This window comes from Hemiscyllium ocellatum, chromosome 19 (genome assembly GCF_020745735.1).
Source record: "Hemiscyllium ocellatum isolate sHemOce1 chromosome 19, sHemOce1.pat.X.cur, whole genome shotgun sequence".
In the NCBI taxonomy this organism is placed as follows: Eukaryota; Metazoa; Chordata; class Chondrichthyes; order Orectolobiformes; family Hemiscylliidae; genus Hemiscyllium; species Hemiscyllium ocellatum.
In genome coordinates this window covers 76,640,998-76,713,086 of record NC_083419.1, presented here as the reverse complement: position 1 = coordinate 76,713,086, position 72,089 = coordinate 76,640,998, and positions in this window count along the sequence as shown.

Genomic DNA, 72,089 nt, shown 5'->3' with positions numbered 1-72,089 from the left:
TGTTCCATCCCTGTAGCTACGTGTTCATCTCCTGTCTATCCCTGTTGCTCGACTCGCTAGCACCTGGCATGGGCTGCAAACCAGAGCCAACAACTCTGTACTTCATAGCTCTAAACTTCCGTCCTAGATCCCTGAATTTATGCCTTCAGTCCATATCTCTCTTCCTACCTACGCTAATGTGGACCATAACTTGGGGCTGCTCCCGCTTCCCATTAAGGATCCCAAAAACACGATCAGAGACAATACGAACCCTCGCACCTGGGAGGCAACACACCAACAGTGAGTCCTTCTCGCCGCCACAGAACATCCTATCTGCCCCCATAACTATGGAGTTCCCAGTGACTACTGCTCTGCTAATGCTCCCCCCTTCCCTTCTGAGCAGCAGGGACAGACTCTGTACCAGAGCCCTGTGTCCCATTGCTTTCCCCTGGTCAGTTGTCCCCCCAAAAAAGAATCCATTACGATATACTTATTGTTGAGGGGAATGGCCACAGGGGATCCTTGCACTGCTTGCCGATTCCCTTTCCTTGCCCTGACTGTAACCCATCTGCGTTTTAATTTGACATGAGGAGTAACTACCTCCCTGTAACTCCTTTCAATAGCCCTCTCTGCCTCTGAATGATCTAAAGTTTATGCAGCTCTAGCTCCAGTTCCCTAACACGGTTTTCGATGAGCTGGAACTGGGTTCACTTCCCGTAGATGTAGTCAGTAGGGACGCTATTGGTGACCCTTGCCTCCCACATCTTGCGGGAGGAACATTCAACTGCCCTCACCTCCATTCCCATTGTTCTAAATTCCCAAAGAGACTGGTGAAAAATAAGGAATAAAAAATAAACTTGTTACCTTAACAAACTGATGCACAGAACCTTTGTTTTTATTAGAGGAGTAGGATGTGTGGGAGACACTACCTGAGTAGTGTTTCGGGTAACACAACCGCACAAGCCTTCCACTCACATTCCCCTACCCTATTACTCCATATTCACCGCTGACTAATGTACCGAATGTACACATCCCTGAACAGTGCAGGCAATTTAACATAACCAATTCACCTGCATATCATTTGCCTGTGGGAGGAAAATGGAGCACCAGAGGAAAACCACATGGGCATGGGAAGAATGTGTACAAGGCGATTATTGAGCTTAAAGGCAGCCTGTGGGTACTTGCTCGTGTCTTTCGTTCCGGGTGTTGAATTCGATTGTTGTGAACAGTGCTTTGTGTAGTTATGGTTCTTTCCGTTTCTAGGAAATCTCTGGGTGTGGAAGAAGTGAAGTTGCATATTTTACATAAAGGTGGGCAAGGCAAAGCTGTTAGATTTGGCAGAAAAGCTGAAGTTGGGTTTGTGTTTCTCTGCGAGAAAAGCAGAGATAATTGCAACTATAACTTGACATTTGAATTTTGGTAGATACATAATCAGAGTGGTTAGAAATGGCTAGAATTCAATTTCAGATGAGGCAGCATGAACATGAAAACTAACTAAAACCATTTGAAATATGATTAAAAGTAGAATTCAAAAAAAGTAGAGGGAAAATAAAGACAGAAAAATAAAGAAGAAAAAAGGAAAAGAGAGGGTTTCAAATTCAAACGTTCGCAATTTGGGAGGCCAGTCGAGTTAGAAGGCAGAGATGAAGTTGGACAGTAGGCTGAAACGAGGAGTATAGTGAGGATGAGCAACCCTATGGGAGTCAAAGGCCTGATGTGGATCTCTTTCAATACATCCAGACATTGTCAACAAATGATGAGAAGGATGTAGAAGTCTTATTAATTTTATTTGAGAAATGTGGCTAAACGAATGCAGTGTCCAGTGATTATGTGAATTTAGTTGATCCAAACAAAGCTAGTAGGTATTTGCAACCGTATCAGAGAACGTATCTTGTGGTTGCGGGAAGTGGGGGCATGGGGGGAGTATGAGAAGGTGAAGAAAGCCATTTGAAATGCATTAGAGCTTGTGCCAGAAGCCTACAGTGTTTCAGGACTCTAAAAAAGGCTCCCTGTTTAAACGTACATTGACATTGAAAAAACCAAACAGAGTACTTTTGAAAGCTGGATAAGGGCACTAAGAGCAGAGCAAACATATGACACTCTTAAAGAGATTTTTTACTTGGGACGAGTTCAAAAATTCACTTCCTGCAGTCATGAGAACGCGTGCACAAGAGAAGAGAGTTAAAATGGCAAGTTTTGAAGCTGAAATTGTTGATGATTATCAGTTTGTCCATAAATCAAAGTATGACTTCAGTGAGGGATTAAGAAGAATGCATCTGTGAGGGAAAGGTTTACTGGCATAGGCCAGGAGTAGCAGGTAAAGGGGTTACAGCATTAAGAGATACAGAAACCGGTAATTCTTTTATGCTGAGACATGAGGAGATATGTCATTCAGAAGGATTATTAAAGAGATGAGAATTGCTCCATTATGTAACGTGTAGTTGGAGTGTCCGGTTAAACCATCAACAGAAATACTTCACAGTTGGGAAGGAGGCTTTGAGCTTGCTGTTGGCGTTGCAACATTTATGCATCTACATTGCCAATAACATGCCTGAACAAAATCTATATGCTGATCATAACATCTATTAGTTTTCGAACACATTTAGGGCGAATACTTCCAGTCTGTTCAGATAGAGGTTACGACTGTTGCCATTCAATTTGGAAGTTATATTTGGTCGAGAAACTGTACTTGCTGCCAAGTTGTCGAGACTTGGATGAAGAAAGACAGAGGTACTCTGTGGCCAGAGTAAACTGATTAAAATAGAATGGAGTTGTGAATTTTTGCATGCTTATTGCAAATACAATATTTATGTATTGTAGTCTACTAAGAGAGTACGATTAAATGGCTTAAAATGAAGCTACAGTCGTATATTGATGGTTCATTTTTCAAGCGGGCGGTTTGACGATACTGTCACTTAAAAAAGATTATATTCTCTTGGATTTTATTTGAAGACAGATCTTAAAGGCAGAGTTGCCGAACTACCGCCTGAAAAGACTTAAGTAACTGAGGAGGCCTTTCGGTCTTATTAAAACGAAGGGAACAATAGAAGGGCAGTGACCAGCTCTCCCAGGCCAGGTTTTCCAGGTGTGCTTTTAGCTGCAGCATTCAGCGGCTGTTTGGGGTCGCAGAAGGTTTGGAATTTTCAATACATGATCCCTAGCTGCTATTCATTCAGAGATTTCTTCGAATATTGTTTCTTTCTGGATTGGGAAACTGCACATAAGAATCTGTATTTGAGTTTATCTTTGTGCCAAGCGGTGTTCATCAAGAAGGTATGGTATCTATTGTTTGTGTATGCGTTCCAAAATAAAAGCTATCCCAATTGTTATTTTGTTTGAATTTTAACTAAAGCGTTTGCATAGTTTATATTTTGCTTCGTAATTCATATCTATGGATAAAATAAGGAAACGGATGAGCTGGAGCAACCTTCTTAACATACTTTACGAGGGTCTCGTCTGATCCATAACTCTTGTAGTTCACGGGCTTCTGGCTGAGTCCTGTTATTGGAAAGTTTGTGGAGGTGATGGGGATGTTTTGCTGGAGGTTGTGCTATGACCCACCACAGACATTCAGGGAAACCTGAGGATTTGCTGACCCAGCAAATGGATGGGATCTGGGGACTGAGGTACAGCATCTGGGTCTTAAAATGAACAACAAATGGAGCAGAGGCTGCAGAGAGGCGAAGCTCTGAAACCACGGAGTGAGTGTGTGTGGGGAAAGGGATCTACTGTATCTACCTCGGGATTTCCAGGAAAAGCTTCCAAGGTTACACTTAACACATGAGCAGACTGTGAGGGGATCCTGTGAACAAGGAGCTGGTCACGGAGCGCTGTCACCTCCTTCAACATGATCTGCACCTTCCTAACAGTGGGTGCTGCCAGTGACTGTGAGGTTCACTGTTTCATTCAGATTCTACGATCCTGAACTTTCCAGGCAGGACTATGTGATATATCCATCATCTCTCAGTATGTCGACATCGCTGGTGACATTTTGTCAAACTGATTTAGACTGATTTATCTGGAGTGGCTGCTTCCTGTTTGATAGTTAGTCCACCCCATTCCTTTTTAGCACATCCGAAGGGCTAGATAAGAACAACGACCATCAGTCAGTAATCCAGCCGCTCTCGCCTGCTCCACCACTGAATACAAACATGGCTGATCCCATCGTTGCCTCTGTTCACTTTTCTGTCATTTCCATCCATCTGGTCTCTTGATTGCAGCACATGAAACAATATCCACTTCACATCTAAACTTTCAAATACTTTTAGCATTTTATAGACCTCAATGTCATCTCCTTTCACGATTATAAACTTGAGAGTATCGGCCTGAACTGTTCAATCTCTCTTTATAAAACAAATCCGTCATCTCTGGAATCAATCTAATGAACCTCTTCTTAATTAACTGCAATGCAAATGCATCCTTCCTCTCCCAAAAGGTACTCCAGTTGCAGCCTCACTAATGTCTTGCATAGCTACAGCAACACTCCCTATCTTTCTACTTTATCCTTTTACAAAGAAAAACTCAAACGACACTTGCATTTCCCATTACTTGCTGCACCTGCATGCAGGTTTTCCGTATTTGAACGTGAACACATAGACCCCTCTGCACCTGAGCTCTTTAATATTTCTCTCCATTTAGATAATAACTTACCTTTATATTTCCCTGGCAAAATTGAATAATCTCATAGTTATTCACTTTAACCTTCATTGCCAAATGTTAGCCCATTCACGCAACCTATCCATATTGATTTTTAAATCTCTTACATCTTCATTCCGAAGTAATTTCCCACCGATGGTAGTGTTATCTGAAAAATTGGTTATAATGTTTTCTATCCTGTCAAAAAAGTAATATTGATGACAACTAGTTAAGGCCTGAGTACAGAAATGTGTGGCACCCCACAAGATGCATTTGTCAAAACATGACACATTTATTCCATCTGACTGCATTTTGTTGGTTCAACACACCTCCATGCAAGCTAATAAATTACTCCTAAACTCATGTTGGGGAAGTGACATATCCAATCCCTTCTGAAAGACCAGATAGAGTCTGTCTCCCGGATTCCGACTATTCAAATTGTTTGTGACATCTTGAATTGTCTCAAGCAAACAATTCAAACACTCTAGCCTTCTTAAAACCATGTTGACTCTGACGGATTGTAGGTTAACTTTGGAAATATCCTCAGCAATGGATTCTAACAATTTGCCTTAAATTACTATAGTTTATTGTTAAACTTTACTCACTCATGTATACTATTATTGTAAGTTCTTCCCTTTCTGAAACCTTTACGTTTTCTTTGAATTTTTGTTTAATAGGCACAAGGCTTTAACAGATCTGCTCCAATTGCTGTGTAAGAGCCATGTGTGGCTGAATGGAATTATCATCCTGCTGGTGTACAAACTCGATGGGCTGACGTCTTTCTGGTGTTCTCATGTTGTCATCTCCAGGGCCAGAATGACCACCTCCTGTTGATGTGTTAGAGAGTTGGGGGCTTATGGAATCTTCGTTTTGCTGTGTATCAGCTGGAGAGGATGTTTGGTCTTCTCATATTCCTGGAAAAGCGCAGCAGGTCAAGCAGCATCCAAGGAGCAGGAGAGTCGACTTTTCGGGCATTAGCCCTTCTTCAGCCATTCTTCCTCATTTCTGAAGAAGGGCTCATGCCCGAAACATCGACTCTCCTGCTCCTTGGATGCTGCCTGACCTGCTGCGCTTTTTCAGCAACACATTTTCAGCTCTGATCTCCACCATCTGCAGTCCTCACTTTCTACTTCTTATATTCCCCCATCACAGGCTGGAGAAGATGTATCCCTGAGATGGAACTGAGGGAGAATTGGTCGTCTCCTGTTCACCTACAACAGACACATGTCTGAAATATATCTCCATTTCTCATTTTAAAAAGTCTCAGACAGTTTGTATCCTTATTCAATTCACTTGCAATAGGCTCAGTGGGGCGCAATGGCCTCCTGTTATCCCAGTGTAATAATCTCCAGTCACTGTGTAGTCTCTTCCAGTTCCTGTGTAACAGACTCAGGAGGCTGAATGGACTGATCCTGTTGCTGTGTAATAGGATACTGTGCATTATCGCCTACTCTGGTCCAGGGTTATAAGCTCGAGGGTGTGATTGACCCTAACTGCATGTCAGGCTCCAGGGTCTGAATAGCCACGTCCTATTCTGGTGTAACAAGGCCTGAATATCCTTCTGTTGTTCCTGTGTAACAGGCTGGAGAATGGCATGGATTTCTCGATTACGTGTGTGATTGGGATCTGTTGCTGACTCCTTCTAGTCATCTATACTGAAATAAGAACATATTTCATTCTTGTAAAATCCAATAGGTCTTAGATCAACCTGACCATTATTTCATTATAAACTGACAGCCTCATTCCGAGAATCAGTTGAGGGAACCATCTCAGAACTGCTTCCAATGTAACAATATCCTTTCTACAATGAGGAATTTAAATCTGTACACACTACTCCAGATTTGATCTCACTAACATCCTGGACAGCAGCAACAACGCTTCACCAGCCTGCTGTGAGGTTCCCACCCAGTTAGAGAACTCTCAGCTGTTGCAGGAAAACACAGTATTGTTGAAAGATTGTTGTACTTCTCCACTCCACCAGCGTAACGGGAGATCGGGATAAAATCGCACAATAAAGCTTGTGAAGAGCATAAATAACGTGGCGAGATGATCTCTACCAGTAATCTCCCCAGAACCAACTTCACTGAGACTTCACTGAATCATGTAAGGTGGAGCTCAGAAACAGCAATGAGAAACAAACATTGATGGGAGTCATTTATCAAAGTGAAAGCTGCAATACAAACGTTGGGCATGCAATAAAACAGGAAAAGAGATATACACGTTTGTGGGTACTGCAGTAATAACGTACTATTTAATTTATATCTAAGCTTTGTTAACTCAACTGAATGCTAATGCTGGGAAAATGGATTTCATGAGCATGCATGAGATGGGTTGCATTAACATTATTTCGAGCACCGAAGTCGAGATCAGGTTATTTAGGAATTGGTGTTGGATGATCAGAATAACTAATTGAAAACTTTGCTGCAAATGACCTTGTGGAAACAGTGACCTCAACTTTTTATTTGAAATTAGATTCGCTACAGTATGGAAACACGCCCTTTGGGTCAAAATGTCCATATCAACCCTCCAAAGAGTAACCCACCCAGCCCAGGTTCCTTCTGATTAATGCACCTACCACTATGGGCAGTTTAATATGGCCAATTCATCTGACCTGCACATCTTTGGATTGTGGGAGGAAACGGGAACACCCGGAGGAAACCCCCGCAGACACGGCGGGCATGTGCAAACTCCACACAGTCACCAGAGGCTGGAATCAAACAGAGTTCCCTGTTGTTGTGAGGCAGCAGTGCTCGACAATGAACCGCCTTGCTGTCTCCATTGTTTTTCTGATGTCTGAGTATTCGACAGTTCTTGTTTAATTTGAAGAAACTGCTATAAATCTGTACAAAGTTAAAAACCACACAACACCAGGTTATAGTCCAACAGGTTTAATTGGAAACACATTAGCTTTCGGATCGACGCTCCTTCGTCAGGTAATAGTGCACTATCAGGTGCACTATCACCTAGTGAAGGGGCGTCGCTCGGAAAGCTAGTGTGCTTCTAATTAAACCTGTTGGACTATAACCTGGTGTTGTATGATTTTTAACTTTGTACACCCCAGTCCAACACAGGCATCTTTAAATCGTGATAAATCTGAGTCATGCATACCATGAAGGTGTGAGGAGAAAGTGGAGACTGCAGATACTGGAGATAATTGTCGAAGAATGTGGTGCGAGAAAAGCACAGCCAGTCAGCCAGCATATTAGTAGCATGAGAATCGACGTTTCAGGCGTAAGCCCTACAACAGAAATGAAGCTTGTGGGTCAAGGGGTCTGAGGGATAAATGTGAAGGGGGTGTGGCGGGATGAAAGTAATAGGTGATGAATGGAGAAAGAACGCCTCATATACAGCATCTATTAAACCCGATATGGTCTTCTACAGTGGCAAGACCGGACTTGTGGATCGTTTGAGACCATCTTTGGTACAGCCACACTGGCAAATTTCGCCACCTTGTGGATGAACACTTTAACTCACCCTCTCACTCTACCAAGGACATGCAGGTCCTGGGCCTCCTCTATCGCCAAACCCTCATCACCTGAGTAATGGAGGAAGTATGCTTTATCATCCGCCACGGTACCCTCCAACCACAGGGATCGATGTGGATTTCACCAGTACCCCATTTCCCCTCCTCCCACCTTATGCCAGTCCAACCTTCCAACTCGGCACCGTCCTCTTGAATGCTCCTATGTGTCCATCGTCCTTCCCACCTATCCACTCCACTCTCTCCTCTGACCTGTCACTTTCAAACACACCCCTCATCTACCTATTAGGACAAAGAAAGCAGCTCAGAAAAAAATGCCAGGTATTGTAGTAAACCAGTGGATTCAGAGGATCCAGCAAAGAAGGGCAAAAAAACTGAGAAAAACATCATAAAGAGAAAAAGCATGCAAACAAAAAAAAACATAAAAACACTGTTCAAAGTCTTCTATTAATGTATGAAACAAAAATAAAAACAAGGCCAAATGTGGAACAGTGAGTGTGAGGACAGGATAATTTTTTATAAGAAACAGAGACATTACAGGAAAAAAATGAAGTTCCGTTGTGTCCGTCTTCATGGAAGAATATCCAGAAATTCTCCTAGAAATGCCAAGTAACCATGGGACTTGCGTAACTAAAGTCTAAGATCATTCTTATCAGTGATGAGGTAGCATTTGAAAAGACAGCTGGACTGAGTGTTGATAAAGCTGACGGACCAGATTTACTTCATCCAAAAATTGCAGAGGAACCAGCAAGTCATATCGATTACATTACGGATTTTCACGTTATTCTCCAACACATTTCTGAAAGGCAGGTAGCCAGTCGTGATAAAGGACAGTTATAAATATTATCCGCCAGTTTCAAAAAGGATGAAGCGGGAGAGCAGTGAACTACAGACCAGGTAACTTGTGATCTGGAGTCGGGTGTCTGTTGGACTCTATTACAAAGAACATGCTACTATATATAGAGAAGGTAATGGCAAATCTGGGGAGTATAATAATGCATCGGTGAAAGGAAAACCATAAGGGGCAACCTTTTATTTGGAATGTTTTGAAGATGATGCTTATACACATCAGCAATGATGGACCAATGGATAACGTGTAGTTGGATATTCAGTAGGTTTTCTTTCACGAACCCATGCACTTATAACAAAAGAAAATTTAAAGCAAAAGGTATTGGGAAGAACATATTCAAATGAGAAAGTAAAGATTAGTTTTACATTCGTGTGACTATAATTGGAATGTAGAAGATGGCGTGCACCCGTTGCATAACGTGCTGCTGAGACAACACTTACAGTATTGTATACTGTTTTGGAGTCCCTGTCTAAGAAAGAATATGCTGAGTACAGAGGACCTGCAAAAGGCGTTCTCCAGATTAATCCCGAAGATGGCAAGATTGTCTGAATGGGAAACACAGCCTGTGATCTCGCATTTCAAATAATGAGAAGTGATCGCGAATCTTAGAAATTTAGAAGCATAGAGTGGACTGAGTATCAGAGGGACATGGAGAAAGTGCACGCAGGCACGATTAGGGAGAATCCCATGATATTCTACACGGACAATAAGCAGAACAGAATAATCAGTGAACAGTAAGTATTCATCAGAAACGAAGGGGGCAATCTGTGTGTGAAGCCGGAGAACATTGATAGATTGTGACATGAGGCTTCACATCGGTTTTACTTGGCAGAAGGAGTATGCAGGGATAGAATGCGAGAAGATGGATAAGGAAGCTCTTGAGCAGATTGATGTAAAATGTGAGCAGGAATTTGAGGGTTTGGTTGGTCGAAAATTGGACTGATTGCTAGGTTTGAATGAATTGTATCACGGGCTTCTGTTGGAGACAAGGGAGGAAAGAACCTGGCAGAAAAATTCAATTAGAATCCGACAATAGGGAGGTGCCAGAGGACTTGAGAACAGCTAATGCGATTCCACTTTACAGTAAGGATGGGAGAGATAGACCAGGGAACTAAAGACAAACAAGTATTAGACCACTGTTAGGGCAGCTACTGGAGAGAGTAGGGAAAGACAAAATTGAAACCCAATCAGAATGGCAAGGCTTGATCACATATAATCATCATGACTTTATCAGAGTGAGGTCACACCTAACGAATTTGAATTAGTTTGAGGAAGTCGCTTAATTAGTTTTGCAGCAAGGCCTCTGACAAAACTCCACATGGGAAAGTGAAAACCTCATGGAATGAAGGATAACTTGACAAGTGACAACGACAATTGTCTTAGTGGCAGGAGACAGAGGGTGATGGGAGAAGGCTGTTTGCGTGACTGGAGACCAGTGTTCCCTGTTTTACCACAGGGATCAGTGATGTATCCATTATTGTTTATGGTATACAAAAATGGTGCAGATGTGAATGCAGGGAGGTGGTTGAAGGAGGTGGGGGTGGTGATAAGTAAGTTTGTGGTTGCCCGGTTGGTTGATGGTGAGGAGGAAGGTCTTATGTTACAGAAAGAAACAAGGATTGGTCAGATGGGCAGATCAATGGCAGATGGAATATAAACCTGATCAATATCATGTGATGTACTTTGGAAGAAGGAACCAGACAGGGAGAACTCGATGAATGGCAACACACTAGGAAGGTCAGCGGGTCCTTCTCCACACATCCCTGAATGTGACTGGATAGGGTAATGCGTTAGTTAAGAAGTGGACCTTGGTTTAGCAATTATTAATCGGGACAGAGATAATAAAAGCTGTACACGGCTTTGGTTAAGCCAAGATGGAGAACTGTGTGCAATTATGGGAAATATATTACAGCAAGGACGTGTTGGTACTGGAGGGTATGCTGAGGAGATTTACCTCAGGATGCTGGAGCACATCAGCTGTGGAAAGACGCTGCATAATCTCGGGTTGTCACTTTGGAGCAGAAAATGCTGAGGGGGAAGTGATTCAGAAGGATAAGATTACGAGGGGCATGGAGAGGGGAGATAGATAGCAGCTGTTCATTTTAAAGTCAAGAACAAGGGAGCACACTTTCAAAGTGAAGGGTTTGAGATTCAGTGAGGATTAAAAAGTATTTATTTTTTACTCAAAGGTGTTGGGGTGAGGAATTTAATTCCTGAGAGAACAGTTATCACGGGAATCCTCATATCCATTAAAAAGTGTTTGGATGAGCACTTGGAAATGTCATAAAATTCTCAGCGATGGGCCTGGTGTAGGAAAGTGGGACGATTGTAGATCGTGCTGTATTCCTGACAGTACCAAATATATACACCTGTGAGTGTATGGCTGTGCAAGATCAATCATTGAGCAGGAATTGATGGGTTTCTGAATAATATATTCACAAAGGTTATAAGAGTGAACTGTACTATCTTGTCAAATTACGTCAATGTGAAAAGTATGAGAAATCAAGTGCAGCTTCCTTACAATCTGAAACCAGAGAATGGAGAATAGGGAACAGGGAATTGGCAGAACTCTGCAGCCATTACCTCATTTCTGCCTTCACAGAGCTTTCTAACAATACTAGGAAAACCAAGTCTGGTGTGGAAAAATATCTAGTACGTGGAACATAGAGCATAGTAAGTAAATATACAGAAGAAATCCTTGGGACTGAAAGTAATGGTAGTAGACAACACTAACATACGTTTATGAAATGGGAATTATGTTTGAGAAACAGACTGGGAGACAAATGAAAGAGAATCAATGGATGTAAACCGTTTGTATTTTCAGAAAAAAATTTGGTAAAGCTCACAAGCGTAGTTTGAAAAATCAAATCTTCGTGGATTGAGGCGAATATATCACCATGTTTCGAGAATGGAAACAGTGAATAGAAATAAAGAGACTCGTCATGCAACAGCCTGACATTGTCTGAAAGGTTTGATTCAGTGAGTATGACTATGTCACAAACACCCCATCACCTTCCCCGAATATCTCCTGTCTTACCTGCAGGACAGATACAAACGACATGGTGGCAACGTGGGATACAGTTGAAAGGCGATTGTTCTGGGAGTCCGCAACAGTGACTATATACCAAGAAGTATCATGGCGTTAGTTTACACATGGGAAAGGAAACCTCCTGCTGAATATCATGTATAAGCCTCTCCCAAACGAAGAATCAGTACTCCTCCATGCTGGACACCACTTGGAGGAAGCACTGAGGGTGGCAAGGGAGCAAAATGTACTCTGGGTGGGGAATTTTAATGTTCATCACCAAGAGTGGCTCTGCAGCAGCACTACTCATTAAGCTGGTCGTGTCCTAAAGGATATAACTGCTAGGCTGGGTCTACGGCAGGTGATAAAGGATCCAACAAGTGGAAAATACATACTTGACAACATCCTTACTAACTTGCCAGCTGCAGAAGTATCTGTCAATGACCGTATCGGTTAGAGTGAATACTGCATAGTCAGCGTAGAGACAAAGTCACACCTTCACATTGAGAATCAGCTCAATGATTTTGAGTGGCACTGTCAACGTGCTAAATGAGACCAATTTCAAACATATCTAGCAGCTCAAGTCTGGGTTTCCATAAGGTGCTGTGGGTCAGCAATAGCAGACGAATTTTACTCCAGCACAACCTCATGGCCTGGCAGATCCCCCTCATAACAATTACCATCAAACCAGAGAATCAACCTTGGTTCAATGGAGTGTGCAGGAGCAGCACCGGGCATACCTGAAATTGAGGTGTCAGCCTGGTGAAGCCACCAACCAGGACAATGTGTGTTCCAAACAGCATAAACAGTAAGTGATAGACAGAGCTAAGTGGTTCCACAAGCAACGGTTCATATCTAAGATCGGCAGTCTTTCCACTTCTAGTTGAAAATAGTTATGGATAATGAAACAAGTCATTGGAGAAGGAGATTCCACAAATATCCCCATCCTTAATGATGGAAGAGCCCAGTACCTCAGTGCAAATGGTAAGATTGATGCATTCGCAACAACCTTCAGTCAGAAATGCTGAGTGGACCAGGCTAATACTCTGGAAATTAAAAACAATTGACAAAATATTAAGATGCAAAATCTGGTTTCACGAATAATGACCTTGATGCCAATGCCGATTGTACGTACCAAATCCTTTCCCTAATGTGTTTCTGGAAGTTAATCTCCCGTGCTTTCCTGGTCTGACCTAAACGTGACTGCAGACACACAGAGATATGATAAAAGTTGTCAATGGTCTCTGAATCGGCCAAGCAAGACAGTCTATTGTATCAAACTGTTCCGAGGTCTTATAAGATAATCCTAGACAGAACACACAACACCTGCCTCGATATCGGAAAAAGGGAATGGCAAACACAGTACTGCAGAGCCCTCCTTCTTAACATCTGAGAGCTTGTGACAGCATTCACAGAGCTTTCCCACAGAGTGCACACAAATATCGGGAAAGGAGTAGGTCATACAACATTGTGAGCCTTCCCCATTCTAGTTCATGTTCAAACAACTCTTCAATGCATTAATTCCGAACAATGAATATATCTGTTAATGTGAGTAACCTTGGGAAGCTATGAAATAGGAAATGGATGTAGTCCCTTTGGTCCATCGAGTTTGCTACCCAATTCAATATAATAATGGATGGCCCTTTATTTCCACACCGTATTCCTGCTCTCCCCCATCCCTTTACTGTCTCAAAATCCTTATTTATATTCAAAGTTTTGGCTTCCAAGTTTAAGGGCATTCCCCAGGTTCACCAGTCTCTGAGTGCAGGAATTTATTCTCACTGCAATGCAGAATGGCCTGTCTGGATCTTGTTGTGCAGCAAAAGTCTTCAGTCCTATTGGAGGTATGGTATCAGGGCTCATTGCCTTTGTTGTATCTATTGTCTTCAGCTATTTCTTCATGTCACTTGCAGTGAATCGAATTGGTTGAAGACTGGAAAAACTGATTCTCTGGGCATCATGGCGAGGGTGAGGTGGATCATCAGCCACACTTCAGGTTGAGGATTTTGCAGATACCACACCCTGGTCTTTTACACTGATGTACAGGGCTGTTCGATTGTTTAGGATGGGGATATTTGTGGATCTCTTTCCTCCAGTTATTTGTTTAATCGTCCATCACCATTTATAACTGAATGTGGCAAGAGTGCAGAGCTTCGATCACATCTGTTGGTCAAGTGCGGTAACTTTAATGCATTAGCATCAGGGTTAGGTTCAAGTGGTTCTGACCCTGACATGTTCACCCACACTCGTCACTGAGCCATAGCTCGTGTTGATGGTAATGGCACACCGAGGAGATTATCCTTGGCAAAATGTTACACGTTGTGGTTGAATGCTGTTCTGCTTCTCCTGCTGTTGTGGTCTATTGCACCACATAAATACGCAGTTTTGAGCTGCAATATCTGAAATGCAATTCTGCTGCTTGTTCCTTAGTTCACATCGAGTCCTATTCACCCATCAACCATATCCTCACCGAACTACTCTGGTTTCCGATGTGGGAATACTTCTATTTTCATGCTCTCACTCTGCTGAGGATCTCTCCCCGGGTCATGCTTCCAATCTGACACATTCTGCAAAGCCTATTAACTGATTTTAATTCAGTTGTTCAATTCATCTGAATCTTTTCTTCCTTGAGTAATACCATCTTCTGTGAATGTCATTCCCTCTGTTTCTCTTCCTGACCATGATTAATTCCTTAATGTTTTGACAATTTCTGTGCGCTGTGGTCCTTTGTACAGTAAATGTACAACAGAGTAATATGTTCAACTGCTGGGTCTGATGCCAGAAAATTTATCTCCAATAATATGACAGAAACTAGCTTTGGAAAGAACATAGCAGGCCAATATATTGAATTTCAGGTAGAATTTGTATTAACTGCAATAAATTGGGATATCAGAAGCAAGAATTTATAACACATTCTGAAAAGAATAAGAAATTAGAGTAGAGAATTCCAGAAAAGGAGGGAAGATTTAGAGAAAGGGAACATATCACGTTAGATGAATATCAAATAAGGTTTTCATGTTTTATAAATTTTAACCATCATATACATCATTTTTCGTTAACTGTATCTCCATTGTTCATTTAGAATGTTGTGATTATATGAAAAATGGTACTTATCTGCACACATACGTTGATTAAACAGCGTATACAAAATCATTTTCCGCCATTGAAATGGTGCTTTTGACGTGTTACCAGGATACATGAACAACAACTGACCACAAAAAGACACGACCCACTATCACTATGTTCCTTCCATACACAGAAGAAGAGCAGCACTTTGACTGCCAATACACACACATACTAAGACACGCAAGGACCTTCTTAGAGGAATGGCATCCTAACCAGAAGTCCATCTCAATAAACGCATCAATTTAGATCCTATCTACATTCTGTTGTTAAAACAAAGGACCTGAAATGACATTACTCACTTTAAGAAACCGAGGCCTACAAATCGAGAGGCGAGACATACCACCAGCGCTTCAGTGAGCCAACTTGCATACATATAAATTGTCATTTTTCGTTTATTAGTGGAATTTAGGAGTTCTCTGCCACCCACTATTTAACAGATTACCAGTTGAGGACAGATATTTTGCGTGTGTGGTTTTAATTAACAGAGGGATTCGACATTGATGTCATAACAGTTTGCAGCCTTATCGTATGGAATTTGGACTGATTTGGGTACAAAAGATCCCAGCAAATTTCATCACATGGCAATTAGTGATCCAGATCTTCAAGTAAAACTGGTGGGAAAATTTGTTTCATTTTGTTGACTTGAGGTTGGTTAAATTAAAAGTGAGGGAAATGGCTTTTAACGTTACTGAAGAGGTACGCAAATTTGCCAAGGAAGTTTAGAAATATAGAATAACGAATATTTTTAGAATTACCAAATAGTTTGGAATTGTGTTTAACCAGGGACAAAAGGAAAACTGAAATTGTTATGGAGTTGGTCAAGCACTTTGGTGTGTCAGACTAGCGCAGTATAGTTAGAGAAAACATGAAATTGCAAATATGGCAACAGGAGTTAGAAGGTGAAGAAAGGGACGGAAACAAAGAGAACAAACAAAGAGAAAGGGAAAGAGAGGAAAACGAGAGAGAGAATTTGAAATTCAGAATTTGGGAAGTAGACAAGAAGGTTAAATTAACAGGATAGAGAAGGAGGGAGAACAAAGATGTATTCAGCTATGTTATACATTGCCATATTTCCGTGTGAAAAATGTCAAAGTCTGTTTAGATTTTATTTGAAAGAAATAGTTAGGCAGACGGTGTGTCCAGTGAACTTGTGTGAAACGCTTCTTCAGACTAAGCTGGTGGACACTGCGAATGAGGTATGTGCAGCGCTGGCAGATGAGGGGTCAAGGGATTATGTCGATGTTAAACTGGCAATTTTGTGTGATTTCGTATTGGTACTAGAAGCATATAGACAGAGGTTCAGATATATAGATACGGAACCAGGTCAGATGTATGTTGTGTTTGAAAGAATTAAACACAGTCATTTTGAGAAATGGAAGCTGGCCTTTAAAACGGATAAGACCTGTGACGCTCGAAAGGTGATTATTCTGCTGGAGGAATTTAAAGACTCACTTCCAGAGATGGAAAGAATTCATGTGAATGAACAAAAAGCTCAAGAATGAGAAGAATGGCAGAAATGGCAGGTAAATATGCATTGGTGTATGAGATGAAATTTAGCTTTTAGAAGTATTTTCATCCTGTAAGAGATAGAAATTGGGAGAAGGGCAGATCATACACTACAAAACATATAGTATAGCACACTGGCAATAGTTTACCACAGGTCAAAAAAGAAGCCCAAAAGGGTTGAAAGGTGGTGAAAGGCCTCAGGTGTTCTCACTATAAGGGAGTGGATCAAATAAAATTACAATGCCAATGGGTTAAGAAGGGTACGAGGAAAAGGTGTTTTCACTGCAATAAGCTGGAACACACAGTGCTGGGCATTTAAGGAAGACACTTTGGAAGAAGATGTGGTAAAAGAGGTTAAGCCAGTGGTATTAGTGAAACTGGTAAAGGAGACGCCAAATGGAGCCAAGGAGCTGCAGGAGAGTGGCAGCCGAGGCAGGGGCTGTTTGTGGAATCGTGTCTGATCTCTACAAGAATTTGCCTCTGCAGATGAAGTTTGCTCAGAAAGAACAGGGGGAGAACGGCAAGATGTTATAATTTTCTGAGATGCGGAAACTTCTCAGTCTCTAAAAGTTGAGAATGGGGGCACTGGAAAAGCATAATAGAACAGGCAGTATCTGAAAAGCAGGATAATCGACACATCAGGCACAACCCATCGTCAGGAATGTGGCGGGAGGACAAGGGGGCTGAAAGATAAATAGGACGGTAGAAACTGGGCTGGGGGTGGGTCACTGGGAGGGCGATAGGAAGATGTAGGTGGGAGTGATAGTGATATGTCGGATGGGAGTGTGGAGTGAATAGGTGGGAAGGAAGATGAACAATTAAGACAGTGCACTAGGGCGGTCCTAAGTTCAACGGTTGGATCTGGGATGAAGTTGGGGGGATATTTGGAAGTTGATGAATTTGATGTTAATGGTGTTATTTTTAGTGTTCCAGCTGTCCTACCAACAATCCACTTCACCCTCATCTCCGACCTATCACCACCACACAGCACCTGCATCTACCTGTCGCTTTCCAATCTACCTACCACCCAGCTTCACCCCCACCCTCCTATTTATTTCTAAACCCCTTGCCCCTCCCTTACGCCCCACGTTCCTGATGAAAGATTTGTACCTGAAATGTTGATTCGCAAGCTCCTCGGATGCTGCCTGAACTGCTGTGCATTTCCAGCCCCACACTTTTCAACTCTGATCTCCAGCATCTGTAGTCCTCACTTTCTCTCAGCTTCTAATAGAAAGAGATGGAAGTATTTTCACTCTTTCCCACATTTTATTCAAGAGACTGATAATTTGTTGAACGGGGATATAAATTAAGCACTCCAAGCATCAGGTTGGAGTGTCAAATCAATGTTGGGGAAGTAACAGTGAGAGTGAGTGACAGAGTGTCAGTTCCAGGAATACAGTTTGTTCTTGTAAACGATTCAACAGGATCCAAGTTGGGAGTGACACCCCTTGTGGTGGAGAAGTGAAAGGAAGACTAGAGAACTGGGGAGTTAAAAGAAAAATACCCAGGATATTTTCCAGTCTGTGTAGTAACAGAATTTCACTGTCATAAGTTACAGCAGGAAAGAAAAACGAAAGAAAAAGACAAAGGAGTTGATGTTCAGTTAACTGATGCCCTTTTTGCTGTGAAAGTGCAGGAAAAAACTGAACAGGCACAGGTATTTAGTCCTGAAAGGCGAATGGATTTACATCTGATATAATGCTCAAATACACATACATAAACTAAGAAAAGGAATCTGAATATATTTGTCGAACGTTATTAATTTAAAGATAGAATCCTAAAATTAAAATGGAGACCACAATAGGATGTTGCAGAAGGGAAATGGGCCGAAGTGTACCAGAATGTGTCAGCGGTAGCATACAATGTTACGGGTAGTATATGAACGAATTGTAGAAGGTCCCCTGGTTGTATGGAAGACTCAGGCTAAGGTACAGAAGCATTTCTAGTGGTCTGGAATGCACAAGAACGTGGTTATTTTTTGTTCGACGTGACGTACATGCCAGGTGGTAGGTAAGTCACAGGCAATAATAAAATCAGCACCTTTGTTGGTAATTCCTGCATTCGAAGATTAAAGTGGAAACTAATATTTGCTGACCATTATGTATGTGTCTGCCAGATTTCCAGAGTCAATTCCATTACGGGGTGTTCAGGCAAAAAGGGAGGTGGAGGAGTTGGTAGCTTTCTGTACTCGCAGTGGGCTCCGCAGAGAGATTCAGTCAGACCAAGGATCTAATTTTACCACTCAACTGTTTAAGGAAGTCATGGACCGCAGTCGGAGATCTCACTTGCATAATCCACGTGAGGTGAGAGAGAGATTAGATGGAGTAGGTGAGTTAGCTAAACAGCACCTGAAGAGGACACAGCATAGAATGAAGCATGTAGCAGATATAAAATCTGAAACTTTGACGGTTTCCCGGAGGAATGACGAATGAGTATTGCCAGCAGTTTTAGGAAATCCCTTCAAAGCCAGGTTTAATGGGTTTTTCAAATTAAAAAAATATAGTCAGTTAAAATATCTGGTAAAGATACCGGATATGACAAAAAGGTTGTGATTTGATATGAATGAATAATGCACCAACAACATTTAAGACACAGGAACAGAGTAGCGGCCAAATGTGCAAATTGTGTAGTTTATTTGTATGATTTAGTGATCTTTAGCAAGTAATTGAAAGCTCACATGTTACACTTGGCAGAGCATGGTGAACAAATACAAGAAGTAAAAATTGGTGATAACCTTAAGGCAGAGGTGACGTTCTTGGGACATTACATTGGACATGGAAGGTTGACCCCATGGACCACAAAGACGAAAGGATTTGAGGAATTTCCACGACCATCCTCGAAGAAAGAGGTGCTTCAATTTTTGGAACTCAGTGGATTCTATCGGAAGTTTGTTGCAAACTTCAGCAGCGAATTGGGACCACCGCTGGATTTATTAAAGAATATCACAGAATTGTGGCGGACAGAACAATGCCAGGTGCCATTTGAGAATTTTAAAGCAGGTGTAATCACCGCACCAGTTTTATCTGCACCAAATATATTGGAAATCTTTGAAAATTCTGTTTGATGCTCGGGATATAGTGGTCGGAGATGTACTGATATAGAAAGATGATGATGGAATTGAATGGCCAATTGGCTACTTGTGGAAAGAAACTCAATATCCACCAGAAAAACATGTCCATTATTACCTTCAGGTACCTTCTAAATCATTCGCCCTCTCGAGTTCATCTTCTGCCCTCTTTTTTCTGGATTCCAGTATCTTGGGGAGCAGAACATGGATGTTCAGAATATCTATACACCTGATTATTTTTTAAACCTCTATAATGTCACCCGTCAGCCTCTGAAATTCCAGGGTGAAACACCTCAACCTACTCAGCCTCTCCCACAATCTCAAAGCTCCAGTCTTGGAACATCCGTGTAAATACTTTCTGCAGACAACCGAGCTGTACGTAGTATTCATCAAGTGCCCTCACCAGCATCCCATACAGATGTAACATACCACTCCAACGCCCATACTCAATGCTGTGACTGATTAAGGCAAATGTCCCAAATGTGTTCTGTCCCACTGTGTCGAACTCCAACTCCACTTTCAAGGAACAATGTACCTGCAGCTTGAGGTCCCTTTGTTCCACAACGCTCCCCACGACCTTACCATTAAGTGTATAATTTCTGCACTGATTTGCCTTCCTAAAATGTCACTCCTTGCCTCTTTTCCCATCTAATTGTGGTCTCGTTGCACTCTGAGATAACTTAGTACACCATCTTTCTGATGTAATGTTAAATTTTCTAACTATGGCCCTGATATTCAAATCCAAATCCTTGAAATAAAAGATGAAATTCAGTGAACTTAGTACCGATTCTTGAAGCACACTGCAGTTCACAAGCCTCCAGTGTGAAAAATACAACTCTTCCTTCAAAGCAATTGTGACGAGCTGCCTCAGTATCCCATGTGACCGAAAATTACTAATCTGCCTACCAATCGGAATGTTATGAACGCCTTGCTGAGGTCCATATAGGTAATGCCTTCATCAATCTTCTTTGTCACCTATTCATAAAACTCAATCAAATTAATGAGACATGATTTCCCATGCAGAAAGCCACATTGTCTCCCATGATCAGCGCTTGCCTTCCAAAAAATAGAGGAAACTCCTGTCCGTCAGAATCTCCTGCAACAACTCACCCACCACGGACATTAGGCTCACCGATCTACAGTTACCGGGCTTTTTGGGTCACTGTTTTCTTTTCTAGCCCCACTCCTCCACTGCTCAGACTAAAATTGTGAATATGTGAAATGATGAATTAAACGGCACCCATCCGTTCAATGAATGTTCGTTCACTGCATGTCTTCATTCAAAGAGTAGAGCACCTGCCATTCATTCAATGTCAAGTGCAAAGCGCGTTCATTCAATGAAACAAACTGCACGCGTTCATTTAATGATACTGATTGCACGTGTTAATTCAATGAATAGAGCTTCTCTCATTTATTCAATGAGTCAAGCTTAACGATTTCATTGTATGAAATAAATAAATTACATTCCATTACATTGAATGAAATTCTAAGCATTGATTCAATGAATCAAACGTTATTCATTCTGTCAATAAAAAAACGTAGCTCACTTATTCAGTAAATCAAACTGCACTTGTCCATTTAATGATTCAGACTGACGGGATTATTCAAAGAGTTGAGTTTATCTCATTCGTTAAATCACACAAGCTTAACACATTGATTCAAACAAACTGAACACATATTCCATGATAAATCTGCACGTGTACATTCAATGAGTAGAGCTTTCCTCTTTCATTCAATGTATCGAGCTAAACGCTTTAATTCAATGAAACAAACGTCAATTATTGAATCAAACTTCAATCATTGATTCAAAGAATCAAATGTATTTTTTTGATTTAATAAAACAAACTTTGCTCATTTTTGGAGTGAATTTAACTGCATTCATTCTACGAACCAAACTGCAAACATTCGTTCGGTTAGAAACACTGCAAGTGATATTTCAATGAATCAAGCTTTTGCCATTCATTCAATGTATGAAACTGGACGCGTTCATTGAATGCACCAAATTGCATGCATTCATTGAATGAAAAAGACTGCACGTGTTAGTTCATAGAATAAACGAGAAAAGCTGTATTCTATTAACTAAACATGCAATCGTTTTTATTTAATGAATGCATGCAATTTGGTGCATTCAATGAACGCGTCCAGTTTCATACATTGAATGAATGGCAAAATCTCGATTCATTGAAATAGCACTTGCAGTGTTTCTAACTGAACGAATGTTTGCAGTTTGGTTTGTAGAATGAATGCACTTAAATTCACTTCATAAATGTGTACAGATTATTTTATGAAATCAATGATTCACTTTTGATTCTTTGAATCAATGATTGAAATTTGATTCAATGATTGAATGCCTGACGTTTGTTTCATTGAAATAAAGCTCGATACATTGAATGAAAGAGGAAAGCTCTACTCACTGAATGTACACGTGCAGATTTATAATGGAATATGTGTTCAGTTTGCTTTTATCAATGCGTTAAGCTTGTGTGATTGAACAGATGAGATAAACTCGACTCATTGAATTATTCCATCAGTCTGAATCGTTAAATGAACAAGTGCAGTTTGATTCACAAAATAAATGAGCTACGTTTGTTTCATTGAAAGAATGAATAACGTTTGATTCATTGAATCAATGCTTAGAGTTTCGTTCGATGATTCATGGAATGTAATTTATTTCATACAATGCAATCGTTAAGCTTGACTCATTGCATGAATGAAAGAAGCTCTATTCCTTGAATTAACACGTGCAGTCAGTATAATTAAATGAACGCGTGCAGTTTGTTTCATTGAATGAATGGCAGGAGATCTACTCTTTGAATGAAGACATGCAGTGAACGAACATTCATTGAACGAATGGGTGCCGTTCATTCACCAGTTGTATGAGTTACGTTTGTTTGATTGAATTAAAGCACTCAACTTGACACGTTGAATGAATGGCAGGAGCTCTACTCTTTGAGTTAAGACGTGCAGTGCATTTCACAGAATGAATGGGTGCAGTTTCGATCACAAGGTAAATGAGGTAAGTGTGTTTGGTTGAATCGCTTAATACTGTTTGATTAATTGACTCGATGATTGCAGTTTGACTCAATGCTTGGATGAAGGCAGTTAGTTTCATTGAATGAACGCATGCAGTTTCTTTCATTGAATGAATGGCAAATGCTAGATTCATTGGAATAGCATTTACAGCATTTCTCATCTAATGAATGTTTGCAGTTTCATTCTAAGAGTGACAGAATGCAGTTAAAGTCACGCCATAAATGAGTGATGTTTGCAGAATTAAGTCAATAAATTACATTTGAATCTTTGAATCAATGTTTGAACTATGATTCCATGAATGAATGCAGTTTGTTTCATAGAATTAAAGCATTATGATCGAGACATTGGGTGAAAGAGGAAAGCTCTACCCATTGAATGAACACGTGCAGATTGTTTAATGGAATAAATGTGTTCAGTTAGTTTGAATCAATGCGTTTTCCTTCTGTCAGTGAACGAATGTGATAAACTCTACTCATTGAATTATCTCATGCAGTCTGAAACATTATATGAACGAGTGCAGTTTGATTCACTAAATAAGTGAGCTACGTTGGTATAATTGAAACAATGCATAAAGTTTGTTTCATTGATTCAATGATTGATCTTTGATTGATAGATTCAATGAATGCAATTTATTTCACACAATCAAATCTCTAAGCTCAACACATTGTTTGAAAGAGAGAAGCTCTACTCATTGAATTGAGACATGCAGTCTCTATCAGTGAATGAATGCGGGCAGTTTGTTTCATTGAATGAAAGCGTTTTGCTCCTGGCATTGAATGAACGGCAGGAGCTCTCCTCTTTGGATTAAGAAATGCAGTTCGTTTAAATGAATGAATGGGTGCAGTTTGAATCACGAGGATTTCGAGTTAAGTCTGTTTAATTGATTCGATTAATACTGTTTGATTCATTGACTCAATGATTACAGTTTGACTCAAATGATTGAATGAATTCAGTTGGCTTCATTAAATGAAAGGGTTAAGCTACAGACATTGAATAAACGAGAAAAGCTGTATTCTATGAACTCACACGTGCAGTCTTTTTCATTCAGTGTGTGCATGCAACTTGGTGCATTCAATGAACGTCTTAATTCAAGGAGTAGAGCTCCTGCCATTCATTCAACGTGTCAAGTTGAATGCTTTAATTCAATCAAACAAACTTAACTCATACACTTGGTTCAATAAATGTAACCAGTTTGCTGATATGGCCAATGATATCGATCTCAGACTGGTTAGTCAAGTTTCGTTAAGCTGCTGAAATATCACCATTATGATCCAGAGCAATGCTACTCAAACTATGATGGAAAGACGAATGGAAACCTGTTTGGATATTGCAAATAAATATTTGGAATTTCCCTTTCTAAAAACACTGGCACACGCAGACACAAACGGGAAGTTGTGTTGGGAAGGCTAGAGGTTATTAAGGTAGACAAGTCCCCAGGACCGGATGGAATCTATCCCATGTTGCTGAGGGAGGCGAGAGAGGACATAGCTAGGGCTGTGACAGATATCTGCGTGGCATCCTTAAATGCAGGTGAGGTGCCTAAGGGCTGGAAGGTTGCTCATGTTGTCCACCTGTACAGAAAGGTTCATAGGGATATTTTAGATAACTACAGACCAGTGAGCCTGACGTCAGTGGTGGGAAAGTTGCTGGAGAAGGTACTGAAAAAGATGATCTATTTATATTTAGAAAAGAATCAGTGATAGGCAACATGGTTTTGTGCGGGGGAATCGTGCCTTACCAACCTAATAGAGTTCATCGAGGAAGTGACTAAGTTGATGGATGAAGGAATGGCTGTTCATGTCATATACATGAACTTTAGTAAGACGTTTGATAAGGTTCCCCATAGTAGACTAATGGAGAAATTGAATTCATGTGGTGTGTAGGGTATTCCAGTTAGGTGGATAAAGAACTGGTTGAGCAACAGGACACAGAGAGTAATAGTCTAAGCTGTTTCTCGAAATGGAGGAAGGTGACCAATGGTGTTTCACAGCCATCAGTGTTGTGGACACTGTTGTTTGCAATATATATAAATGAATGGGAGAGGGCACTGTTGGTATGATTAGCAAGTTTGCAGATGACACGAAGATTCGTGGAGTAGCAGAAAGCAAAAGGGACTCTCAGAGAATACAGAAGGAGATCTATAGCCTGAAGAGTTGCACAGAAAAGTGGCAGATGGCTTTTTTTCCAGATAAATGTAATATGATGAATGTAGGCAAGACTAATTGTAGAGCAGGTGGGGAGCAGAGGAATACAGATGCTTAGGAATTGACCGACACCTTTCGACAGTAGATTTGGACCGGCTCAGGCTTGGAGGACTGAAGGGCCTGTTCCTGGGCTGGAAAATTTCTTTGTTCTTTGTACACACACACACACACACACACACACACACACACACACACACACACACACACACACACACACACACACACACAGACACACAGACACACACACACACACACACACCTGTGCATTTTCAAGCTGAAATAACTTCGTCCAGATATTAGTGTAACTCATGACAAAAAGAAGAATTGTGAGATTGTCCAATACGCTATTCTGCTTCTGAAGATATTCTACTCACACAAGCTGCTAGCAATGGGATTTCATTCTGGAAGAGTTGGATTTGGATGAATTCCCTTTGCTTTAGGCAGTGGGGAGATTCCAATTAATTCTGGTCAGGGATTATCCAAAGGGTAACATAGTGGCTCAGTGGTTAGCACTGCTGCCTCACAGCACCAGGGACTTGTGTTCGATTCCAGCCTCGGGTAACTCGCTGCATGAAGTTTGCACATTCTGCCCTTGTCTGTGTGAGCTTCTAACGATGCTCCAGTTTTCTCCCACAGTCCAAAGCAGTGCAGGTTAGGTGGATTGGTCATGCTAAATTGTCGATAGTGTTCAGGTATTTCTAGGTTAGTTACATTAGTCGGAGTAAATGCAAAGGAACGGGTCTGGGAAGGTTGGTATGGACTTGTTTGGCAGAAGTCCCTGTGTCAAAACTGCAGGGATTCTATAAAAATAAGAACAGTAACGATGACTGTAGAGCTTTCCTTTAGCTTGCACACATTGCTGTGATGAGGAACAATGAAGGAGAGAGTGTAATAGGCCATTCCTTCTCAGGCAGATTACATTTTCTCCAACTCTGAGTTGAATCACACAATAATGGCATGCTCTCCTAAACTGGATCAGATGAGGTCTCTTGGACATTGTCCAAACTATGTCTCCATCACATTCCCTGTTACATGTTGGTGCATCATTATTGTTGTCATACACAGAGCCATACCCTTAGCAGAAAATGATCTCAGTCAATTTGAAGATACGTTTACATAACCCTGTGTCATTAAAAAAATAAAATGTTTAAGGTATTCAGAATACCTGTGTTAAAAAGAACACATGTTGTAACAAATGCAGAAATTGCTGGAAAAGCTCAGCAGTTCTGTCAGCATCCAGATGCCTTTTCCATGTTGCGGTTGTACCAACTTCCACCACGTCCTCTGACAGCTCATTCCATATGAGAGGAGAAAGTGAGGTCTGCAGATGCTGGAGATCAGAGCTGAAATATGTTGCTGGAAAAGCGCAGCAGGTCAGGCAGCATTCAAGGAACAGGAAATTCGACGTTTCGGGCATGAGCCCTTCTTCAGGATTCATTCCCAAAGAAGGGCTCAAGCCCGAAACGTCCAATTTCCTGTTCCTTGAATGCTGCCTGACCTGCTGCGCTTTTACAGCAACACATTTTCAGCTCATTCCACGTACACACCACACTCTGAGTGAAATGGTGCCCCTTAGGTCGCATCAAAATCTTTCCCCTCTCACTTTCCACCAATGCCCTCTAGTGTTGGACACCTCTAACATGGGTGAAAATGCTAATTACTCAGCCTGTCCTTGATCATTCATTTTATAAACCTCTACTGCTGCAAAATGTGCCTCCAATCAACATGATTATCTGTGCTTTCAGTCATCCTGGGCCTAAATTCTGAAATTCAATATTCACACCTCTTCCTTCTCCATCAAGTCACAATTCTTAATAAATTTTAATCAGTTTGTTCAGATGTATTATGAGACACTTTTGTGGGATTTACATTGAGACACTTGTGTCCGGAGGGAGGGATACAAGCACCACTCGGAAACACCCATAAATCTGTAACAGTATTCTCCTGTGTGTTTGCTCATCAGCCTGTTATGACATGCTGTGACATTCCTCTGCAACAGGCAGGACTTGCATCCAGACCTACTAGTCCAGAGCTTGGAAACTACTAGAAAAGTTCAGGAATTGGAATCAAATCCAGTGTTTTGGCTTAGAGGCAGTAATACTACCCACTACACTACCATACCCAGAATTTGGGACATACGTTAACTGCCAGCTTTCAGCTCGGTATGGATTGATTATGTTCAGGCTACCACTACTGAATTGCACAAAACACTTTGTATTGTTAAACAAAAGCAAGATATTTGTCACAACTGTAGGATCTTGAGTGCACATGCTGTGCCATTGTACGTAATGTATTTTGAGAAGATTTATAGCTCAGGTTGAGGTTTTCGATGTGGATTTGCTCGCTGAGCTGAAAGGTTCATTTCCAGATGTTTCATTATCTTACTAGGCAATATCTTCAGTGGACTTCATTCAAAGCAATGCTGAAACTTCCTGTTTTCTATTTATATGTTTGTGTTTCTTTGAGTTCACGTTTAATATCCACGTTGGATCCTTCCATTGGTTCAATTTTTGAAAAAAAACAATAAGTTCATTCATGATTTGATTTTAGTTTCCTGGGGTATAATTTAAACTGATTGGCAAAATTCAAATTGTTGTCCAAACAGCAACCATCTCAGAGATCTATTTCACAGCCAAATGTGACATATTTTCAATCGTCCTTGACACTCTGGGTCTGCCATCCTCTCATATCCATAGGTGATTGTAAGCTCTCAGTTCAGAACAGCTTTCCCTCTCTCTTAAAGGTACAGTACACACTTCCAACTTCATTACATGAATACTCTGATAGCAATACAGATACTTGGAGGCAATGCGGATATCTCTTGCTCTGTGGTTTGTCAATATTTCATTCATTCCATCTGGTTTGTATCAGGAATTTTGTTGCTCCATTGACAGCATTTCATTACTCAATTCCGTCCAGGGAATACATTAGTATTTCACTTGCTCCTGTTGTTTCATGGCGACTGTGACACAATGACAGTCTCAATGTTTATAGATGGCACCAAAACTGGAAGAATTATAAAGTCTATGGAAGACAGTGTGGAACTCTGACAGTACAATCACACGTTGATGTAGTGTTCAGATGTATGGCAGCTGGGGATCGATGTAGAACAGTGTGAGGTGATGCATTTTGGTAGGAAAGACAACGAAAGACATTTTAAAACAGGCTGTACCGTTTTAAAAGGGCTGCGGGGCCAGAGGGTCCTGGGTGCATATGAGCACAGAGTGCTGAAGATGTTAGGACAAGTAACTATCACAGATTAGTTTCAGTATCTGAGCTGTTTTCAGGGTGAGGTAGAGGAGGGAGTCTCCGTGATCCCATCCTGGGCGGTGGTGGTGACAATGTGTTGTGAGCCCACACTCCTGCCCACCGAGACCGTGGGAATGCCATTTGTTCCAGCTCACAACAAAACTGAGATGAAATGAGAGCCACGGCTTCTATGTTGTGCCGAGGGGAAACAGAGTTGCCAGTGGGTTTAAAGTGAGAATTGCCCTTCAGTGAGCATTGCTCCTTACTCAGTCGGTGGGACGTGGATGTTTCAGAATCTCCACACGAGGCGTCCCGGTCCTCTCCATATCCTACCACGGTCCTCCCCAAATGGCAGGGGGATGGAGTGAGGGAACGGACAAAGGGCATTCCACGACTCGGCTTGGCCCTATCTGTTCAATTCCAGGCTGTTTCTCCTGCAATGGGAGAAGGGGAGGGAAGGGAATGAGGGTTGGAGGGTGTGGCCCTGCTGTTAGTGCTGGTGTAGGTGGGGATGACATGGTGAGGTGCCTTGAGGGAGTCAGTCCACTGTGTTGTATCCATGCAATGTTATGGTTGTGGGAAATTTGTGAAGCGGGAAAGAGATTGGGGGGGAGGGGAGATGGGGGAAGCTGCTCCATGCAGTAGTCAGAGTGATGGAGCATGATCCTTGTTTGGTGATTGGTACTATAACAGATATACAGTGAGTGTGAGGAAGCAGGGAGAATGCGGTGAGCCTCATCCTGACAGAGCGGGGAAGGTTATTGATGCTTGTTCTGTATTACTGAACATTTCTTCAGACCGCAGATACTGCACTGATCTGGGTGGTGAGCTCAGACCATGCTCGGTGGGTCTGGTCGTGTGGCTTCCTCTAGGAAGAGAATTGTACCCCCCACCCTCTGTGTTGTAGCCCATCCGCCAGGACCTCCGTGTCCCTGTCGACAAACTGTGGTTAAATTGCCCGTTCTCTACCATGCTCAGGATAAACTGTGTAGGGCAGCCTCAATCAGAGAAAGCACAGCCGTGTGCCCATTGGCTTGTTAAAGTTGGAACTAGTGCCAGGGATCACAGAATATCCAGGGGAATTCTGGCAATGGTGAGTACCTCTCGCCATGATGGGTGGGAGAATCGGGATGGTATTGAAAGAGAGGGACACCATGGGGTGGGGTGGGTAGTTCATGAGGTGAGTTCGATAAGGCAGCACCAAAAAACGAGCTCAGCCTCGTGTTGATGATCCCTCTGTCACACTGAATGAAAATGTCACTGAGACAAATTATTGTTAATTTCAGCTCAATGAGTTAAAGACACTGCTGAACCTACTCCCAGTTACAAAGCTGCAGAACAAATACTCATCCAAACTCTCCATCATCTGAACTCACGCTTCACGGAGACGTGGTTACAGTGGGGGGGGGGGGGGTCGGGGGGGGGGGTTCAGGACTGGCAGTTAAACCTCCAAGGATTTATAACTATAAAAGAAAGGGAGGTTGGCAGAGGGGGTGGGGTTTCCTGTTACTTATAAACAAAATTAACTCTATGGCACTGAATGACATAGCGTCGGATGATGTGGAGTCTGTGTGGGTGGAATAGAGGAACCACAATGGCAAAAAAAAACATAATGGGAGTTATGTACAGACCTCCTAACAGTGGTCAGGACCAGGGGCGCAACATGTACCGGGAAATAGAGAAGGCATGTCAGAAAGACAAGGTCGGTGATCATGGGAGACTTCAATATGCAGGTGGAATGGGTAAATAATGTTGCCAGTGGATGCAAAGAAAGAGAATTTATGGAATGCTAGCAAGATGGCTTTCTGGAACAGCTTGTCATGGAGCCCACAAGGGAGCAGGCTATTCTGGACCTAGTGCTATGTAATGAACAAGACTTTATAAAAAACCTAAAAGTAAGGGAACGCCTAGGAAACTGTGATCATAATATGGTAGAGTTCAGTCTGCAGTTTGAAAGAGAGGACAAAATCGGATGTAATGGTGTTACAGTTAAATAAAGGTAATTATGTGGGCATGAGAGAGGAACTAACAAAAATAGACTGGAAGCAAATCCTAGCGAGGAAGACAGTAGAGCAAAAACGGCAGTAGTTTGTGGGTATAATTGAGGACACTGTACAGAGGCTCATCCCCAAGAAAAGAAAGATTATCCAGAGAGGGATTAAACAGCCATGGCTGACAAAGAAAGTCAGAAAATGTATGAAAGGAAAAGAGAGATCCTATAAAGTGGCCAAGAGCAGCGGCAAATCAGAAGATTGGGAAAGCTACAAAAACAAATAGAGGATAACAAAGACAGAAATAAGGAAGGAAAGGATCAAATATGAAGGTAGGCTAGCCAGTAATATTAGAAATGAGAGTAAAAGTTTATTTTAATACATAAGCTACAAAGGAAAGGCAAAAGTAGACATTAGGCGACTTCAAACTGATGTTGGATGCCGAGTGATGAGAGATAAGGAAATAGCAGGAGAACTAAACAAGTACTTTGCGTCAGTCGGCACAGTGGAAGGCATGAGTAATATCCCAACAATTAAAGGGAGTTAGGGGGCTGAGTTGAGTATGGTTGCCATGACAAAAGAGAAAGTGCTAGAAAAAGCTAAAAGGCCTTAAAAGATAAATCTCCTGGCCCCGATGGGATACAGCCTAGAGTTCTGAGAGAGGTGGCTGAGGACATAGCGGAGGCATTGTTTGAGATCTTTCAAAAGTCACTGGAGTCAGGGAAAGTCCGGGATGATTGGAAGAGCGCTGTTGTAACCCCATTGTTCAAGAAAGTTAGGCCAATTAGCCTAACCTCGGTTGTTGGTAAAATTCTAGAATCCATCATTAAGGATGAGGTTTCTAAATTCTTGGAAGAGCAGAGTCTGATTAGAACAAGCCAACGTGGATTCAGGAAGGGAGGTCGTGTCTGACAAACTTGTTGGAATTCTTTGAAGAGGTGACAAGTAGGTTAAATCAGGAAAACCCAGTGGATGTGGTCTATCTATCCTTCCAAAAGGCCTTTGATAGGGTGCCACACGGGAGGCTGCTGAGTAAGGTGAGGGCCCATGGTGTTCGAGATGAGCTACTGGTATGGATTGCGAATTGGCTGTCTGACAGAAGGCAGAGAGTTGGAATAAAAGGTTTCTTTTTCAGAACAGCAGCTGGTGACAAGCGGCGTCCTGCAGGTTCAGTGTTGAGGCCGTAGCTGTTCACATTATATATTCATGATCTAGATGAAGTCGGTGGAGTTGTGGATAGTGAGGAAGGAAGTGGTAGGTTACAGCGGGATATAGATAAGTTGCAGAGCTGGGCGGAAATGTGGCAAATGGAATTCAATGTAACTAAGTGCGAAGTCGTTCACTTTGGTAGGAATAACAAGATGATGGATTACTGGGCTAATGGTAGTCTACTTGGTAGTGTGGATGAGCAGAAGGATCTTGGTGTCTATGTACACAGATCTCTGAAAGTTGCCACCCAGGTAAATAGTGCTGTGAGGAAGGCATATGGTGTACTGGGCTTTATTGGCAGAGGAATTGAGTTCCGGAGTCCTGAGGTCATGTTGCAGTTGTATAAGACTCTGGTGAGGCCTCATCTGGAGTATTGTGTGCAGTTTTGGTCGCCATACTATAGGAAGGATGTGGAAGCTTTAGAACGAGTGCAGAGGAGGTTTACCAGGATGTTGCCTGGAATGGTAGGAAAATCTTATGAGGAAAGGCTGAGGCACTTGGGGCTGTTCTCATTGGAGAAGAGAAGGTTTAGGGGAGATCTGATAGAAGTGTATAAGATGATTAGGGGTTTAGATAGGGTAGATACTAAGAACCTTTTACCGCTAATGGAGTCAGGTGTTACTAGGGGACATAGCTTTAAATTAAGGGGTGGTAGGTATAGGACAGATGTTAGGGGTAGATTCTTCACACAGCGGGTTGTGAGTTCATGGAATGCCCTACCCGTATCAGTGGTGAACTCTCCTTCTTTATGGTCATTTAAGCGGGCATTGGATAGGCATTTGGAAGTTATTGGGCTAGTATAGGTTAGGTAGGATTCGGTCGGCGCAACATCGAGGGCCGAAGGGCCTGTACTGCGCTGTATCCTTCTATGTTCTATGTTCTATGTTCTATGAAGGGACTGGGACCATTCTAGCGAAGTTTGCCGATGATACGAAGTTAGGTGGACAGGCAGGCAGTACTGAGGAAGTGGGGAGGCTGCAGAAGAATCAAGACAGTTTGGGAGAGTGGCCCACGAAATGGCTGATGGAATTCAACGTGAGCAAATGCGAGGTCTTGCACTTTGGAAAAAGGAATAAAAGCATAGACTACTTTCTAAACGGTGAAAAAATTCGTAAAGCCAAAGTACAAAGGGGTCTAGGAACGCTAGTCGAAGATTCTCTAAAGGTAAACATGCAGGTTGAGCCCGTGATTAAGAAAGCAAATGCAATGGTGTCATTTATCTCAAGAGGGTTGGAATATAAAAGCACCGTTGTGCTACTGATATTTTATAAAGCTCTGGTTAGGCCCCATTTGGAGCACGGTGTCCAGTTTTGGTCCCCACACCTCAGGAAGGACATACTGGCACTGGAAGGTGTCCAGCTGAGTTTTACCCGTATGATCCCTGGAATGGTTGGTCCAACATACGAGGAATGGCTGAGGATCCTGGGATTGTATTCAATGGAGTTTAGAAGATTAAGGGGAAATTTAATAGAAACTTACAAGATCATACATGGTTTGGAAAGGGTGGACGCTAGGAAATTGTTTCCGTTAGTCGAGGAGACTAGGACCCGTGGACACAGCCTTAGAAGTAGACGGGGTCAATTCAGAACAGAAATGCGGAGATATTTCTTCAGCCAGAGAGTGGTGGGCCTGTGGAATCCATTGCCACAGAGTGCAGTGGAGGCTGGGACGCTAAATGTCTTCAAGGCAGAGATTGATAAATTCCTCATGTCACAAGGAATTAAGGACTAAGGAGGGGAATGTTGGTAAGTGGAGTTGATATGCCCATCAGCCATGATTGAAAGGTGGAGTGGACACGATGGGCCTAATGGCTTTACTTGCACTTCTCTGTCTTATGGTTTTATGGTCAATATCCCATTCACCGATCATTCCTGGAAACATTGCCTCATCTTACAGGATTCTTGCACTTTCAGCATGGAGTGCAAGTTTCCCCACACTGGGCAGGGATCTGACACAGTGTTACTGAGAAATGCACTGGGGTGGCGTACACAGCTCTACATGCTGGGGGGTTAACTGCCCCATGTTAGAAATTGGGGATTACTGCACAGGTCCCGGTATTGGAAAGATATTTAATCCGGGTGTATCGATCAATGTATGGATGTGGTCACCACTGCTTTCCACACTGAACAGACAGGAGGCTGGAGGAACACAGCATGCCAGGCAGCATCAGGAGGTCTGGAATTTGACATTTCCGGTATGAACTTCCTTCAGGACTTATGCAGAATGGTTACTCCCGAAACGTCGAATTCTGCACCTCCTGATGCTACCTGGCTTGCAGTGTTCTTCCAGCTTCCTGCCTGTCTACTTTGGCTTCCAGGATCACAGGTTTTTTGTCTCTATCCCAGCTTCCCATACTCGACAGATGGTTTAAAGATAAGAGTTCTGACATGATCTACGCAGTGTTCCACTCTGGACAAATTGCTGGGTTGTACTGATCAGTACACTGGCCTGGTCTACACAGTGTTCCACGGTGAATAGATATCTCCTCTGCGATATTCTGTGAGGTGGATTGATAATGTGGTCATTCTAACCATTTCAGACGATCTGGCAATGCATTTAGATCCCATTACTGTGATTAGACCCTCCGTCTCTCAACCCATTAACGTTAGAGTGTGCCCAGTACATGATGTTGGTGAATACCTACTGTCCAGGCAGTAGCTACAGCCTCTTCATTCTGAAACAAGCAGCCATTCACATCGTCCTCGATTATACACGGAGAAAGGAATAATGGCCTTTCAGATAAAGACTGTCCCGTTGGTACAGGACTCGATGCATCCTTCCCCTTACCAAGTCCCACCACCAACCAACCACATCGAAATATCTGGTGTGTACTGAGAGTAATGGGGCGACTGGGAGCAGACCAACAGAGAGATGGGGCCACACTTCCCATGTCTGGACAGATCAGAGTGAGCACTCCAGGAAACATAGTATCACTAAGTCCTGTAATCCCTCTCCATGTCTGTAATGCACAGCTTGTTATTCTCCCTGATAACAAAATCACAGGTTCATAGTTACCTAAATTATATTCGATCTACCAAGTTGTTGACTGTGACTTATCCATTTACAGATCCCCTACCTCCCCTTGATAACTTCAGTTTCTCTCAATATTAGTGTCAGTTTAATTTTAGTTAGAACATGTTTGTTCCATTTCTGGAAACAATTTATATAGTTTGCAAATAGTTGAGGTCCCAGCACTGGTCACTGTGTCACTGCAGTCGTTAATTTCTGTTAACTTGATAGACGCTAATTTCTTCCTAAGCCATCCCTGCTCCTGGCTCTGTAACCCGTCATCCCGGAATTCTTGTCTGGCAGCTTTGAAAAGCTGTATCTTCCCTCCATTTCCTATGTAACAGGTTTGAGAGATTAAAAGATCTGCTCCAATTACTGAGTAACAGCCTCCAAATGACCGAATGGCCTCATTCTGTTCCTGTTTAGAAACACTTAATGGGCTGAATAGCCTGTTTCAGTATCGGTGTAGTTGGGAATGTTGCACAACATTTTGGAACCCTCAGTGAACAGCCTACTTCTGACTTTACGATGGAGGGAAGGCCATTGATGCTGCGTTTGCTGCTAGCCCACAGTGCCACTTGGATGGCCAGCTTCCATGTCCTCGGTCCTTGAGAAGTATGTCCTACTTCACAGAAGGGAGTGCCACATAACACAATGGGCAGAGTCTTCAATAGAAGGTTGAGACTTTCCCTCCACCTCGACTGTGTGCTGGCTGCTCCTACAGGTACTGTCAGGGACAGATCACTCACGGACAAGGGGTTTGGTGAGAATGTTTCCCTCTTGTTGGTTCCACCATCACTTTTTCGACCAGTCTGGCTGCTGTGCATGTGAGGCCTCTCCCTGCTCAGTCAGTGGGGGCCCTGTGTGGACACTCTTGGTGATCGACATCGAAGTCCCACACCCAGAGGATGGTTTCTGTCCTTATCACCATCAGTGATTCTTCTGATTTGTTTTCAACATCGAGAGGAACTGAGTTATCGCCGGGGGACGGGTGAGGGGCAGGGGATGTATATCATCAGGCAATTTCCTTGACAATCTGTGACCTGTTACCATGAGATATCCCGGGTTCTGAAATCAGTGTTGGAGAATTGCAGGGCAACTCCTTCCCTGACTCTATCCCAGGGTGTCCCCAACGCAAGTGGGTCTATCCTCCCGGTGGGACAGGATATACCCAGGATAGTGATGGGAGCTTCATGAAACATGACCCATCAGGCCTGATCCCGTGATTATGACGGTGTCGGACTGTTTCCTGACTGGGAGTGTGGTGTGAGAAAACTACAGCAGGTCAGGCAGCATCCAAGATGCAGGGGAATGAATGTTCCGAGCATAAGCCCTTCATTAGGAAAGAGGATTTGTTGGCCGGCGAGCTGAGAGATAAATGGGAGGGGGAAGGGGAAGGGAGCTGGGACCGTGATCGGTAGAGGTGGGGGAGGGGTGATATGGGGGACAAGGTGATGGACAGGTCATGGAATCCCTCAGAACGCTCTGTCCCAGACATTGCCCGGAACACTCTGCCCCCAACATTCTATAACTGACGTTCCCCGTGATGTTCTGTCCACAGCATTCTATAACTGACATTTCCCGGAACGTTCTGTCCCCGACATTCTATAACTGCCATTCCCCGGAACGTTTCGTCCCCGACATTCTATATCTGATATTGCACAGAATTTTCTGTTCCTGATATTCTATTACTGACATTGCCCGAAATGTTATGTACTCGGTATTCTATAACTGCCGTTCCCCAGAACGTTCTGTTCCCAACATTCTGTAACGGACAGTCCCTGGAACATTCTATTCCAGACGTCGGTGAATTGAACAAACGATAAGATCCTGAGGGAAGAGATCCGTTCCAGGGAGAAGGAGACACTTTTCTGAAGGCCCCTCAGGCAGCTAAAGGGGTGAATATGTTTTCCCTGCATTTACATTTCTTCCTGACACAGGATCGACCACAATCTAGACCAAAATAAAGAAATTCCCAACTCCGTTTATCGTCAAGAAACTGGGGGAGAATCCTTCAGGACAACAACGTTTTCACATTCCATATTAGGAACTGCGAAGGAGTGACCTGCGTCTGCTCTCGAGTGATCGAGTGTTCGGAAAGGTTCTAGAAACCATTTGTCCTTATGGATGTGTCCGTGTGTTTGGGCACGGACGGTTTCTTATGGTTTATGTCACATTTTTGTCAGTAATTCCACCTCCCCCCCAGTTGTTATTCCTGCTCCAATTATTTTAGTAAATCCCTGAATACAGGGGCACATTTGAAAATCTCACTGGGTCCCCAATCAAACGGGTCCCTTTGCCGCGAGGCTGATGGATGATGTGTTTGTTTTCCTTCCTCACAGTTAACGTAGTGACCATCTACGTCCTACTTTATAAAGATTGTGGATTGTCTCCATGTATCAGACGTTACCTAGGGGCCATGGCAGCAGTGGATCTCCTGGTCATTATCCTCGACCTGATACTGAGACACATTCCCATTGTTTATTGGGAACAGTTTTATTTCCTGAAGGACTCCGTCCCCGTGTGTAACATCCAAGCCGTCCTGCTTTATGCAGCCACTGACTGCTCTGTCTGGTTCACCGTTACTTTCACCTTTGATCGCTTTGTGGCTATTTGTTTCCAGAAGCTGAACAGCAAATATTGCAGTGAGAAAACGGCAACTGTGGTTCTAGGAGCAGTGACTCTGCTGAGCTTTTTAAAGGACATTTCCTGGTATTTTATGCTCACGGCTCGGTATTGGCTGGAGAACGCTCCCTGGTTCTGTGATGTAACAGACGCTGTTCGATTCTCCAGTGTCTGGGTCACAATCGAGTTCCTCCACCACATTCTAACCCCATGTGTCCCATTTCTCCTGATTCTGCTGCTCAATGTTCTCACCGTCAGACACATTTTAGTGTCCAGCAGAGCCCGCAGGAGACTCCGTGCTCACATCAATGGGGACGCCCAATCTGACACAGAAATGAGAAACCGAAAAAAATCCATCATTTTGCTGTTTGTAACCTCGGCCAATTTCATTCTGTTATGGTCAACGTTAATGCTGTTTTATATATGGAACCGAATGTTGTGGATTGTGTATACCCCTGTGACTCTCCATCGCTTTGTGCAGGAATTGGGCTTCATGCTGCAGCTCCTCATTTGCTGCACAAACACCGCAATTTATGCCGTGACCCAGAATAAGTTCATGCAGCAGCTGAAGTATGTGCTGAAATATCCTTTCACCCAAATCCATCCATCAAACAAACCCCTCATTAATCGCATAATCCGGGACTTTCTCATTTCAGTTCAGTTTTTCAGCGATGGAGCAGCCTGTCGCTATGGTAGCAGACTGGGGGTAGCACTGGTTTGTCCATCCTTACCCCTGGGGGGTTACAGGGACACATTTCGATGTTTCTCACAACTCAGGGGCCAGTGAGAAAACGCACGATCCCACTGACTCTATCTATCACTTCCATTTGTAAACCATAAAAATGTTCATTAAAGCGTGCCGAGCAGCAGAGTGAACGATGTTGTTGTGTGTCTTTGTGTTGGAGAAGCTGAGCTGGAGAAAGACAGACTCAGCTCCAAGTCCCGGTCCTCAGGGAAGGGGAGGGCACCGCGCCCTGAGCTCAGGAGCTGAGTTTAACTCCCTCTGTCCTCCCACTGCAACCTGGCCTCCCCATTTCCTCCCTCCACTCTTTCTCCACATATCTCCCTCTCATTCTGCACATTCACTCTTTCTCACCACCTCTCCCTTATACTCTCCCACGCTTCCCCCCTCACATACACACGCAGCCATGGTTTCTCCACGTGCCTCTATTCTTCTCTCTCCCCCTCCCACTCACTCTCACTCTTCTGCCATCTCTGTCTCCCTCCCACAATTCCCTTCCACTCACATCTCAACCCACCCCCCCTCCACATGCAGCCTCACCACCAAACCTCCCAGTCTGTGGTTTAGAGGGTGAGGGAAGGGTCAGGGAGACAGAGTGTGTCAGAGAGGAAGGGAGGGAGGGAAGGAGGGAGAGAGATTCAGTCAGAGAGAAATCTCAGAGTTACTGCTCCACTATCACCCTGATCCCCTCACTCTTACTGCATCATTATCATCCTGTCCCCTCACAATTATTACTTCACTGTCACCCTTACAAAACTACACTAACTGCGGCACTATCACACTGACCCCCTCACATTTACTGCGTCACTATCATTCTGACCCCCTCACAAATACTGCATCACTGACACCTGACCTCCTCAGAGTTACTGCGTCACTATCACCCTGACGCCCACAAACTTCCTGCGTCACAATCACCCTGATCCACTCACAATGATTGCGTCACTACCACCCTGACGCCCTCACTCTTACTGCATCACTATCACCCTGACCCCCTCACAATGACTGCGTCACTATCATCCTTATCCCCTTACACTTACTGCGTCGCTATGAGCTGGACACACTCACACCTACTGCATCACTAAACGACTGAACCCCTCACACTTATTGCATCACTACCAGCCTCTTCCCCTCACACTTACTGCGTCACTATTACCTGACCCCATAGCACTTACTGCGTCACTATCACGCTGACCCCATCACAGCTATTGCATCACGATCATCCTGGCACAATCACACGTACTGCGTCACTACCAGCCTCTTCCCCTCACATTTTTTACGTCACTATCAACCTGACTGCTTCACAACTACTGCGTCACTGTCATCCTGACCCCCTGACACATACTGCGTCACTGTCACCCTGACTCCATCACACTTACAGCGTCACTGTCATCCAGACCCCCTCACACTTTCTGTGTCATTGTCACCCTGAAAACCTCACACTTACTATGTCACTGTCATCCTGAACCCCTCACACTTACTGTGTCACTATCACCCGTATACCCCTACACTTATTGTGTTACTGTCACCCTGACTTCCTCACAATTACTGCGTCACTATCATCCTGACCACCTCATAGTCACTGTGTCACTGTCTCCCTGACCCCCTCACACTTTGTCACGATCAACCTGACCCCCTTACACTGACTGCATCACTGTCACCCTGAACTTCTCACACTCACTCTGCCTCCGTCACACTAATCCTCTCATACTCACTCCAACATTGTCACCCTGACCCCCTCACACACTCTCCATCACCGTCACCTTGACACACTCACACTCAGTCCATCAGCGTAGCCATGACCCCATGACACTCAGTCCATTACTGTCAACCTGATTCTCTCACACTCACTTCATCACAGTCGCCCTGACCCCCTCACACTCACTCCATCACCCTCACCATGACCCCCTCACACTCACTCCATCACCGTCAACCTGAAACATTCAAAGTCACTCCACCTCCATTAATCTGAAGCCCTCACACTCACTCCATCAGTGTCACCCTGACCCCCTCATACTCACTCCAGCAGCGTCATACTGACCCCCTCAAACTCACTCCATCACGGTCACTCGGGCTGTCTCTCACTCACCCCATCACAGTCACTCTGAACAATTCACATTCACTCCATAACCGTCACCGTTAATCAGTCACACTCACTCCATCAGGGCCACAATGACCCCTCACACTCACTCCATCACCATCACCCTGACCCCTTCACACTCATTCCGTCACAGTCCCCCGATCGCCTCACACTCACCCTATCACCGTCAACCTGACACCCTCACACTCACCATCACCCTGACCCCATCACTCTCAATCCATTACAGTCACCCTGACCCCCTCACACTAACTCTATCACCGTCATCCTGACCGACTCAAACACACTCCATCACCGTCACACTGGCCTGCTCACATTCACTCTGTCACCGTCACACTTACCACTCCCACTCACTCAATCACTGTCAATCTGACCCCCTCACACTCACTGGATTACCGTCAAACAGATCTGCTCACAGTGACTGCGTTACGGTCACTCTGACCCTGTGACAATCACTCTATCACCGTCTCGCTAACACCCCCACAGTCAACCCATTACTGTCACCCTGAACCCCTCACATTCACTACATCAATGTCACACTGACCCCCTCACACTCACTCCATCGCCGTCATCCTGACCCCCTCACACTCACTCCATCACCGACACATTGACCCCACATTCTCACTCTATCACAGTCAAACTGACCCGGTCACACTCGCCCCATCACCGTTACCCTGACCCCCTCACACTACTATATCACCGTCAACCTAATCCCTTCACACTCACTCCATCACCGTCATACTGATACCCTCACAGTCACACCGATCCCCTCACAATCACTGCATCACTGTCACCTTGATCCCATCACTCTCACTCCATGACCATCGTCCTGACCCTCTCAATGCACTCCTTCACCGTCACCCTAACCCCCCTCACACAAACTCCATCACTGTCACCCTGACCTACTCAGACACGCTCCATCACCGTCACACTGGCCCCTTCACACTCACTCTGTCACTGTCACACTGACCACTCACACTCACTCAATCAATGTCAACCTGAGTCCCTCACACTCACTCCATCATAGTCATCCTTACCCCTCACTCTCACTCTGTGACCGTCACAGTGACCCTTTCACACTCACTAAATCACGGTTACTCTGACCCCCTCACATTCACCCCATCACCATCAACCTGAAGACCTCATATTTACTCGATCAACGTCACACTGATCCCCTCAAAGTGACTGTGTCATCTTTACCCGGGCCCTGTGACAATCACTCCATCACCATCTCGCTAACACCCTCACACTCAATCCATCACCGCCACCCTGAACCGCTCACACTCACTCCATCAATGTCACACTGACGCCCTCACTCGCACTCCATCACCATCATCTTGATACCCTCACACTCACTCCATCACCGTCAAACTGAACCCCTCACAGTCACTGTGTCACCGTAACCCTGACCCCCTCACACTCACTCCATCACCTTCGCCCTTATCCACTCACACTCACTACATCAGCGTCACTCTGACCCCCTCACACTCACTCCACTACCGTCACCCTGACACCTTCACACTCACACTATCACCAACACCATGACCCCCTCACACACACTCCATCACAGTCATCCGGAATCCCTCACACTCACTCCATCACCGTCACACTTACCTCATCACTCTCACTCCATCACCGTCCCCCTGACCCTCTCAATGCATTCCTTCACCGTCACCCTGACCCCCTCACACTAACTCTATCACCGTCACACTGACCTACTCAGACACACTCCATCACCGTCACACTAACCACTCTCACTCAATCACAGTCAAACCGACCCCCTCACACTTACTCCATCACATTTCACATTACCCCTCACACTCACTCTGTGACCGTCACAGTGACCCCCTCACACTCACTCAATCACGGTTACTTTGACCGTCTCTCATTCACCCCATCACTATCACTCTGAAAATTTCACATTCATTCCATCATCGTCACCCTTAATCAGTCACACTCACCCCATCACGGTCACAATGACCCCTCACACTCTCTCCATCACAGTCACCCTGACACACTTACACTCACTCCATCACCATCACCCTGAACTCCTCACACTCACTCCATCACAGTCCCCCTGATCACCTCACACTCACCCCATCACCGTCACCCTGAGACACTCAAACTCACCAGCACAATCACCCTGACGCCTTCACACTCAATCCATCACAGTCACCCTGACTCCGTCACACTCACTCTGTCACCGTCTCCCTGACCCCATCACTCTCACTCCATCACCGTCGCCCTGACACTCTCAACGCACTGCTTCACCATCACCCTGACCCCCTCACACTAACTCTATCACCATCATCCTGACCGACTCAGACACGTTCCATCACCATCACACTGGCCCGCTCACACTCACTCTATCATCGTCACACTGGCCACTTACACTCACTCGATCACTGTCAACCTGACCCCCTAACACTCACTCAATCACCGTCACACTGATCCCCTGACAGTGACTGCATCACTGTCACCCTGACCCTGTGACATTCATTCCATCACCGTCTCGCTAACACCCTCGCACTCAATCCAACACCGTCACCCTGAACCCCTCACACTCACTCTATCAATGTCACACTGACCCCCTCACACTCACTCCATCACCGACATCCTGACCCCCTCACATTCACTCCATCATCTTCACATTGACCCCAGAAACTCACTCCATCACCGTCATGTTGATCCCCTCACACTCACTACATAACCGTCACACTGACCCTCTCGCACTCACTCCATCACCGTCAACCTGACCCTCTCACACTCACACTATCACCGACACTATGACCCTCTCACACTCACTCCATCACAGTCACCCGGAACACCTCACACTCACTCCATCACCATCACAATGATCCCCTCACACTCACTCCATCACCGTCACACTGACCCTCTCGCACTCACTCCACCACCGTCACCCTGACCCCATCACACTCACACTATCACCGACACTATGACCCATCACACTCACCCCCTCAAACTCACTCCTTTACCAACAACCTGTCTTCCTCACTCTCACACTAACACCGACACCATGACCACCTCACACTCACTCCATCAGAGTCACCCGGAACACCTCACATTCAGTCCATCACCGTCACCCTTACCTCATCACTCTCACTCCATCACCGTTGCCCTGACCCTCTCAATGCACTCCTTCACCGTCCCCCGACCCCTCAGACTAACTCAATCATTGACTTCCTGACCTACTCAGACAGGCTCCATCACCATCACACTGGCCCGCTCACACTCACTCTGTCACCGTCACACTGATCACTCACACTCACACCATCACAGTCATCCTTTGCCCTCACACTCACTGTGTGACTGTCACAGTGAACCCCTCGCACTCTCTCAATCACGCTTACTCTGACCCCCTCACGTTCACTCCATCACCGTCAACCTGAAGACCTCACACTCATTCGATCACTGTCACACTGATCCCCTCACAATGACTGTGTCAGGGTCACCCTGACCCTGTGACAATCACTCCATCACCCTCTCGTTAACACCCTCACACTCAATCCATCACCGTCAACCTTAACCCCTCACACTCACTCCATCACCATCATCCTGTACCACTCACACTCACTCCATCAATGTCACACTGACCCCCCACACTAACTCCATCACTATCATCCTGCCCCCTCACACTCACTCCACCACCAACATCCTGACCCCCTCACACTGACTGCATCACCGTCACCCTGATCCCCTCACACTCACTCCATCACCGTCGCCCTAATTCCCTCACACTCACTATATCAGCGTCACACTGATCCCCTCACATTCACTCCATCACCGTCACACTGATCCTCTCATACTTACTCCATCACCGTCACTATGACCCCCTCACACTCACTCCAGCAGCGTCACACTGACCTCCTCACACTCACTCCATCATAGTCACCCTGACTGTCTCTCACTCACCCCATCACTGTCACTCTGAACACTTCACATTCACTCCATCACAAGTGACTAGTAAACAAACAGAACTGCACAATTACAGTTTTAAAATGTATTCGTCACTTGTGTTTCCACCCTGAATTACTGATAATAATTATTTTATTTATATAATATATAATTAATAATTAATATTTCAGATAAATCAATTGTGTTAGCCTGAATCAAAATTAATTCGCAGGATTCCTTCACACATTCTCAGTGACCTGTTATATTGATTCATGATTAATTTAAAACATGACTGCATTAATTCATTGTTAATTAAAGAATGGAAAGCTACATTACTGGCCAGAGTGTGTGCAGGCAGTGGCAGCACCAGCCTTATTGGTAGAGGAAAGTTGAAAACTTACTTTTGGGGAAGCCTTAATAGTCAGCGCGCAACATCACGTACGGACCATGCATACTAAATAACAAAGCAGGGCGATGGCTCACAGACTCTAGGATCTTGAAATATGAGACAATCTTAATAGAGCAGAATGGCCTTGTGCTCCTCAAAGACAGTTGCTTGAATCCAGCTGCATTTCTGTTGCGGGGAGAGGGGTGGCCCTTGACAATCCAGAACATGATTGCCTTGATATTATTGAATATCAGACTAAAGTACATGCAGAAGCTCTGTAGTTTATCGACGAGTCCTCCCGGTGATTGAGGGTAAAAGACACAATGGATATACTGTAGTAGATGGTTTAGAAGAAGCGTTATCGATGCTAAAAGACTGCCAAACAGCATGTCAGCCCAAACGTCTGAACTCTATGCCCTAGAAAGTGCTCTCAGAACCTTAGAAAACAAAGAAGGAACGGTATATAGAGACTCCAAATATGCGTTTGGATTGATACATACCTTCAAAAAATTTGGCAAGAAAGAGGACTCATACGTAGCAGAGGAAAGTAACCGGAAGTAAGGGGAAATCAACTGGTCAACGAGGTAGCTAAAGAAGCAGCTCAGAATCCACAGGGAGCAGTGATATACTCCCTAATACCTACAATCTCAGATCTTCAGGGTACCCCGTTTTTTACTGCAAAGGAGGAAAAGGAACTAAAAGATTTAGGAGCTGCAATGTCAGTGGATGGGCACTGGATATTACCTGATGGGTGGGAAATGTTGAATAAAATGATGCTGCGAGAGATGATGGCTTACATCAGGGAAGTCACTGGGGAGTGCAAGCAATGTGTGATTTAGTCTTAAAAAAATATGGATGCAAAGGGATATATAGAATAGCCAAACAGATATGTGAGGGTTTGCATAACATGTAAAAAAAAATAAACAAGAAGGTGCCAAGGAAACAACTCCCAGGAGGGAGAGAATCTGGAATAAAACCATTTCAGAGCATTCAGGTAGATTATATCGAATTTCCCCGAATTGGAAGACTGAGGTATATGCTGGTAATGGTTAATCACCTATCTGGATGGGTGGAGGTGTACCCTTTAGACACTGCCACTGCACGTTGGGTGTCCAAGATAATACTAGAACATATATTCCCCAGATACGGTATAGTGGAATGCATGGATTCAGATCAGAGAACTAATTTTATTTCCAGGGTGCTCCAGGGAGTAATGAAAGGGTTAGGAATCTCCTGGGAGTTCCACACCCCGTGGCAACCACCTTCATTAGGAATTGTTGACACAATGAACCAGACACTCAAGAAGCAGTTATCTACATTAGTAGTAGAAACCAGACTCCCTTGTTTACCTATAGCCCTTTTGCGAGTACAAACGGCTCCAAGGAAAGAAAAGGGGCTGTCAACTTATTGTTTGGTGTGCCCTATCTGGGAACGAGAGAGGAATTGCCAACACTGGAGACTAAAGATTTGTTCTTAAAGAAGTATATACTGGGGTTTTCCAACTCTTTGTCTTTCCTCAGGAAACAGATTTTGTTGGTACCGACCCCACTCCTTGAATTCACCGTTCATCTGATCCAATTGGATCCTACTCAAATCGTGGATGGAAACCAACCAGACCGGGAGGGGCCGTACCAAGCAATCCTAACCACTGTAACAGCGATAAGAACGGCGGAGAAAGGCTGGACTCACTCCACTCAGATCAAAGGGCCAGTGGAATCTCCAATTGAGACAGAAGTCTGTACAACTGTATTGACAAAAGAGCCACTTAAACTTAAGTTGAAAAGACTTTAAATAACTAATTATACAGTAGCGGTGCGAGTGCGGAATAGTTTCTGTAGTATTGTATGCTAAGTCTCTCGGTGCTTCAATATCACTGTAGAATGGGAAAAATGTTTAGGTACACTATATTAGCTTTTAAAGTCTTAGGATTCTGACAGGCCATGGTGTGGTCATCTTACTTAATGATAACGGTTCCAGAAAGTACAAATCCATAAGTCATAGAAACAGATGTCTGCAGCCTGGTGGATTGTGGAGATGTTAGAAATCAAAGGCAATTCAGTAACTCAGAGATACATCTTAGGTTCTATGAAATAGGCCCCAAAAAGTGGGGATGCAAAAGATAAGACTTACGAGAATGAAAGTGTCCCAGAGAGAGAAGTGTAAGGAGTATCTTTGGGATAAAGAATGTAAAGAAGTGTGGAGACAGCAAGACCTCAGAGGTGATCTCTTGATTAATCCACTCGTTACAGTACACCGAGGCACTTTCTGTCTTGCTCTTGGCTGTTTGGATAAAGGTGTCACCCAATATATTTAACTATAATGAAAACCTCATGATATGAAGCAGTTTTAGGGGGAGAAACCTATCAGGTCCAATTAGATCAAATATTTAGGACAGAGATGAAAGCAGACTGGATGGATTTCCTGGGATGTTATTTTAAAATGCAGGTGAAAGACAGAACCTGAGTAGGAGAAAGGAATAGTAGAGTCCCTTACTCTGACCCTAAGGTGACAGCAATTGTCGAGGTAAAGGACTTAAAGCAGACCATTGAAGTAGAAACAGGATATGGGATGCAAATGCCTGGGTTGAATGGATAAAGTACACTGTGAAAAGTTCGAGTAAAAGCAATTGTTATGCATGTGCCTCTGGGAGACTAATGGCCCAAGTAGTCCCCTTTCCACTCTAATGGAAGCGAGACAGGAGGGGCATCACTTGCATGATAGCCTTGTATCAGGATGAGACTGCATGGAGTAATAAAGATTGTATGCTCCTTCTATTAAAGTTCCCTCGGTTAAAGAAGGAAGGCTGAAAGACGCCCACAACGTTTTCTGTTGTGGTCAGAAATCACACATCATGTGTAAACAGGTGAGGAACAGATCGGTCTAGATACTTGGGGGAGCTGAAATCATGTACCGATATTGAGTCCGTGATGGAAAAGGAGGGGTGGGGGGGACTACTCAGCATTAAGATTCCCCGAGCGGATCTGTGGTGGTATTGCGGAGGGAAAATATTGAGACCCACCCTACCTCCAGATTGCAGGGGCAAATCTGAAATTGTACAATTGGCAATTCTGTTCACCCTGGCATTTGAAAAGAAAGAGATAGTAAAGGAAGGGGGATGACGTAAGAGACCACTATTGGGTCCTTCGTTTGATGTTCTGGTATATCTAGAACATAGAACATAGAACATAGAAAAGTACAGCGCTACACTCTGTAGTAATCCTAAGAGGAGTACCTGATAAGTTCAAGGCTCATAACCAGAGCAGGGCAGGCTTTGAATCAATTCTCTTCTGGTGGGTAATAGTCAACAAAAATGTGAATTGGATAAATAATATTTTCTATAATCAGCAAAGGTTACACGAGAGATACAATTAAAGATTTAGCCGAACAACTTGATGCAACCAGCAGAATGGCATGGGAATAGAATGGCTCTAGCAGAAAAAAGGGAGAGAGTGTAGAATGTTAGGAGGAAGCTGTTGTAACTTTGTTCCAAATAACACAGCCCCAGATGGATCTATTAGTCGAGCTCTACAAGGTCTAACAGTATTAGCCGTAGAACCAGCTGAAAATTCAGGGGTCAGCGCATCATTCACCGGGTGGCGAGAATTGTGGTTTGGAAAGTGGAAGGGTGTGGTGGTTTCATTCCTTACCTCCTTGACCGTAGTGGTGGGAGTACTAATCGCAATAGGATGCTGCATCATATCTTGCGCACGGGGGATATTCCAAAGGTTGATTGAAATAGCTTTGGCCACACAAATGCCTCGAAAGAACAATGGGGAGGAAGGGCTCGACCTATTAAACAATGAGGGAATAAGTGACCTCAGGGAGATTTCCAAAATAAATGAAATTTCGGAAAAGATTCTGGTCAATTTGGAAGTGACATATAAGAAAAACATGCAGAAGATAACAAATGATAATTAAAGAAAAAGGAGGAAATTGTGCAACCGTAATTGCTTATTGACATCAGTATATAATTGTTTCAGCCAAATTAATAATTGCTATTGAATAAAATAAAGTAACAAAGGAATGAAAACTATGTGGAAGGAATGCGTATTTACTTTTCATTAGGTAAAATATGAATACAGGAATGAAATGTGCCTGCAAACAATGGAAGATGTTACAAAAAACAGATAAGGTGAAAAGAACATCTAGATATGCCAAGCTCAGCACATTTCCCTCATGTCAGCACTGCAGCGAGCCAAGTCATTTACAAATAAAGGATAGGGGTGAGTGTCACCCGGCTTGGAGTAGGGGGAGAAATAAACAAGGGCGGAGTGCAGCTGGGCAGGGGCTGAACACAATAAGGAATATTGATAGGTTTGAAGGCCAATGAGGGAAAGCGCCGAAAATTAAACTGTATAAATTATGGAGTAATTTCTGGAGCACGGTGCCTAGTTGATTGACACCCCTTCTTGCAAGAACGTTGCAATAAAATTCGTTGCTTCAAAATTTGACTCAGACTGAAATGTGAGCTTTGTTTCTCACATTTGGGATATGGAGGGGGTTATTGAGAATCGTTCAAGGGAGGTACTTACTCCTCAATGACTTGAAAAATGTTGATGGATTACCATCAAGGGTGGGAAAGGAATCCAGCAGACACTGCTGGGATCTCCTATGGTGGGCCCCCTCAGCAACAAGTATACTGTTTTGGATACTGTTTGCGTGTCGACTTATCAGGGGTAAGAATGGGTACAGGACTCTCACACAGAGTGTGTCCCTGTTGCTCAGCAGGGAAGACGAAAGAGGAGCAGAGCTTTGTCATTGGGGACTCCGTAGTTAGGGAGAGAGAGAAGAGTTTTTATTGGAATGAGAGGGACTCACATTTGCTGTGCTGTCTCTCATGTTCCAGGGTTTAGAACATAGAACATAGAACATTACAGCGCTGTACAGGCCCTCCGGCCCTCGATGTTGCACCGACCTGTCATACCAATCTGAAGCCCATCTAACCTACGCTATTCCATGTACGTCCATATGCTTGTCCAATGACAACTTAAATGTACTTAAAGTTGGCGAATCTACTACCATTGCAGGCAAAGCATTCCATACCCTTATTATTCTCTGAGTAAAGAAATTCTCTCTGACATCTGCCCTATATCTATCACCCCGCAATATCTATCACCTCTATATCTATCACCCCACAATGTACCCTCGTGCTAGCCGTCACCAGACTTGGAAAAAGGCTGTCCCTGTCCACCCTATCTAACCCTCTGATTATGTCTCTATGAAGTCAATTCTCAATCTCCTTTTCTCCAACGAAAACTGCCCCCAGTCCCTCAGCCTTTCCTCGTAAGACATTCCCTCCATACCAGGTAACTTCCTAGTAACTCTCCTCTGCACCCTCTCCAAAGCTTTCACATCCTTCTTGTACTGCGCTGACTGTATGCCGTCCTAACAGCCCTGTCAACCTGGGTGGCAACTTTCAAGGATCTGTGTACATGGACACCAAGACCTCTCTGCTCACCTACACTACCACAAATCTTACCATTAGGCCAGTACTTCGCATTTCAGTTACTTGACCGAAGTGAATCACCGCGCACTTGTCCAGATTAAATTCCATTTGCCACCTGTCAGCCCAGCTCTGCAGCTTATCTATGTCTCTCTGTAACCTACAACATCCTTTGTCACTATCCACAACTCCACCGACCTTTGTGTCGTCTGCAAATTTACTAACCCACCCTTCTACACCCTCATCCAGGTCGTTTATAAAAATGACGAACAGCAGTGGATCCAACACTGACACTTGCAGTACACCACTGGTAACTGGATTCCAGGATGAATATTTCCCATCAACCACCACCCTCTGTCTTCTTTCAGCAAGCCAATTATTGATCCGAACAGCAATATCTCCCACATCCCATTCTTCCGTATTTTGTACAATAGCCTACTGAGGGGAACCTTATCGAGCACCTTGCTGAAATCTATACACACACACCATCAACCGGTTTACTCTCATCTACCTGTTTCTGAAAGATCTCAATAAGGTTTGTGAAGCACGACCTACCCTTCGCAAAACGGTGCTGGCTATCCCCAATCAAATTATTCTTTTCTAGATGATTATAAATCCTATCTCTAATAACCTTTTCCAACACTTTACCAGCAAATGAAGTAGGGTTCACTGATCTATAATTACCAGGGTTGTCTCTACTCCCCTTCTTGAACAGGGGAACCACATTTGCTACAGTCTTCTGGCACTCATCCTGTAGACAGTAACGATTTAAAGATCAATGCTAAAATCTCGGCAATCTTCTCCCTGGCTTCCCAGAGGAACCTAGGATAAATCCCATCCGGCCCAGGGGTCTTATCTATTTTCACACTCTGTAGTATTTCTAATTCCTCTTCCTTGTGAATCTCAGTCACATCTCGTCTAGTATCTAATAATTCTCCTCGACAACATTATCGTTTTCTAGAGTGAATACTGTCAAAAAATATCCATTTAGGGCTTCCCCTATCTCCTCTGACTCCACTCACAACTTCCCACTACTATCCTTGATTGGCCCTAATCTTACTCTCATCATTCTTTTATTCCTTAAATACCTATAAAGAGCCTTAGGGTTTACCCTGATCCTCTCCGCCAACAATTTTTCATGTCTCTTCCTGGCTCTTCTGAGCTCTGCCTTTAGGTCTTTGATGTTTCTGGTAGTGTTCTGCGAATTTTGATGGGTAGGGGTAACAGCTCCAACCACGTGGGCACCAACGACATAGGTAGGAAGAAATTCAGTGAGCTAGAATGGAAGGTTAGAGATCGAACAAAAAAAGTTGTTATCTCTGGTTTGTGACTTTGCCACGTGCCAGTGAGGTGAGGAACCTGGAGAGAACAGAGCTGTGAAGGTGGCTGCAGGGATGGTACAGGAGGGAAAGTTTTGAATTCTTGGCTGACTGGAGCTCTTTCTGGGGAAGGTGATATCTCTACAAACAGGATGGTCTTCACCTGAACCAGTAGGGTACTAACATCCTGGGGTGGTCTAATTCGTTAATGTTGTCCCTGGGAGCATAAACTAGTGCAGCAGGGGAATGTGAATCTGAATTATCGTCCCAGTGTAAAGGAAATTGACGTGAGTGATGTCAGAGGTAGCTTTACAAGATTGCAAGAGGACACTGCAATCAGCTTGTCAGTTTGAAATGTGTGTACTTTAATGCCAGTCGCATCTGGATTAAGGTGGGCGAACTTCCCGCATGGATTGGGACTTGGGATTTCGATGTTCTGGCCATTTCAAAGACATGGCTGGAGGAGGGACAGGAATGGTTGTTGCGGATTCATGGATTTGGGTGTTTCACTAAGAATAGAGATGTCAAATGAGAGGGACTATGTGGCATTGTTATTCAAGAGTTGCATTGCAGCAGCTAAGAAAACATTTGCGAACTCATCGACTGAGGTAATTTGCGCTGAGGTTAGAAACAGGAAAGTCGGGGTCACCCGTTCCCCTCACTCACACCTCAGTCAAAGCAAAACGCTCAGAAACACATTAAGGTTTTACCGCCTTCACCTTTATTCCGGGCTCTGGAAGGAGAGAGAATGATTGCCCATGTACACAAAGACATGAGTTCATGGTCTTCTCTGGAACAGTACTTTCCCAAAACACTATACAGTCATATTGCAGGGACGAGCATCGAGGTAAGTCAACATGCATATTGATTAGGTGACCATTACAATTAGTGATCATCGGCATTAAAGTTTGAGCCATATGCTGTTACACAATGAGTGACTAGCTTCACAGAATGAATGCTTATCACTTTGTTAAACTGACCTCACAAACTGAATGCTTCCTCATATTGCTAAATGGCTCGTCAGAATTATTGTTTTTCCATATTGTTGATATATTACTCCAGCCTCCAGCACGCTATTGTTTACTTAGAAATGATCTGATCACAGTTATGCTCAGCTGAGCGTTTTGATTCACAAAACTCAGAACGTGAATCTTTCCCTGCCTGCACAAAGCTCAGATCTTAACTCTTTCCATGCCTGATTATAGCCTATAAACATTCTCAGTGATGTCAGAGATAGGTTTTCAAGATTGAGACAGGGCACAGACAATCTGAATTTCGGTTAGAAATGTGTGCACTTCAATGCCAGTAGCATCCAGAATAAGGAGGGCGAACTTGCAGCATCGATTGGGACCTGGGATTTCGATGTTGTGACCGTTTCAGAGATATGGGTAAAGGAGGGACAGCTATAGGTGTTGCACATTCTGTGATTTCGATGTTTCATTAAAAACAGAGAAGATGTCAAAAGCGGGGGAGGATGTGGTATTGTTAATCAAATGTAGTATTACAGCAGCTGAGATAACTTTTGAGGACTCGTCCACTGAGGTAGTTTGGACTGAGGTGAACACAGGAACGGTGAGGTCCCCCTGTTGGAAGATTTCGAGAGGCTTCTCAATTGATCTAGCGATGCAGAAGAAATAATTTGAAGCTCTTGTTAAGAGGAAGAAGAAAGCGTATGTGAGGATGAGAAGTGAAGGCTCAGGTAGGGGGCGTGAGAGTTATTAGTTAGTGATAAAAGATCTAAGAGAGGGCTGAGAGCCAGCAGGGGACATGAGAAGTTGTTTGCTGATAAGATCCAGGAAAATTCTAATGCCTTCTATGGGTATATCGGGAATAAAAGAACGACGAGAGTAAGGTTAGGGCCAGTCAAAGATAGTAGTGGGAAGTTGTGTTTGGAATTTGAGGACATAGAGGAAATGCTGGGTGAATACTCTTCGTCAGTATTCATAATAGAAAAGGGCAATGTCAGTGAGAATATGGAGATACAGGCCAAAAGACTAGATGATAGAAAATGTTTTCCCTTGTGTAAGAAGGGGAGTCGGGACAACCCATGGTAATTATTGGCCAGTAAGCATTACTTCAGTTGTGACTAAGGTGTTGGAAATGGTGACAAAAGATCGGATTCATAATCATCTGGAAAGGAATAATTGATTATGGATAGTCAACACAGTTTTGAGCAGAGGAGATCGTGCCTCACTAACCTTATCGAGTTCTTCGAGATTGTGACAAAACAGGTGGCTGAAAGTAAAGCAGTTGATGTGGTGTATATGGACTTCAGTACGGCATTTGCTAATGTTCCACACAGTAGGCTGTGTGGAAAATACGGAGTTTCGGGATTAAATGGGATTTAGTGGTTTGGATCAGAAATTGTCCAGCTGAAAGAAGACAGAGAGTGATGGTTGATTGGAATAGTTCAACCTGAAGCTCAGCTATCAGTGGCGTGCTGCAAGGATCTATTTTGTGGTCAATGCTGTTTCTCATTTTTATAAATAATCTGTATGTGGGAGTAGAAGGATGGGTGAGTAAATTTGCGGCTGACTCGAAGGCAGGCAGAGTTGTGGGTAGTGAAGGATGTTATGGGTTACAAAGGGACATAGATAAGATGCAGATCTTTGCTAAGATGTGACAAATGGAGTTTAGTGCAGAAAGTTGTGCACTAGTTCACTTTGGAAGAAGTAGCAGGAATGCAGAGTGGTGGACTAATGGTAAAATTCCTGGCAGTGCAGATGAACAGAGATGTCTCGATAAATCCCTGAAGGTTGCCCAGCAGTTTGACAGGATTATTAAGAAGGCATATGGTGTGTTGGCATTTATTGGTAAGGGGATTGAGTTTCAGAGCTAAAGTAATGATTCAGCTATACAAGACTCGAGTGTGACTGCACCTGGAGTATTCCATTCAGTTCTGGTCACCGCATCATACGAAGCATGCAGAAAATTTGGCAAGTCTTCAGAGGAGATTTACTAAGATGTTATCTGGTATTGAAGGAAGGTCCTACGAAGAAAGGCTGAGGGAACTGAGACTGTTTTCATTGGAATGAAGAAGTTTGAGGGGTGAATAATCAAGATTTATGAGATAATCTGAAGGTTTGAGAGGGTGGACAGTGAGAGCCTTTTTCCTGAGATGGTTAACGTTAACAGGAGGGGGGAATAGTTTTAAATTGAGTCGTAATATATTTAGGACACATATCAGGAATAGTTTTCTTCTGTTACGCAGAGAGCAGTAGGGTCAGGGAAGGGCACACTGCAACAGTTGCAGACTTGTCGGTGTTAAGGGCATATACATGTGCATTGGACATACATATGAATATTAATGGTATGGTGTATGTTAGATGGGCATTAGCTTAATTTCACAGTTCCGCGCAGCATCTACAGCGAAAGTACCTATACAATGCTATAACGTTCTATGTTCTATGTTCAATGTTCTCGACGTCGAATTATTACACTCTCGGGTAACACACACGAAGGAGTGTAAATGCATTCATCTCTTACTAGAGCAGGGACCAGATCCCAGATGTTATGAAGTTGAAAGCGTTTATTGTAACTTTAAGAAAGAGTGAATGCTCTTTTGCACTGAGAGCTTAAAAAAATCTGGCACATGACTAGCTCGCAGTCTCAGACTGTGTTTGAATACGTTACATTTCACTGCGAAATAGACAACTCAGTTGTTTGATGTTTCACCAAAAAATTCGATTTTAGCTGTTTAAATTCTGCAGTCAGGATACTGAATCCTAATTGTCCTTGAAGTCATTGTTTGGCAACCCCAAAACAATTAGATATTCCAATGTTTGGGTTATAAAGATAACAAGCATTTTGAAAGTCAGGCAGACTAACTGCAAAGGAGAGAGGAACTGCCATCGACAGAATAACAGCCATCGAAACACTGTCAAATTACCGTTTTCATATGAAGCATTTTCTCAGTTAAAAAAAAGAGATGACCAAGGAAGATTCACACCTGAAAGAAGAATGATACGGGAGTCGACAGTGAGCAGCAAGCAGAACTTTCTGTCAAAACAGTTTTGAAGGTTATTCAATAATTCTTTATTGTCGTTACAAAGTTTAAAATACATGAATAGGAAAAGTTTGGAGCGATATTGGCCAAACGACGGCATGTGGGATGAGGTGAATTTGGGATTACAGTAATCAGAGACTGAATGCACTAAAGATTCTGTTTCAGTGCTGAATGATTCTGTAAACCTTCCACTCACTCCACTGCCATCGCCTTGAATACTCTGGGATGATGCAGAAACTTATACACTTTCAGTTCAATTAGTTTTTTGAATAAGTTCTCTTTATCAATTCTAATCTCCCACAGATTGTGATTTCGACCAGTCGCTGTGTCTCCGAGAATTCATGGAAGATTTTCTGTATCTTTTTCTGTGGAGAAGGAACTAATGTATTCCCCTCCATGGGGGCGGAGATGCCTCTATCAAAGTCAATACATCGAATCACTGCACTCGGGAGATGATTGACACAACACCCTCTCCTACTCGGAAAGTTCCAGAATCCGAACAGTTCAATGAAACTATCACTTCGAAGCCACTGATAGCACAGCCCTCTCCCTAGTGTGAGGTTACAAGTTATGGTGAAAGAGGCGATGTTAATCTGAGAGCGCTTCATTTTAGAATCAAACTAAGTTGACACTATGTAACTTGATGGAATACTTGTAACTGAAAGAGTGGCGATAAGAGAAGTGCAACCGAAAAGGTGCAGATGACGGTTTATTCAGAAATATCACTGAGGCGGAAGTGTTCAATAGAATCCCAACAGTTTGGATATAGGCCCTTCTGCTCAACAAGTCCTCATCGACCCTCTGAACAGTACCTCACCCAGACCTAATCCTCCCATCCTATACTTACCTCTGACTAATGCTTTGTTCGTACTCATGTGTTTGGACGAGAAGTGTATGAACTCCATGGGCGGCACGGTGGCACAGTGGTTAGCACTGCTGCCTCACAGCGCCAGGGACCTGGGTTCAATTCCCGCCTCAGGCGACTGACTGTATGGAGTTTGCACGTTCTCCCCGTGTCTGCGTGGGTTTCCTCCGGGTGCTCCGGTTTCCTCCCACAGTCCAAAGATGTGAATTGGCCATGCTAAATTGCCCGTAGTGTTAGGTAAAGGGTATATGTGGGGTATGGGTGGGTTGTCGCTTCGGCGGGTCGGTGTGGACTTGTTGGCCCGAAGGGCCTGTTTCCACACTGTAAGTAATCTAATCTAATAGCATCGGAGTTTGTGACTGAAAGTGAATGCAATAGTTTACATCTTGCCAAATATAGATAACATAAGTAGTGATGCCGTTCACAATGGTTTACTGAATTTATAAATGGACAGAGGTGGACTTTCCAGGAACAGCAGCAATAGCGAGGATGGGATAGTAGCCCGCCTGAAAAATCAACAGCACACATCGTATTCGCCATGGTAACGATATCTGATATTTAATGAGACAGTACAGAGCCCAGGTTAAACCCCTGCCCGTTGTTGTGGCATTCCAGTCTATTGTTCTCAGATTACGACCCATTGATGTAGCATTCCAGTCTATTGTTCTATGATTATAATTCATTGTTAGAACATTCCAGACAGTTATTCACATTACCAATGAATATTCTCAGATTCTGACCTCTGCCACTCTCTGGAGCTGCTGTTGAGGATGATGCCACCGCGGATATTACGTGAGAACACATTGAAAGAAGCCCATTATTAATAGAAGAGTAAAACTCTTCCGTGACTAAGTTAGGATCCATAGAGAATCACGTCATTCACAGTCACTGAACAAACAGCTCCAGTTTATCACTTTCACTACATCACTTTCAAGATAACAACAATACTTGGTCTGGGTGGGATGCTGACATCGCCTGCTACTGTTCTTATTGCTTATCTCCAATTACTCGAACAACATAACAGGTAAAGAGGAGAGGTCATGCTTTCTCTTCACAAACTCGATGGTTCTGCTTATTATCAACATAAATCACTCTCTGTAACAGTGGTCCTAAGAGCCAATCTCGAGGCTTCACTGCACTGAGGTCATCTCCATCTCAACAACTATCAATCGACAAAAGGCTTCTCTGCAGCACTGCCCTGAACACATGAAATGCAGATTTCTCTGAACATTCCACTCGCTCCTCCAGTAAAGCAATACTTTAATCTTAACACAATGCTCATCAATAACTTGCTTCTAAAGATGCAAACAACTAATTGCACTGTTTGTACGCCTTTTCCTTTTGTGATTTAGCCCAAAAGTAGTTGTTACATTGTTGTTAATTGCATTGTTTATTGGAATTGAAGACTCAGAGGCAATATATATGTGTGTGTATATGTGTGTGTGTGTGTCATTGGTTAAGAAGCAGAAAGGAATGAGTGATAGTGGCTGTGGAGACAGGAGAAGAATAAAGTAATATCTGTCACCAATATTTTTCTTGATAGACGGAATAAAATAAAATACACAAAAAGAAATACAAGACATTTTGAAGAAGGACTGGCGTCAGAAAATGTAAACAAAACTGGATTATTTGAATGGAGGAAAAGTAATTTTATATGCAGTGTTTAATCAGTGTATGTGCAGGGGGCAAGATTGCATATGTATGCACAACACACTTAGAATGAACAAAAGACAGTTCATAAAATATGACTCATATAATGTATAATATTTATGAAACGCTAAAGCCTCATTTGATCCACAACTATCTATTAAAATATGTTTATTGCCTGCTGTGTCTGTCAACAGCGAGTGATTCCTGAAGAAGGGCTTATGCCCGAAACGTCGATTCTCCTGTTCCTTGGATGCTGCCTGACCTGCTGCGCTTTTCCAGCAACACATTTTCAGCTCTGATCTCCAGCATCTGCAGACCTCACTTTCTCCTGCCTGTCACATCATTCGAGGAAAAACTTTGGCATCGTACCAATCAATTTAACATTACTCTCTTGTACATACACTGTATAAAGGATCACAATACACAGGAGTTGTGAAAGCAAATAAGAAAGTACACTGACTTCTGTCGATGGTTTGGTTTGCCCTGTTTTTACATCATCTCATCTCTGTTCTCACTTTCTTTTTCTCTTTGTGTCCCGTTAATAAACACTCCAATCACTCTTCGTGTCTCATCTTTCAGTTCTCTCTCTTTATAAACATGCATTGTTCGCTTGATAGTTAAGGTGATTGTACAAAGACAAGAAAGAGGAGCTGGCAACAGTTAATGGGCAAAAAAGATGCAAGCAGGGCTCAGTAATTGTAGGAATTTCTGGGGATTGTTTCGAGGATAGCAGAAATTCATCACAAATAGTCAGAAGCATAACCATGGGAGGACAAGGAAGCCCTGAGTGCTTAGATAATTCAAGGAAAGCATAAAATTAAACGAGAAAGCATTCAATATGTCGCAAATTATTGTGCATCCAGAGGATGAGGAAGCATTTAAATACTAGTAGAGGTTAACTCAACAAAGCAATAAGGTGGATAAGATGGAATAGAACGGTCAGCTTGGTGATAATATAAGGGGAGAGTGGAAGAGGCTTTTCGATATATAACAGGGAAGCAAGGGAAGGGAGAGAAAACATTGCCCTACTGGAAAATGAGCTTGGAGTAGTTGTGGGAAACAAAGAGATGGCAGAGGAATTGTTAGAAACATTTGTATCAGGTTTCAAGGTGCAAGATACAAACAGCCTGACAGAACTTTAAGAGTGGCAGGGGGCTGAGGTAAGTGTAGCGAACATCATGAAGGAGACAATGCTGGGGAAGTTGAAAAGTCTGCAGATGGATATGTCACCCAAGCCAGACAGACAACACCACGTTGTTCTAAGGAGATAGCTGAAGAGTTTGTAGTGGTATTGTTGGTGATCTTTCAGGAATCACTGAAGTCAGAGATGGCCCCCGAGAACTGGCAAATATAACCTCCCTGTTGAAGGAGAGAGGGCTGTAGAAAAGAGGAAATTACAGATCGTATGGTAATTTGAAACTGCTTCTAATAAAACTCAGTGGATCCCTGGGTTACTGCAGATGCTGGAGACCTGAGTTGAAAAGTGTGGTGCTGGAAAAACACAGCAGGTCAGGCAGCATCCGAGCAGCAGATTCAACGTTTCGCGTAAGCCCTACTTCAGGAATGAGGCTGGTGAGTATAAAAGCACAGACGTCTTAAACGATTAAAACAGAACAGAATACCCAGCACCAACCTCGGTATTGGAAAAGGGAATGGGAAACACAATCCTATCGATTTTGCAGTGGCCTCTTTCCGAACATCTGAGAAGTTGTGAGACCATTTACAGAAGTTACCCACAGACTGCACAGAAACATTGGGAAAGGAGGAGGCCATTCAATCTACTGAGCCTCCCCCATTCTAGGTCATGACCAAATATCTCCACAATATACTTTCCCCACAATGTACGTATCTCTTAATGTGATTCACCATCGGGAAAATATAAAATATAAAATATAAACTGCTGAATTCCCTTCCACCCTTTAATTTTGGTACTCTATTCAAAGATACTTATTCCATAGTGCATAATTATTAAACATAATTTTTCTGTAAAGAGATGAGTGAGTGATGGAAATTTACATTAGACGGCGAGCTCCCGCTCACTCTTACGCGAATACATCTCCACCACCAGCTGATGAGCAAACCCCAGCATCAGGATCTTCTGTCTGCAAAGTGTTCAACGAAAACAGGACTGTAGTCCCATCTGCAAACCTCGAAACTGAGCCTGGATCTGGGAATTGCAGTCGACATGTAGAAGGAATATTACTTTAACCTGGGGAAGAATTTTAGAGAGAACTGGAATTCTGTATCGGCATCATGTGGTCAGTCAGCTCGCACGCTGTGTCTTGAAGAGCTCCGTGGACGTTACAGTGCTGTGGTTAGTGACTTCAGTGTTAAAGTCTTACATTTACTGTATGAATTCATTGCAATATATGATTTAACCATTCACTTCGACTGTGCTATCGATTGTATTAGGCTAAATATGATTTTTGCTTGAATTTTTACCGATAGTTTTGCTGGTTTGCCACTGACATTGTGTTTCCATTGGCCCCATTATTTATATTGCACCATTTTCTATATCACTGTTTTCCGGGGGAACACAACTGTCACATTATCGGAGAACTACCTGTAATAATGGCTGATCCTCTAACTCCACACCAACTCCTGCTCTCTCCCCATCCATTTAGTGTCTACAATTCCTTATTTATTTTCAGTACCTTGGATTCCACGGCCTTATGTGGAAGAGAATTGCTCAGGTTTACGCGTCTCTGAATGCAGACATTTATTCTCATATCATTGCCGAGTGCCTTGCCTGTACTTCATACAATGGCCCTTGTTTTGGACGTCCCAAATGGGATAATTATCATCCCTGCATCCAATATGTCTTGCCCCATCAGAGTTTTATATATTTCACTAAGATTAGACAATAGAACAGTGCAGCACAGCAATAGGCATTTCGGCCGCCCTCGACTTTGCTGATCACGATGCTCTTCTCAACTAATCGCATCTGCCTGTTCATGTGTCTGTGTAAATGCCAATCAAATAGAACTATTGCTCGCATTTCTGCTTCTACTACGTGGCTTGGCATCTTCCATCCTCTGTGTGGAAAGAACAATACTTGCTTCCAACATCTCATTTAAACGTTCCCCGTCTAACCTTAATCCTCTGGATCTTTGTGTTTATCAAATCCACAATGAAAGGGAGATTTCGGTGATCCACATTATCCTTGTCGCTACAAATTTTATATACCCGCACATGGTCACTCCCTCAGCCTCTGACAATTCAAGATTGTTTAATCTCACCTAAAATCTAACACACTGTCAGGACACCTAAAGCAGGTAAATTGGTAATTTGCTTTTGTATCCTTCACAAATACTCCACGTCCTTCCTATCATGTGTTGATAAGAACTGCACACAGTAATCCAATTGTGGCTACACCAAAGTTCCATAATGTTACATTACAACTTACAAAAGTCTATACTCAGTCCTATGACCGATTATGGTAAGCATGCTGTGTGTGTTCTTTCGCAACTCACACATCTGGATTGCCACTGTCAGGCAAATGCTGACGGGCAGCAAGATCCCACTGTATATAATTACCCCTCAATATCTAAACGTTCTTCTTGCACAGTCTCTATTGTCTCATATTTGTCCAGAAAAACAGCATTTGCCATTTTTCAGCCATCTTTCCAGCAGATCCTTATCCTGATGTAACCATTGATATCTTTCCTCATTATCCATAACTCCACGAATTTTCTTGACGTTTGTACTAATTATCTTTGGCACTTCATTTCGTTTTTCTTGTGTTAGAATCTGTAATCCGTGACAGAACATCTCAGCAACGGCTCATTCATTCAACACGGAGATGAGGAGGCATGTCTTCACTCAGAGGGTAGTGAATCTATGGAAATCCAGACTGCAGGGGACTGTCAAGGCTGAGTCATTAAGAATATTCACAGAAGAGATGGTCAGATATTAATTTATCAGTGAAACAGCGGGTACGTTGGAAAAGCAGGAAAGCAGATTCGATGAGCCTTTGATCAGCCATTATCTGATTGAACGGTGGAAATACTGATGGACCAAATGGCTTAATTACCATCCGACATCTCATGGTCTTCACTTAATCCGTTTCAAATTCATTAAGAGATGATGTAATGTTATGGTTCTCTGCTCACTAAGCTCCTAGAAATTGAGATTATTAGACGCTTCTCATTGCACAATATTTCATCTGGAGTAGCCCATTCTCTTGATGGTGCTTCATTAATTATCCAGTCTGGATGAATGCTACTGTCACAGGTTTTTTATACTGCCCTTGCTACAAGGACATGCAATGTCCTGATTGCAATCATATTAACATTACCATCACTGTCCGGTGCCAATAAAGGAATTCCTGCTAACTGTTGCTGCTGCTTGTGGTTTCCCAGATCCACACACTCAGAATCTTGATTTTGCTCTTAGGATCCACGACTCTGTCTCACTCATGCATGGACAGCTTTCTTTCTTCATACACATTTCTTTCTTGCCTGACCTGCCTAAATTCCGATCACACTTCCATATTAACTTTGCAGCTATGGTCATTCTGCAGCCACTTCCCAGTAATGACAGTTCAATCATATCTGTTCACTTCAGTTCATGATGTAATTCTGTCTTGTCTTGTTCTGCATTCAGGGAGTGTTTCAGTGAGATAGTTGGGGTTAAAAGGATGAATGGAAGTTACAGGTGTAGAGGTCGAGGATTTTACAAAGTATAATTACAGGCGAACGAAAATGTTAGTGGGAGTAATGGTTCTCGGGTTTTCAGGAAATTACATAGATCGAGGAAGCTGGATTAGATTTCAGAGACGGCGTGCTGTTGGGTGAGGCAGACAGAAGAAAAAGGCACTGATAGAGAGGAGCTTTTTAGAGATGAGAACTGGAGGAACTAAAATAGATATGGAGCGATTTATGAAATGAGGAAGTTTAAAATATGAGAACGCTTTCACGTTCTGGATGTTTCGCGGAGAGGAAGGCTATGGAGTCTGGCAGCTTTTCCAGGATAGAGACAGGTATATACATAGATGGAAGGTATCACACAAATTGGAGGAGGTAGACTCGGTAGGGAGGTTTGAAGTGGAGAGTGAACTTTACATTTATGAAAGAGCTGGATTGAAATAGCTGGAGAAAGCTATGGAGATAAGTAGATGGATGGAATGACTGGATGAGCTGATATTGAACTTGAGTCTTGTAAAAACTGTCAGATGGGTTGGAGTGGGTGCTACAGATCAGGACTCCTTCAATTACTTGGGGGGATTACCCATTTTGGGAAGTTTACAAGGTGTAGAGATTGGCAGCATTGTCAGGACTGGAAGAGTTCACTCAAAAATGAAAGACTTTAGGGGTGCAGGTGTTTAAGTAATTAGTGGAGTAGCAGTAGTTTACAGAGAGAGGAAATCTTTTTGGCGCAGGCACAAAATACACAGGAAATGCGTTACAGTTGATAGTTTAGGAAACAACTCGAAACTCTATGACCCTGGAAGCACGAAGAGAACCGTGGATGCTTGTGGAGTGGGAGACGTTAATGGATTATACATAGATTGTTAAAGACGTGCATGTTGAAGAGAGGATGAACTTCAGATACTGACATATATTGTCAGCACTTGGGTAGGCATGGCCATTAGAAATTAACATCAGGGGCTGGAGGAGTTTGCAGTAAAAGAGGATGCTGATGGCACTGGAAGATGTTACAGATGTAGGGAGGATTTTAGTTGCTGACGGTGGTTACAGATATGGAGGACTGCAGCGACAGCAGGCCATCATACAGGGCAGGATGTTTTTTAAGAGGAAGCAAGAACAACAGAAGTAGAGAAAGAACAGTGGCTGGAGGGGTTTTTTGCAATCAGGAGATTTCATGATGCAGGATGATGTTACAAAGACAGCGATAGTTATAATGATTGAAGGGGCAACAAAGATAGGGAAGAATTTAGACATTGTTTGATATTACATTTACAGAGATAGAAAGGAGTTATTAACGAAAGGAAGTTATAAAGATCGTGAGGGTTGGAGTAATTGGAGCAGATCTGATATATATGGTGTTTTCTTGTGTCTGAAGGAGGATGTTACAGTGTTAGGGAGAAATGTTGGGGCTTGAGCAAATTACACAAACAGGGAGGGTTCCATGCTTCCACCCCATACTCTGATTTTGTCATGCCTATTGGCATTTAGTGATAGAGATTAAAAATGTGCTGCTGGAAAAGCGCAGCAGATCAGACAGCATCAAAGGACCAGGAGAATCGACTTTTCGAGCATAAGCCCTTCGATTCTCCTGCTCCTTTGATGCTGCCTGACCTGTTGCGTTTTTCCAGCAACACATTTTTAAGATCTGATCTCCAGCATCTGCAGTCCTCACTTTCTTCCACTTAGTGGTAGAGAGCTTGGTACTATTCGCCGAGCTGGGAATTTGTGTTGCAGACGTTTCATCCCCTATCTAGGTGACATCTTCAGTGCTTGGGAGCCTCCTGTGAGGCACTTTTGTGATCTTTCCTCCGGCATTTGTAATGGCTTGAATCTGCCGCTTCCGGTTGTCAATCCCAGCTGTCCGCTGCAGTGGTCGGTATATTGGGTCCAGGTCCATGTGCTTATTGTTTGAATCTGTGGGTGAGTGCCATGTCTCTAGAAATTCCCTGGCTGTTCTCTGTTTGGCTTGTCCTATAATAGTAGTGTTGTTTCAGTCCAATTAATGTTGCTTGTCATCCGCTTGTGTGGCTACTAAGGATAGCTGGTCGTGTCGTTTCGTGGCTAGTTGGTGTTCATGGATGCGGATCGTTAGCTGTCTTCCTGTTTGCCCTATAGTGTTTTGTGCAATCCTTGCATGGGATTTTATACACTACATTGGTTTTGCTCATGCTGGGTATCGCGTCCTTCATTCTGGTGAGTTGTTGTCTGAGAGTGGCTGTTGGTTTGTGTGCTGTTATGAATCCTATCGGCCACTGCAGCGGACAGCTGGAACTGACAACCAGAAACGGCAGATACAAATCACTATTAGTGCCAGAGGAAACATCACAAAAGCACTTCACAGGAGGCTCCCAAGCACTGTGGATATCACCTAGACAGGAGACGAAACGACTGCAACACAAATTCCCAGCTCGGCGAACAGAACCACAACAACGAGCACCCAAGCTACAAATCTTCTCCCAAACTTTGAACACAGTACCAACTGGCGGTGGAGTGGGTGGATGACAGAAATGGCGAGTGGACTGGAAACTGGACCAGGTGAAAGTTTTAGTATTGGGATGACCTTGCAGGAAGCTGATGTATATAGGGATGGAACGTTTGCAGTCCCGGGGAGGATTATAGGAGCTCATGTCGGTTATTGAAATAAACTGTATTGTCACCTCTGGAGGTGTTTAATGGTATAAAGAATTGTTGTGACAATTTACATGTTTTTGGAGAGTAATAGGGATTGGCAGAGTTTTAATGGACGTTTTTTTTATAGAAACGGAAGGAGTTTATAGTAAAATGGGAACTAGCAGGGATGGCAGTGCAGGGAGAGCAATGTTCCTCCTGCATGATGTTTGATGTGAGGGGCGCCATTAGTGTCACATCCAAGTATGTCAGCAGGAAGTGCACCCAACTCTCGCTCCTCCAAAACAGGAAAAACTTGACTTGAACCAGCAGGTGCAACTATCCTAGGTGGGAAATTTGCTGGTGCTATTCGGGTGGGTTTACTCTAGCTCAGCAGGGGATGGGAATGGGCGGTGTATTTGCAGTGCTCAGGAGGATGAGAGCCGGAAGCTCAGGGACAGGATTTCAGGGCTCAGGAATATGCTGGCGGACAGCAAACTGGTTTGAAGTGTATCTACTTCAATACCAGAATTATCCGAAATAAGGTAGGTGAGCTTGCAGCATGCATAGATACCGGGGAATTCGATGTTATGGCCATTTCGGAGACACGGATGGAGCAGGGTGAGGAATGAATGTTGCAGGTTCCAAGGCTGAGATCTTTAATTAAGAACTCGCAAGGTGGTAAAAGAGGGGGAGGCGTGACCTTGTTAGTCAAGAATAGTATAACAGTGGCTGAGAGAATTTTTGATGAGGACTTATCTACTGAGGTAGTGTGGGCTGAGGTGAGAAACAGGAGAGGAGAGGTCACACTGCTTGGAGTTTTTTATAGGCCTCCACAGAGATCCAGGCAGGTGGACGAGAGGATTAGCAAAATTATTCTGGGTAGGAGTGAAACGAACAGGGTGGTCATTTATGGGGGACGTTAACTCCCCCAACATTGACTGGAAATGCCATAATTCTATTACATCGGATGGATCACATTTTGTCCAATATATACAGGAGGGTTTCCTGACACAGTATATCGAAGGGCCGACAATGAGGAAGCCACACTGGATCTTGTGTTTGGTAATAAACGAGGCCAGATGTTTGATAAAGATGGAGGTGAGCACTTTGGAGAGATTGACCATAATTCGGTTACATTTAGTATAGCGATGGAAACGGATAGGTACATGCCACAAGTGAAGAGTTATCGATGGGGCAAGGGCAAATATAATGCGATTTGGCAAGAATTAGGATGCATAGAATGGGGTAGCAAAATGCAGGAGATGCAGACAATAGAAATGTGGAGCTGGTTTAAGGAACAGATATTGCGTGTTCCTGATTATGTGGCATTGAAAGGCAGGGGGGAAGTGATAAGGAAACAGAACCATAATTTATGACAGAAATTGAATCTCTTGTTGAGAAGAAGAAAGAGGCTTCTGTGTTCATTAGGCAAAATGGTTCAGATGAGGCGATGGAGAATTACAGATCAGCTGGGAAGATTTTAAAGAGAGAGTTAAGAAGAGCAAAGAAATGACACGAGCAGTCTTCAGTAAATCGAATAATGAAGAACCCTAATACTTTCTGTGGGTATGTGAGGAATAAAAGGATGATAAGTGTAGGAAAAGGGCTAGTCAAACACAGAAGTAAGAAGCTAAGTGTGGATCCTGTGGAGATCGGAGGGGTGCTAAACGAACATCTCCCATCGGTTTGGACACAGGAAAAGGAAAATATTGTCGAGGAGAAGAACGTGGTATGAGATATTAGACGAGAAAGGATCCAGGTTAGTTACAAACAAGTGTTATCAATTCTCAAAGGAGTGAAAGTAGACAATCCCCTGGGCTGGATGGGATTTATCCGAGGATTCTCTGGGAAGCTAGGGAGGAGATAGCAGAGCCTTTGGTTTTGATATTTGAGTCGTCATTGTCTTAGTTGTCATAGATTTAGTACTCTAATGACTTAGAGGCAAGCATAGGTGGATGGATTAGTAAATTTGCAGATGACACTAAAGTCGGTGGAGTAGTAGACAGTTTGGAAGAATGTTAATTGTTGCAGGGGGACTTGGATAAACTGCAGAATTGGGCTGAAAGATGGCAAATGGAGTTCAATGCAGCTAAACATGAGGAGATGCACTTTGGGAAAATAACAAGAAGGCAGAATACTGGGTGAATGGAAGGATTCTTGGTAGTGTGGATGTGCAGAAGGATATTGGAGTCCATGTAAGTAAATCCCTGAAAGTTGCCACTCAGGTGGATTGTGCTGTTAACAAGGCAAACGGTGTGTTAGGTTTCATTCATCGAGGGATTGAGTTCCGGAGCCGCAATATCATGCTGTTACTGCACAAAACGCTGGTGCGGCCACATTTGGAATATTGAGTGCAGTCCAGGTTCCCATTTTTTGGAAGGATGTGGAAGCATTGGAAAAGGTGCAGTGGAGATTTACCAGGATGTTGCCTGGTCTGGAGGGAAGATCTTATGAAGAAAGGCTGAGAGACTTGGGTCTGTTCTCATTGGAAAGAAGAAGGCCAAGAGGGGATTTGATAGAGACATACAAGCTTTTCAGAGGATTAGATAGGGTAGTCAGTGAAAGTCTTTTTCCTAGGATGTTGACACCAGCTTGTACGATGGGGCTTAACTACAAATTGAGAGGTGATAGATTTAAGACAGATGTCAGAGGCAGCTCCTTTACACAGGGTATGGAATGCCCTAAATGCTAATGTAGTCAACTCAGCCACATTAGGGAGATTTAAACACTCCTTAACAAACACATGGATGATTTTAAGGTAGTGTAGGGGGACGAGCTGAGAATAGTTCAGAGGTCAGCGCTATATCGAGGGTCGAAGGGCCTGTTCTGTGCTGTATTGTTCTATATTCTGTAAGGATTATAGAGACTACATTACTTGACAGTCAGGATAACCCCGCATGGTGTCCAGAGACAAGAGGGATTCTTACAGCTGGAGGTTACGAAATGGGAGTTTTGTTTTGTAGTGATCGGGGAAGATTACATAGACCATGAAGGTAATACGAAAAAGAACAAAATAACAAAAAAATACAACATAGGAAAAGGTCCTTCTGCCCACCAAGTCTACATCAATCCAGATCCTCTATCTAAACCTGTCATCTTCTTTCCTAAGGATCTGTGCCCCTCTGCTTCCTGCCCATTCATGCATCTGTCGAGATACATCTTAAGTAACGCTATTGTTCACGCCCCTATAGCCTCCGCTGGCAACACGCGCCAGGCACCCACCAAGCTCTTCATAAAGAACGTTCCATCTCCCCTAAACTTTTCCCCTCCCATTCGTGACCCCAGTAATTGAATCTCCCACTCTGGGAAAATGCATGTTGCTATTCACCCTGTCTATAACTCTCATGATTTTGTAGACATCAATCTGCACCCGCCAACCATCTCCATGTTTCTAATGAAAATAATCCTAACATACTCAACATCTCTTCATAGCTAACGCGCTCCATGCCAGGCAACAGCTTGCTGAAACTCCTCTGCCCACTCTCAAATCATTCACATCCTTTTGGTAATGTGGTGACCTGAACTGGATGCAGTCTTCCAAATGTCGCTGAACTAAAGTCATATAGATCAGTAACATGAGCTGCCAACTCTTGTACTCAATACTACATCCAATGAAGGAATGCATGCCATGTGGCTTCTTGTCCACTTTATCGACCTGCGTTGCTACCTTCAGGGAACAGTATAGTTGAACATCCAGATCACTCCTTGCATCGTTTTTTCCCAGGGTTTTTCCATTTAATGTATGCCTTTCTCTTGAATTGGATCATACAAAATGCATCACGTTGCATTTGACCGGATTGAACTCCACCTGCCATTTCTCACCCAACTCTCCAATCTACCTGTATTCTGCTGCGTTATCTGATATTCCCCTTCATGGTCTGCTGCTCCACCACTCGTAATGTCATCTGCAAAACTGCTAATGAGACCACCTTTACCATCCTCCAGATCAATTTGTATGTAACAAACAACACTGGTCGCAGCACGGATCCCTGTGGAAAACCACTGGTCACAATTCACCATATTGAGAAAATCCCTTCCACTATTAATCTATGTCTCATGATGCCCTGGCAGTTGTATATCCATATTGCTATTACACACTAGACCACATGTGACTTCACATTCTCCATCAGCCTACCATAGGGAACCTTATCAATTACCTTACTGAAGACCATGTAAATGACATCTGCAGCCCTCCCATCAACAATCAACTTTGTCAATTCCTCAAAGGATTTTATAAGGTTTGTAAGAAATGACATTCCCTGCACAAAACCATGTTGCCTCTCACTTATAAGCCCATTTTCTTCCAAAGTAAGCAGATCCTATTGCTCTGTATCTTTTCCAACAGGTTCTCTGTAACTGGCATGAGGTTCACCAGTCTATAGTTTCCTGGATTACCCCGACACACTTCTTCAACATGAAGAAAATTTTAGCTATTATCCACTCCTCCGGGAACTCACCCATGTTGAAAGATGGTGCAAAGATTTCTGTTAAGGCTCCAATTATTTCCACTCTCCTTTCCTTCAGTAACCTGGGATAGATCCCACCCGGACCTGGGATCTTGTCCATATTAATGCTTTTTACAATACCCAACATTTCCTCCCTCCTTATACCGACTTGACCTAGAATAATCAAGTGTCTACCCCTTCAAGTACGAGCTTGAAATAGTTACACAGTAGGGATGTTTTACAGGTCGGGAAGGGACTGCACTGACAGTGATGGCCAATGGAAGTGAAGATTTTTTTTTTCTGAGACAACGAGGGTTGGAAAGGCTGGAAAAGATAACTCAGATAGCGGCGGTTGTAGGCATTAAAAGAAAATACACAGATACAGAGTGATGTATTAGGAGGAGAAACGTATAGGGATAAACTGGATTGCCTGGGTTTACAAAGATTGAGAAGATTGTATCTACTGGAGAATGTTACACTGACACAGACAGTGTTAGAGATTGGAGAAACTGACAGAAATAGGCATTATTATTTGAACCAGAGTAAGTTCGAAACAAGATGCTGATAATGGAGCATGGGATTTGTCTCTTGTTTCCTTGTCTAGCAGTTTATCTATGTCAAGTCTTCAGGTTATGAACTAAACTCCATTAACTCCTTTCTCTACTGTCAACTGTGAGTGACATAACTTCCCTGCAGGATCTACTAAAGCATCCAGATCTTACTCCCTGGCTGACTCACTGTCTTGAATGAGGTGATGAACGAGACAGGTGTTAGCAGTTCTGATGAATCAGGAACATTCTGATTACTGACAAGAGGCAGGGAAACAAGCAGACTCAGTAATTAGGCAGATTCAGTGAAGACTACACGTATAGAATGGAAATGAGTACCATAGAGAGGTGGAAAATCCCAGCCGCCATCCCTGGCCTCTGCTGACCCGTCTCACAGGAGTGGAAAATTCTGATGGCTCAGAATCTTAGATCACATTCAATGGAGAGAGGTGCTAGCACAGACCGCAATTCGACGTACACAGTGAGGGACGCTACACAGAGAGATCCTGAGTGACATTACCAGGGTGGAAGAGGAGTTTAGGATAAACCAATGGTGTCAGAAGAAGTGGTTTTGATTTAGTAAGCGCTGCCACAAGTACTTACGGGGCGAGAGCTATTGTTTTGGGATGGCCTCTACTGATACGGTGCTGGGACCAGTGCACTCGTCAATCATATGACCAGAATTATGCAAAATGCATTAACCTGACATAAATCAGGAAGGACTAGGACAACATCAGGTGAAATAAAATTTCCAAACCCAAAGAGAAAGATAGAAAAATTAGAACACAATGTGGATGTCGCTGAAGACAAGCAAAAAGGAACAACAAGTGACTAATTTTAACTGAAATAGTACATCAACAAATACATTTGGTGAAAGGAAATTATGGTTTTAAAATAATCAATTACAGTTTCTTGTTTTGAATGCACAAAAAATTACTAATAACAGATATGCTCTTGTGATGCAGATTGATAAATAATTTCTATCAAAACACAACCAGGGAGATGTGGCTACAGAGTGAGAAAACGCTGGGGCATTGCATTTAATGGTTACACAGCATTGTGGAAATTCCGGTTTAATGGGAAGCAGGATGGGGGACTCTCAGAGTCAGAGATAACTAGGATATCACCCAAAACAGTGTCCTCAGATTATAAGTGAATATGAATGAAAATTCTGGGGAGTACGAATCGGTACACGAAAGTGGAAGGACAAAAAAGTTATAATGCGCTCCAACAGTCTGACATTGGTAGTGAATGCATTCGACAGATTATTATTGGAATTTGTTACAAAGCACTGGGATAATTGTGAGGTGATTAAATCTTCCATTCCCATCATCTCATTGATGGTGAGTCTCAGATGAGCCAGAATCTCTCCCACTCACAGGGGGGAGGCTGACGGAGGCTCTCCAGACCGATGTGACCTTCCACACACTCCGGATGTAGGTTTGCTTGCTGAGCCGACAGGTTCATTTCCAGTTTCGTTACCTTACGAGGTAACATCTTCAGTAGACAACAGGTGAAGATATGGTGAAAATTCTTCAATTCTATTTATATTTGAGTTTCCTTGGGTTGGTGATGCCATTTCCTGTGGTGGTTATTTCCTGTGATGAAGTCACTTCCTGTTCCTTTTCATCGGGGGTGTTGATAGGGTCTAACTCTATGTGTTTGTTGATAGAGTTCCTCACAGGAAATAACATCATCACAAGAAATGACATCACCAACCCAAATATATCAATAAAAAGTAGGAATTTTCAGCATTGCTTCGCCTGAGCTCCACTAAAGATGTTCCCATGTAAGGTAACGAAACGTCTGGGAATGAACCTTTCAGTTCAGCGGGCAAACCTACAACCAAAACCACAATCTGAGCTACAAGTCTTCTCAAACATTCCACAGACTCTGTTACACTTGGGGCAAAAGGTGGCCGTGGGAAAGGGGGTACGTGGGCCGTTGGGGTGGCAGCCTGCTCCTTGTGCTGCTTTCTCCTGGATTCCCCTTTTCCCCACAGCGAGACTCGAGGTGTGTGACACCTTCCCAATGATCCTCCCCCACTTTGGACAGTCTTGGCCCAATAATTCTCATTGAATTGGTGGGAATGTTGCACTACCACAGTGAGGCCTTGAAGGAATCCCTGAAGCACTGCCTCTGCCCAGCTGGGGCTCACCTGCCGTTTCATAGCTGGGAGTAGAACACCTGATTGGGGAATCCCAAGGCCGTTATGGGGTTGATGTGCCCAACCTATCGCAGCTAATCAAAGGGAGGGTCAGTGCCTCGATTCTGGGGATATTAGCCTTGTCAAGGATGTAGCTTTTGTTGAGTCTGTCCTCCCAGTGGATTCACAGTAACTTCCACGGGCAGCGTGGGTGGGTCTGCTCCAGCACTGTGCGGGCCCTGGTGTAGACAGTCCATGTCTCAGAACCATGTCGGAGGG